Source organism: Lissotriton helveticus, chromosome 9 (assembly GCF_964261635.1).
Source record: "Lissotriton helveticus chromosome 9, aLisHel1.1, whole genome shotgun sequence".
In the NCBI taxonomy this organism is placed as follows: Eukaryota; Metazoa; Chordata; class Amphibia; order Caudata; family Salamandridae; genus Lissotriton; species Lissotriton helveticus.
Genome location: NC_136070.1, coordinates 268,573,249 through 268,645,337, shown reverse-complemented (window position 1 = coordinate 268,645,337; position 72,089 = coordinate 268,573,249). Strand labels below are relative to the sequence as shown.

The 72,089-nt window shown below is 45.8% G+C and overlaps 1 protein-coding gene across 1 annotated transcript; it reads left to right on the top strand.

The window, feature by feature from the left end:
- The first annotated feature begins 27,004 nt into the window (after positions 1–27,004).
- ZDHHC22 (zDHHC palmitoyltransferase 22) lies at positions 27,005–62,224 on the top strand. Its single transcript, XM_078662038.1, has 2 exons — positions 27,005–27,533; positions 61,959–62,224. Exons 1-2 carry the CDS (start codon positions 27,005–27,007, stop codon positions 62,222–62,224), a joined length of 795 nt encoding a protein of 264 aa, XP_078518164.1.
- The last annotated feature ends 9,865 nt before the right edge of the window (positions 62,225–72,089 follow it).

The following is a 72,089-nucleotide window of genomic DNA, read 5'->3' as shown; positions in this document are numbered from 1 at the left end:
TTCCAGCAGATAGTCAAAAGAGGGGTACGAATCAAACTAGTCATTCTGCAGCTCCCGTTAAAGGGACATGCAATTATTGTAAACAGCCAGGTCATTATATAAATGAATGTGCAGTTCTGAAACACAACATAGCTACTGGTAAGACGAAAGAGAGACCGCGTCCTCCTAGACAGGAACATGTTCCGCAGAATACGCAACCACCGCAGAACGCACAACAGACAGTAACAGTACCGCAGCCTATAGCTGCCACACAACACGTTACACAGCAGATGTACCAGTACGCACAGTCAGATTATCCAGAATATCAGCAGTATTCATGAAACAGCCTAGAGAGGGAGGTTGGCTTGCCTCTCATCGAGGTTCCTGTAGATCAAGAGGGTCCCTATGTACACAGTCAGGTATTAGGGAAAGACAGAAAGTTTCTGATTGATACAGGGGCAAGTAGGACTACCATCAGTCATGACGAGGTTCCAGGCGCTCCACTCTCAGGCTCAAGAAATGTTTCCCTGGGATTTTCAGGAAAGCCTATTGTTAACGAAATATCGAAACCAGTTTCCCTAGAAGTTGGTCCATTGTCCCGAACTACAGACTTATTACTTACGAAATCATGTCCTGAAAACTTACTTGGTATTAAAACATTGAAAGAATTAGGTGCCGTAATCTGCTGTTCTCCGGAAGGAGTGAGATTGTTTTTACGTGATTTTAAAGGACATTATGTGTTAAGAGATTTTGATCCAAGATTACTGAATGTACCACAGCATTTATGGGCGCAAGGTCCAACTGATGTAGGTTGTATGCACATTACACCATATCGTGTCACCCTGAAACAAGGAGTTGTATTACCCCGAATTCGACAATATAAGTTGCCGCCTGAGGCTGTAGCAGCCTTATCAAAAATTATTGACGAGCTCATCGCTCAAGGAGTAGTTGTAGAAACTGACTCCAATGTATGTAATTCTCCGATTATTCCAATTCTTAAACGTACTGACCCAAATGCACCTCCAGTCTATCGATTAGTGATTGACCTTCGAGAACTTAATAAATGTATCATACCCCAGTACCCAGTGGTTCCAGATATCTCTTCCCTATTGACTGCCATTGATTCCGAAGCTACGTTCTTTACTGTTATTGATCTCAAGAACGCTTTCTTTAGTGTCCCCATCCACCCAGACAGCCAGTTCCTTTTCGGATTCTGTTTAAATGGAAGAAGCTATAAATTCACACGTGCACCTCAAGGTTTCACAGAAAGTCCTAGTATTTACAGTCAAGCACTGAAACGACAACTAGACAGTATTCACATGCCAACTGACACTGCCCTGCTCCAGTATGTCGATGATCTATTGATCACAGCCCGTACAGAACCTGACTGCGAACGAGCATCACTGACAGTCTTGTATTTCCTGGCAGAGATGGGGCACAAGGTGTCCCCTTCGAAACTGCAATTCTGTGTCCAGCAAGTGGTATACCTTGGACACTTGCTGTCCAAGTGGGGTAGACAGTTGACACCTGACCGTATCCAGTTAATTGCACATCTTCCACAGCCCAAGACACAGAAGGAGGTACGAGCTTTTATCGGCCTCACTTCTTACTGCAGACAATGGATCCCTCAGTACGCATACCTAGCCAAGCCACTGATACAGTTAACAACACAGGAGGCAGCGACATCGACTGTCCTCCCTTGGACCCAGGAACATACACTTGTTTTCAATGAGTTAAAGAAAGCTTTATGCCAAGCACCTGTGTTAGCGACACCAAACTACAGTAAACCTTTTACACTTTTTGTCACTGAACGTGATGGTACAGCATTATCTGTTCTCACACAAGATCAAGCAGGACAACACAAGCCTTGTGCTTATTTTTCTAGCACATTAGATCCAGTACCCCAGGCTCTGCCTGCGTGCCTCAAATCAGTTGCAGCCACAGCTCTAGCTATCAGACAAAGTGATTCCATAGTGTTAGGACACTCCCTGACAGTACAGGTTCCACACTCTGTGGAAGTTCTTTTAAACCGAACACAGACTCAGCACTTGACAATTGCACGATTAACAGGATATGAACTGACACTGTTCCAGCCACACATAGAAATCAGACGCTGCAACATATTAAATCCTGCTACACTGTTACCCTCGACTGTTCCAAACCCTGCCACACATGATTGTGTGGAAGTCATTAACACCATGACGAAGCCCAGACAAGACTTGACGGACATTGCATTACCTGATCCAGACCTGACACTTTACGTGGATGGTTCATGTATGAGAACAAGTACTGAGAGTTAGTGGCCGCATGTGCAGTGACTACTGAAACTGAAGTCATAGAAACACATCGTATTGACACCCTGTCTGCTCAAGCAGCAGAGCTCATCGCTCTGACCCAAGCCTGTATACGAGCCAAGAACCTGAAAGTAAACATATATACAGATTCACGTTATGCATTCGGAGTCGTTCACGACTTTGGAGTCCTCTGGCAAGAAAGAGGTTTCATGACCTCTCATGGAGCCAAGATTCAGCATGGCCCCCTCATTCAAGCTCTATTAGAAGCAATACATTTACCGACAGCTATCGCCATTATGAAGTGCAAAGCACATACGAAAGTCACTGACACCATTTCCCAGGGTAACGATCTGGCAGATCGAACAGCCAAGCTTACAGCTCAGACTCCAGACATTCCAGTTAACATGACAAAGACAGACGTTCCAGTCCCGACAACTTGTATGACAGTTAAGGACCCTACACAAGACGTACTAGACATACAGACACATGCTACCCCAGACGAAATCAAGAAATGGTCTGAAAAAGGAGGGGTCCAGACAGATCAGGGATGGTTGACGAAGGGAAAAGCCACATGGTTTCTCCCCGACTCTATGGTTCAAGTCATTATTAACACAGCACATAGTCCAGCACACTTAGGAGAAAAAGCCATGTTAGACAGCATTCAGAACCTTTGGTTTAACAAGCATTTACGAGCAGCAGCGAAGCAGAAAGTGCGTACCTGCATGATCTGTTGTCAGTTCAATCCAGGTAAAGGTGTTCCCGTGGAACAAGGTGGATTTCATCCTCCTGGCCACCCTTTTGAAGTCCTCCAGATGGATTATATCCAGATGGATCGATGCCGAGGTTTCAAGTATGTCCTCGTAGTTGTATGCGCTTTGTCCAGATGGACAGAAGCATATCCAGTCCCAGATTACACTGCCGCGACCACTGCCAAGCAGCTGGTTCGTGAGTTCTTCCCACGCTATGGTTTGCCCAGGGTCGTGTATTCAGATAATGGACAGCCATTCTCGTCCGAACTCATGAAACAAGTATCACTTCTGTTAGGGTACCAGTGGAAGTTCCATTGCGTACGACATCCCGAGGCAGCTGGCCTCGTCGAGAGACACAATCAAACTCTGAAAATACGAATAGCGAAGGTCTGTGCAGAAAAAGGTGTAGATTGGATGGTAGCCCTGCCGGTTGCCCTCTTCTATATGAGAATGGTCGCTCACTCCCGATCGGGTTTGTCACCTTACGAAGTAGTGTTCGGTCGTCCCCCAAACATGTGGGGTACACCTATGCCTCGTAAAATCACCGATGTTGACAGTAATATGCTGACAGATTACCTAGCTTCCTTGATGTCTGCACTACTCTCTTGTCGTTCACAGGTCGCGGCTGCCTTTCCAGACAACACCCAGGTGAAACCGCACGAGGTCGTTCCAGGTGACCTCGTTCTGATTCGCAACTTCGATCGTTCAAGCCCTCTGGAGCCCCGCTGGAAGGAGCCGAAACTTGTTCTGATGACCACAAGGACCGCCGTAAAGCTGGAAGGACGAAAAGGCTGGCTCCACTCCAGTCACATCAAGCGTTTCCATGGACTGCGTCCAAAGACTTTTTTCAAGGACTGCCCCGATACTGACTCTAAACTTCCCCTGTTAGAGAAAACTCTGCAGCAGGAGTATAAACTTAAATTGAGGTCTAGCAAGTCAGACAGCGTTTAATTGTTTAAGTCCCTCTCGGGTGAAGCGGTTAGACAGGTTCCTGACATGTATAAGATAGACCCACATAGTGAGAGAGATAGACGAAACTCCAAGAAAATGAGATACTGTAAAACTCTGCGAAGCAGATGCGTCGTTACGTTATTGTTTATGTTATTTCTGAGTCTTACGATCACATGTATAAGTTATATGCTACACGTATTCTTTCCTCCTCTTGGTTCACATGTACATTTTTCCTCTAATGATACAGTAGAGCACACATTTAGTGAACTACCCCCTCACGAGTTATCTTATCGACTTGCAATGCGCAACAATACTTTTATTCGTATGTTACACTATTCACACCAGACCAGCAATGCCACTAATTGCTGGGTATGTGGTCGACTCCCCCCTTACCAGACCGTGAAGGGAGCTCTGCCACTCTTTCCCTATCCGTTTTCACACAATGGTTCATGTGGAGCATGGTTTACATTGGCGTCATTTTTAGACGATAAGTCCTTTCTGAATAGGACATGTTTCCCAGATAAGGAAGGTCTTTCCCATAGGACAGGGTTAGATCTCGAAAATGAAGTATATGATCTAGGTAACTTTTCCTCCAACCTTATGGTTTTGAATGTTCAGTCCGAGACTACTCCAGACTTGCCTTCTATAACAGTTCTACCAGTGAAAGGCGAATTATGTGTTAGAAAGAATGGTTCAGTACATCTAGGACACAGTGATTGTACTACTGTGGTCGAGTACAGTGACAGTGGGAAATCTACTTTCAAGGCCTCACGTCATTCCTATTTTATATGTGGTCAGACCGCATATGTACGTTTGCCCCTAGATTGGGATGGAACATGTTACATTGCCTTCCTACTGCCACCAGTTTTCCTGGCCCCATCCGATTATCACAGAAATACACATCTAGTACACGTCAGACATAGAAGGGAGATTGAGTCCCCAATTGTCGATCAGACTGAAACTGCATTAGAACAGTATACAGATTTCAATAAAGGTTTCTTCTTCTTCATAGGTCCTGTCCAGAATAGTAAATTAATACGCAGGTTAACCAGAACCCTTGAAGCAGTAGTGAATGAGACTACTTCCGCCCTAGGTAACTTAACAGAAGAGCAGTCTGCTATGAGATTTGTTGTTCTTCAGAACCGCCTTGTTCTTGACGTCATACTGGCCGATAGGGGCGGAGCTTGTAGAGTCATCGGATCTAGTTGTTGCGTTTTCATTCCTAATAACGCACCGTCTGTGTATTCAGCAATAACTAGACTTCATAAAATAGCCCATCAGCTACACCAGAATCCAGGCACCTGGACTTGGTCCGGTTGGCTCTGGAGTATAATATCTGCCTGGGGATGGAAAGTACTGTCATTCCTAGGAGTAGTAGTAATGATCATATTCAGTTGTTGTCTCTGTTTACAATGTGGCCCTGCGATTTGCGGCTTGTGCGCTACATCTTGTATTCCACGTCCACGGTCCCATTCCCAAATGAAGAAAGACGAGCAAATGATGCTGTATGAACAGATAGATGGTCTCATGAATATTAATGTTTCCTGAAGGAAACGTAGGGAACAAGGAGGGAATGAGGAAAATTGAATTTTGCCTGTCATGTGTCCCTACGTGTTCCCCATCATATGTTATATGTGCATGATCGCTATGCATATTTCCCCCCTATGACCGAATAAAGACGCATTTATAGTTGCGTCCAACGATATTATGTCAGTTATCCAGTCCTCCGTGAAAGCAACCTGAATTAGGCTTTTAGGCCTATGTTGCCAACGTTTTTACATGGTGCACGTTAAATCATCGAGATGCACCCGTTTCTAGGCCTCACAGGGCCCGGACACCAGATTCAAGCCTCAAGTCTCCTGAACCACTCCGAGGAGAGATGCAGCCCCGCCCGCATCCCTGACCCTTCACTCACTTCCTGCCAAGCAGCGCGGTGCCCGGCCTAGCCTGGCCTGCCTGCCAAGAATATGTTATGCCTACAGTTATCTGTTCAGCTCCCCGGCTTCACATTCCTAGCTAACGAACTGCATAACATCTTCATCTATAGTCTAGTCTTCCTGTCTCCATGCAAGTGAATTACTGAATTAATACCCGTAGAAGATCCATAGCACACGCAATACATGAAGAAATATATGCATGCACTAGCCTTAGTGACAAGTAGCCTTTGCCCTGATGACTTTTAGATTCAAGCAACATGTACTCCAAACACAAGATATCAGATATGCTATAGGTACAGGTCGTTCTGACATCCCAGACTTTAGTCTCCTCTTCTAGTGCTAGAAGTCAGAGCCCCCAGCTCTCCCCAGTTACACGTCATGACCCGTTTGCGCGCACCAATAGGTTAAAGGTTCCAGCTGCCCATGTGTCCACCCACTTATGACACTTCTGTGACGTCTACATCACACACCTCCGTGCACGCCCTGTGCACGCCTTCTTTTCACGCCCATATGTTCTTATCTTCCGTTTGTCACTTGTTACGCCTACTGTGTTCAATGCAACTGTACTGTTTTACTATATATATTGTATGATGTTAATGAAATATTGGCTGTCCCCTCTTTTTCCTGAGATTGTCCCTTCCTGAGCCTTAGCAGGTGATGGAACCCGATGGTCCATTGGCTCGAGCCACTTAATTAAAGCCCGTATGACTCAGATACCACGGATTCTGCCTCTTATTTATTGAGCTATCCTTTTCAGTTAATGCATAGAAAAATAGTACCGATAATCATTTATTTATTTACCACACACTGACAAAGGAAGAACACTGACAGAGCGAGAGCACACTGACAGAGAGGGAGCACTGACAAAGAGAGAACAATGACAGAGAGAAAACACTGACAGAATGAGAACACTGACAGAGGGAGAACAGAGACAGATCACTGGCAGAGAGAGAGCAGAGTTAATAATCAAAGGGAGGGGGAAAGAAGAGCAGTTGGGATCAAAAACTTCTCGGAAATAACTATATACAAGTCAAAAGATGGGGTCTCCAATGAGTCCAGTCTGTGTAGGCGGTACCAGAATGTGAGTGAGTTTTACTTTAAAACTCTCACCCTTGGGCAAATCCTGACAGCATGCCTCATCATACCGTTTTAATGATGATGGTGTCTAATACTTCCACCATGGGCTTCAACCTGATCTCTTTCAGGGCACACTTACAATATTTCAAGGGACCTTAACAGTAAATAGTTAAACGGCTGCCTGATGCATACCTGCTACAAACTTTAATATCAGAATATGACCTTGACAGTGTTGAAAACAAATGTGAATAATGTATGGGGTCTAATCACCCAGGTAGCCTTCCTCTCGTTCTACATGTTTCAGCCTTCCTAGAAGAGACTGAGTGTTAGACCTGTCAGCCCTTTGGGTGTTCCCTCCTATTTATTTTATTTTTGTCCCCTTTGTGCCCCCTACTTTTCTTTTATTTTCGTGTCCACCACAATTTTTGGTGGTGTCCCTAGAGTTCTGAGTGCCTTCTTATCCCTATAACTTTTTGAGGCCTAGGTGCTCTCTTAAAATGGTGAATACAGAGACACACAAAATGGTGGCTTGTAACTGCCACATTTTTACCTCAGGGACCTGAGCCATAGGACTACACTGGGAAGGCTCTAGAACCTTCCAGCTGATTCCAGTAGCCAGGGCCCAGTCTATAAAAGGCCAGAACCAGGGCGGCCATTTTGTGTGTGACCAGAGAGCCTGAGTGAAGCCTGGTGAGGAGTGAAGCGTTAGTGTGGGGAGGCAAGCGCACTGATGGGAGATAGACTGTCCCTTGGGCCGGCTGCTCTACCTTGCTGACGTGGCCCCCTACCTAATGACTGAGCCCTGACATCACTTAGTCATCTATAGGCTTCTAAAGCTGTTAAGACATCCTGTGAGGAGACGTAGATAACTGGCTTGGGGAGTCACTAAAAAGCAGATTGTTCAGCTTTCGTTTTCCCCTTTTGAGTGACCCCGCCTGAACTGCTCCCCCAGGAAGTGAGGAGTTAAATACATCCTCGCCACCTCCCCTGAGAGTCCTCTTGGCCATAGGAAAGTGTAGAGGAAAATAGTCCTACCTGGCAGCTATTGGCGAGTGACGTCCCCGTCACTGGACTACTGCTGCTGTTTATCGGGCCCCTGTTGCAGAGAACTAGCGGGAGGGCCTGTCTGGGGTCAGCAGGGCAGTGAACTCAGAGGCCAACATTGCAGAGGACAGTGAGGTCAGGCGTGCGAGAATCCGGAAGAAGGGAGGCGTGAAATTGAAGGAGGCCGGCCTGCGTAGCGCCCTCCCCCCTCTGACGAATGAGGCGGGGGCGGGACGCGGAGCTGTGAGGAACGCCGAGGAAGTCGCGGCGTAGCTCCGGCCCAGTCAGCTGCTCGGAACCTGCAGCGCTGGGGTCGGAATCACCACAGAGCCGTGGTACCTGTGGACAGAGGTGCTAGCGGGGTCGAGTGAGAGGCCGGGACGAATCCCACAACAACGCGGTAAGGCCGTGAGGCGAAGTGCGGGCCCCAGGGTCTGAGAGGGACTCACAGCTGACTGCAGAGTTGTGGTGGGAGGGGAGAGTCTGCCGAACTCAGGATAACAGGCCTCAATCACATACTGATATTCGTCGGAAAAGGCCAGGAAATAATCACCGGGCTTGGAGATATTTCTCCCCATCTGTTAAGCGGCTAATTGTACCAGTCTCCAAGAGTGTGGGACTCCGTGACTGACTTACTTTACCTGCCTAATAAGGTCGCCTGCAGGAAGGCATTTTACTGATTGAAGGGTAAACTACTGCTCATGGAGGCCGGGGAACCAGAGGTGTCCCGGGGGTAGAAAGGTATTGGTTGTGGGGGTTACCTCTGTTAGGCCAATCAATTAGTGCCGAAGAACGGAACTGTAAAATCTTGCTATTACACTGTGGGTAGAGCGATCCATATGGCTGTATGTGAACATTAAGATATCCGGCCTGTTTTCATTGAAGGCTCCAGCCACATGATCCTTGGTGCTATTGTGCTAATAGTGGAACCGTTGCTAAATGCCTGTATCTTCTGGCTTATGATTACATTGAGACCTCAAGGTTAATGAGCATCCTAGCCTAATTGTAAGGAAGTTCTATACTTGCTGAATACCTAAACTAAAACTATGAAATATATACTGCTTGCATAAGGTGCAGGAATTATTACAGAGCTCTCCTTTTAAAAAGAAGGGGAGAAAAGTGTTTAAAATGCTTTATGAAATTGTGCTGTTGCTAATACTCAAATGTGAAGCTATTTAATGTACTGAACCTAAAGTCTGCTAAGAAACAAAGAGATACTAGAGAATTTTTATAAAGCAACCTGTATTTTTCTAAACTGGTGTAGTGTCATTTATTTTAGTGGTTGAGCGCTGGGTTACTGTAAGTGAGTGATGTGAGCACAACACAATTGCCTTTGAGATTAGCTATTCCTACTCAGTGCCAGGCTACCCGATGTGGACTGGTAACCCCAGGTCCAACAACACTGAGGCTTTCTCAGGACAAGTATGTCAAGGAACCCTGTGGATTACCTAATTCTTTCGAGGTCAAACAAGTGGGTGATTCCCCTATTCACACCTCATACTTCCATTCACACAATGCATAAACTTTATGCACCTAAGCATTCTCACACCTCGCCCGGTGGGAGAGCGAACACTGACAGAGAGATACTACTGACAGAACAAGAACACTGAAAGAGCACGAATACTGTTTGAGAGAGAACACTGACTGCGAGAGAACACTGACAAAGACACAAGTCTGACAAAGAGAACACTGACAGAAAGAAAACACTGATAGAGAGACAACACTGACAGAAAGAGAACACAACAAAAGCAAGAACACTGACTAAGAGAGAACAGAGGGAGAACAGAGAGAGTACACTGAAAGCGAGAGCACACATACACAGAACGCTGATAGAGCGAGAATACTGACTGGCAGAAGGAGACCACTGACAGAGCGACAATACTGACAGAGTGAGAACACTGACAGGGTGTTACCAGTGACAGAGTGAGAACACTGACAGAGTGAGATCACTGACAGAAAGAGAACACAACAAAAGCAAGAACACTGACTAAGAGAGAACAGGGGGAGAACAGAGAGAGTACACTGAACGCGAGAGCACACATACACAGAACGCTGACAGAGCGAGAACACTGACTGACAGAAGCAGACCACTGACAGCGCGACAATACTGACAGAGAGAGAATACTAACAGGGAGACAACAGTGAGAGAGAGAGAGAACACTGCCAGAGCGAGACCATTGACATAGAGAGAACACTGACAGAGAACACTGACTGAGAACGAACACTGGCAGAGAGAGAGAAGAGTGACAGACCGAGTACTGACAGAGAGAGAACAGAGAGTACACTGACAGGGAGAGACCACTGACATAGATAGAACACTGACAGAGAGAGAGGAATGACAGAGAAAGAACAGTGAGAGAACACTGACAGAGCGAAAACACTAACAGAGGGAAAACACTGACAGAAGGAGACCACTGACAGAGCAAGGACACGGACAGAAGGAGACCACTGACAGAGCAAGGACACGGACAGGGTGAGAATACTGATAGAGCAAGATCACTGACAGTGAGAGAACAGTGACAGTGAGAGAACACTGCCAGAGAGAGAACACTGACAGAAACTACACTGACATAGAGAGAACACTGCCAGAGAGAGAGAGAGCAATGACAGAAACTACACTGCCAGAGAGAGAACTCTGACAGAAACTACACTGACAGAGTAAGAACACTGACAGAGTGAGAACACTGACAGAGTGAGAAGACTGACAGAGAGAGACCACTGAGAGAATGAGAACACTGATAGGTAGAGGTGGAAAGTGAGCGAACTGGTGCACAGAGCAGAGGGTGGCGAGGTAGAAGCAGGGAGACAGAGAAAGAGGATGGCATAAAGGGGGTGGACGAAAGTGAAGGGATAGTGAAAGAGACGAGGAAGAGAAGAGAAACAATGGGACATGGAAGTGGAGAGGGAAGGAAGAAGAAAGAGAGGGGGAAAGAAGGGGGAAAGAGTGAAGAGGAAAGAGTAGAGATAAAAAGGGAGGGTGGGAAGGCTGGGAAGGGAGAAAGGAGGAAAGGAAAGAGCAGAACAATTTTGGAAGAGAAAAGAATTGAAGCGATGTTCGGAATAGAGAAAGGGGATGGGGAATAGTTAGAAAGGGGAGGAGTTTACACCAAGAGAGGCAGAGAAAGAGACACCTGAAAGAAACAGGAGGTAGGCAGTACAGATATATAAAGAGAAAGAAGCAAATTAAGAGACAGCGAGATGGAGGAAGACAAAGAGATAGGGAGAAGAGAGCGAAGGAGAAGAGATGAGCATGCACTGAGATAAAAAGGGTGCTTAGAGAGAAGGGGCTCTATGGGAAGAAGGAGGGGCGCAGCTCGAGGGAGAGCCAGGGAGATGCGTGCTGGGATTTAGAGGTGGGGGGGGAGGGGAGCTGGGGATGCTGCCTCTGCCTGCTCCAATCAGATCGCGCCGTCAGTAATTGGAAGGAGTGCGCCGGCAGTTTTAGGAGCCAGTGCTTGGCTGACGCAGCGGATTGCTGGTACCCCAGGATGTGCCGGGCAGGGCGGAAGCCGGGAAAACGTCTCCCCCTCGCTCCCCTAGCGCTGGAGGTGTCCTCTGCCGGGGACAAACCAGGAGCAAGGGCGCTTACAGGGAAGATCAGAACTGAAAGTGCTGGGCGCTAGAAAAGGGCGCTGACTCTGGACAGATCCAGAATAAGGGGTGCTGGTCGAGGAGCAGATCCAGAGCTGGGGCTGCTGGGGGCATTTCAAGACAGCGGGAGCTGAATTGACAGCCTCAGAGCAATGCTCAGAGGACACCTCTGGATAGCCGGGTGCTCATTCTAGAGCCGGGGGTGCTGAGTGTTAGAGCAGGGGTGCTGAAAATAAATCTTCGGGGCAGAGGTGGCGGGACAACTCAACGCACGGGAGTGCGAGGAAAGCTATAGGACAGGGGTGCTGAACGGACAGCTCCAGAACAGAGAATTGATGCAAGGGGCAGGTAGCACCAGGGTAGTGGTGCTGAACGGACAGCTCCAGAACATTGAGTGCATTCCAAAGTAAGGGGGTGCGAAGCATCAGGGCAGGAGCGCTGAACGGACAAATCCAACCTGTTCCAACTCTAGAGCAGGCAGTGCTGAGCACACGAAGCAGAGACGGCTTCAGAGCTGGGGCAATTAGCCCAGAGGGGGATGTCTTGAAATATCCCAGAGGAGCTGTTGAATCCAGAGAGGATGCTCGGAGGACAATTCCAGAACAGGTGGTCCTAAAGGAACAGATCCAGGGCAGGTAGTGTCTAGCTCGAAAGTTGGTGGTGTTGAATGGACCTTTCCTGAACGTGGGCTGTTGAAGGGACAGACTCAGAAAACAGGTGAAGAGCTCCAGAGCCGACGTGCTGAGTGTACAGTTCTAGGAAAGGAGATGTAGCTCGGATTCAGACAGTTCTAAAGCAGAAAGTGTTTAGCTCCAAAAGAAGGGATGCTGGGAAGATTGCTTCAGTGAAGGAAGTGTTGAGATCCAAAATAGGAGAGGTAGAAGGACAGCTCTGGAGTGGTGGCTGCTGCACAGCAAATTACCAGGTTTCAAGGCGCTGGAGTTGCTTCGTGGTGATCTATTCATTGGAACAGCCAGAACTTGAATCCCTTCCTGAATTCCTGGAGCGACCCTGAGGGGCATTGGGGGGTTGTTCCAAACTTTGGCCGCCAGGTGTGAGTAGGGTCGTCCCCACTGTCGCTTCGGCGGATTCGCGGATGTCTTTGAGGAAGATGGTTGCAGAGTAAATAGCGCTAAGCAGACGGTTCTGGGGGATGCAGTGCTGAGCTCTCTAGAACAGACAGACAGCTCCGGGACAGTGGGTTCGAAGTAGACAGCTCCAGAGTAGAGAATTGGGAGTAGGTAGCGGCAGAGCAGGGATCTAAAAACACAACACCATAACCGCGGGTGCTGAGCGGACAGCTCCAGAGCAGAGGCTGCTGAACAGACAGCTTCGTAAAAGAATGTGCTGACCGGACAGATCCGGAACAAGAAGTGCAAAGTGACAGTCCCAGAAGAAAAAAGTGCTAAGCGGAGAGTTCCAGAGAAGTGGTTGGTAAATTCCAGAGCAGAGGATTGCAAGCAGACGGTGCGGTCAGGGGTCGCGAGTGGAGAGCCTCGGTACTGGCGGTGTTGAGTGGACCTTTTCAGAGCCTGGGACGCTAAGATCCGAATAAGTAAGTCCCGAGACAAGAGTTTAAAAGCATGGGGTGGCTGCGCTTACAATTCCAGAGCAGGGTCTCCTGAGGTCGGCTGAGGACCGGAGGGTTCTCAGCCGACCGACTGGTACCAAGGGACGCCGAGGGCTGCTCTGCCCCAGCACGTGGTGCTGAAAGGACAGCTCCCGAGCCTCGGATGCTGAGGCGACAGCGTGAGACCAGCTGTTTCTGGACGGAGAGTTTCCGAGCACGGGGCATCTAGGGGCCCTGCTCCCGAGGGAGGGTGGTGAGGAGTTCCAGGGTCAGGGGAGTGGTGCTGAACGGACAGCTCCGGCGGACTAGCGCCTGAACTGGATGGTCGGCTCCACAACCTAAAAGCGGACATCTCAGTATGGGGGTGCTGAACAGATAGCTCCACAGAAAGACGTCCTAAACTAACAGCTCTCGACTACTTCCTCCCAGCTGCAATACCGGAGCAGCCAGGTTAGGGTGACCAGGCGTCCCGGTTATGCCCGGACAGTCCCGTTTTTTCGCCAGCTGTCCCGGCAGATTTCAGGAAATTAAGCACATGTCCCAGTTTTTAGAGAGGTCAGCTGAAAACGGCGGAGGTATCTTTTTATGTTTGGAAAGTAGAGATAGTTAGCAGTTGTTATAAGAAAGCCACTTAATTAACAGGCATGCAACTGGCTATAAAAAGTTGCATTTTATATATGTTCTTACTGCCTGTTCTGCAATTCTCTGCTAAGGAGCACTGTCATTCTGCACGCTGGGTGGAAGTAAAATTGTAGTCCTTCTTCTATTTTTGGGAAATGTCCAGGTTTTTGGCTTTAAAATTCTGGTCACCCTAAGCCTGGGTCACACAGAGACTGTGAAGGACTTCAAAGGTTTCTGTCATCATCCCTGTCAGTCCAGACGGCACAAACTCGAGACAAGCACTGCGCGGGCTCTCTCCCTCACAAGGAGAAAGCATCAGGTGCCAGATGCCTCGAGAGCTGACTCCTGCTAGTCTCAGCTGACCGCTCTGCGCGTGCAGGAGGTGTGTGTGACCCTCGCTGCGGGCTGACATGTGATGTGTGACTGACAAGCTCAAAGCGTGAGAGGAAGAGATGTGGTTTAATGGGTATGGGGTGAAGAGAGCTCCAACGCAGAGCCCAGAAGCGGCAAGCTTCGCCTGCAGGCTCTCCTACAACGGCATGAGCATCGATTTATGGAGCTTTGAAGCACTGGGTGTGGTGATGTTTGGGCGGTGATGTGACACATCATTACTTTAGGCTCTCTCTTGTTTTGCTTTATATGTATCTTCTTGTGTGTCGTTAATTCCGTGGGGTCATGTAATATAATGTTGCATTTATATATGAGATATGTGAAGTGACGTGGAGTGATGCAAAGCGACTAGAAGTCATGTGATATGTTGTGAATGGTTAGGAAAGGTTCTTCTGATAGGGTATGCTTGAATTTGCTTCGTCATGAAGTGTGTTTATGTTTCTGTGTGCTATGTGTTCGTACGCTATACTAGTTTATGTGTTGTCTCCTGCTGACTTTTAATATGTTAGGCTGTTTGTTGTCACGTGTTGTGATATGTATTGATATATTATGTGTTGCTATGTTATTATAAGTTCGAGTTGTGTTGTTATGTACTTTATTTCAACTGTTATTTTACATTCTGCCATGTGCTCTTGTGTTATTAGCTTGTCGCGTGGTGTGGTTATGTTATGCTGTGCGCTGCAGTGCTATTTTATGTTACATTATATTATGTTTTGATGTAGTAGGTTATATGTTGTAATTTTTTGTTAAGATATGTTAGGCTGCGTAGTGTTATGAGTTGATGTGCTATATGAATTTAATGGAGTATGCAGTTCCTAATGAGGGAGACAGCGATGAGAGGGGAGGCTAGGAAGGTCTGTTCCCTGACCCTATGGTGGATACAGGGTGTCTCCTAATTTGGGAAATGGGACCCTCACACACCCAGCTGGGTGTCATGCTTCATCATAGGGCATGCTCCTTGTCAGGCCGGCGCTGCAATGCATGATGGGCACCCTTTGAGGGGCTCTTTTTCTGAGATCTTTTTATCCCAAACCGTTTGGTGCAGTGCTGGTAGAGGGCCTTCAAGTGTAGATGTGTGTGAGCAGATGTGCAGTGAAGGTTTGGGAGAGAGTATTAAAAAGGGAAAGACAGTGGTGCTCCAAAACTCACATTTTATTCGGGCAGCACACTGGTCCTAGCTAGAAACAGATAGTGTATTCCACTTCAGGAATAATGTCCAATACTGGCTATGAATTTGAGGTAAACATGTTTCTTGCCTTGTGTGTCAAACCGATCACGTGGCAATTCTTCAGGACCAAATCTCTATATCCTAGCTACACAATGGTTAGTTCACTGATAGTGTCATATAGTGAACCCAACAAACAAAACCTAACAGTGAGGTACCTTAGTTATGTAGACCAACCCAATTGGGGCGAATGTCTTGCTCCTTCGAATCATAGGCGGAGGAAACCCGCTATATTTTTTTAGCGTTGATTCAGCAGTTGCTGATACGTCCAGGTCCAGGACCTACCCCGTCCTCTACCATGTCGGGTTGATGTGCTGTGTGCTGCAATGTTATGATACGTTTGAGTTGTGCTGTTATTTATTTCATATTATAAAATAATTTATTTGCTGTCGTATGCTGTTAGGTTAATTACTGCGATGAGTGGTTATGTGCTGTTGTTTTATGCTATGCTAGTATGTTGTCTTGCCTTGTTACGATATGTTAGGCTGTGCATTGCTATGTATGATGTGCTATGTGTTAGTCTAATATGTGCTGCTATGTTATGACATAGTTTGTATTGTCTTACATGTTTTTATGCATTGTTATGCCATGGTATTTCTTGTTATATGTTATGTGTTGTAAAATTCAGTTTTGTGTGTTATGTTATGTGAGATGTGTCATTCGTTATGCTACACCATGCTATTTTATGTTCTACTATGTAAACTTCAATTTTTATGGGTGTTTTTCTTATTTCTAAGATATCTTACAAAGAAGTGTACACAATTTAAAAAATGAGATGAAATAATACTGTCAATACAGCTAGATTTGATATACTTATGACATTAAAATATGTGATTTACTGTATTACATAAGTATGTTAAAAATACGTGTTTATTAACCACATAAGGGACTGGACACCCTGAAGTACACTGCTGTGTTATATGGTGTCAGGTATTTCCTCTGTTGTGTGTAATACTGTATTGAGTACTGTTAGTGTCACGGTTGTGGCTCCTCAGGATCGGAGAGATGCTCTATAGGGGTCCACCTCCAGACGTCCCTGCACTCTGGTGTCTACCCGATACAGAGTGCAAGATAGTCAGGTGAGGGAAAAAGTCGGGGCTAAAGAACCCCTGGGAGTCAGGTCCTGAAACAACAAAGAAAAGAACACGTATAAGAACACGCCCTCTCTCACTGTACAGTAAAATGACAGATAACATACAGGAGGGTACCTGAGATGTTTCCAGGAGATGACCCCTTCCCGTTCCAGCTCTGACAATGGGGAAAGAACGAAACTCCAACGATAGTGGAAGTTCAACCTCCACTGAAAACAGGAAAATGACTGACTCCCTAGTTCAAAGGAAAAAATAAGAAAGAAACTAAACCCCCCTCAACAGTAATGGAAGGTACACGAGTTCCAAGAGGGAGCAAATCCAGCGTCTCTTGACTCTACCGTAAGGAATCCTACTGCAAGGAGAACGCACTCAGCCGAGTGCTCAAGATCACCACCCAAGAAGGAGTGAGGGTGCGGAGGGGGCAATCCTGCGTCTCCCACACCACTCCAAAAGTAAATGAGCGACGATGCCAGCCGGCACCACCGCAAGCACTAGGAACTCCCTAGGGCGAACGCGGAGGGGGCAATCCTGCGTCTCCCACGTCGCGCCCAGTGACTGGAATCAGTGCAACAATACCAGCCGGTAATGTTCCCCAAACAGGTTAATATCCAAAGGTCGCGCTGAGGGGGCAATCCTGCGTCTCACGCGCAACCTCACCCAAAGCAACAGAACCAGCCGGTAACTGCTGCGGCCGCTGAACTAGGGCAAGACAGGTTTTCTGGCAAGAGCGCTGAGGGGGCAATCCTGCGTCTCACGCGCCTCACCCAACCCTAGTAAACAGCAGACAACACCAGCCGGTGTTGTCAGAGGCTTCACACACTGGTGAGCGAGCAGAGGGTGCAATCCGGCGTCTCCCGCCTCACTCACCGCTCCAAGGTAGGCAGCCCAGCCGGTACCTGCCGCAATCAATGTCCGTGGTTCAGCCGAACCACAAGAACAGGATCTTGTTCCACAACCACGGAACAAGTACAAGAACTCCGCCAACTCCGCGGGGACAGGGCGTCCGCTAACAGTTCTACCAGAAGGACAAATCACGAGCTCCGTTGTTTGGTTCCCACGATGCTTATGCTTTCTCGGGCCCTGCCCACCTCCCTAAGTCTTCTGGGAGATGTAGTCCTACAGTTTAGGCAGGCACCCAGGTCGTATCCTGACAGTACGCCCCCCGTCCCGGTGCCTCCTAGCGCCAGGCTTCCGCGGGTGACGGGCGTAGAAAAGCCGGACTAGCCGCGGAGCATGCACCTCCGTGCTTGGCTCCCAGGAGTCATCCTCCGACCCATACCCCTTCCAAGAGACCAGGAACCACAGTTTCCCCTGCCGGAATCTGGCATCCACAATGCGACGTACCTCGTATTCGATCTGTCCGTCTCGCAGAAGAGGAGGTGTCGCCTTACGCCTGACTGGTCCAGCCGGTTTCAGTAGGTTGCTGTGGAACACCGGATGGATTCTCATGGAAGCCGGCAGTTTAAGCTTGTACGCCACAGGGTTGATTTGGCGAAGAACAGCGTACGGTCCAATGAACCTGGGGTGAAAGATGCTCCGGTAACGAAACCGGATGTTCTTCGTTGAGAGCCACACTTTATCTCCCACCTTGTACTGAGGTCCTTCCTGACGGTGTACGTCCGCCCATTTTTTGTACTTAGTCTTTGCTTGAGCCAAAGTCTTCTGTATTCGTCGGTGTGTGGACAACAGAGCTTTTACATGGGAGGCCACCGAAGGATGGTTCTGGACTTCTCCGGGTATGGTCAAGGGCAAGGTGTTAGCATGAAATCCCGTGTTGGCCTTGAACGGGGTCTCTCCTATCGAACCATGCCATGCATTATTATATGATAGTTCCGCCAGCCATAATAAAGAGACCCAGGACTGGTGGGCCTCTTCGGAGTAACATCTGAGATACTGCTTGAGAGTCTGATTTAGCCGCTCCGTTTGGCCGTCTGACTGCGGGTGGAAGCTGGTGGAAAGGGCGTCTTCCACTCGCAGGGCCTTACACCACATGTGCCAGAAGCGCGCTACGAATTGGGGCCCTCTGTCTGAAATGATCACTCGTGGTATGCCATGAAGACGTACTACATTGGATAACAGCAGCTGAGCGGTCTGACCGGCTGTGGGCAAGTTCTTACAAGGGATGAAGTGTCCCATCTTGGTCAAACTATCGACCACGACCATGATCGCGTTGTAACCCTGATCCATGGGAAGACCCACTATGTAATCTACGCTAATGGTATGCCAAGGACGCGAAGGGGTTGGTAGTGGCATGAGTTTCCCTCGACTCATGGTGTGGTCCCCCTTAGCCCTGGCGCAGGTATCGCACTGTTTGATCCACCCCTTGACGTCGGAGTGTAGGGTCTCCCACCAGAAGTGACGTTTCATCAGGTGGATGGTTTTGGTGTTCCCTGGATGACCGGCCAACACATCATTGTGACACCAATTAAACGCCTTTATCCGCAAGGCATGAGTAGGCACGAAAAGTTTGCCAGCATGTAATGGAATTCCATGTTTTAGTGTTCTCAACGTGCTTAGACCCACCCATTCCTGCCACTGTTTCAGACTCCGATCGCTTTGAACAAGTTCTATGAATTGGTCTGCTTGTACAATGCACACCACCTTCTCAGGGGATATGATGGCTCTCGGAACCTCTGGTGCAGAGACGGCTTCCCCCCCTTGTCGGGATAGCGAATCTGCCTTTTTGTTTTCTGCCCCTGGGCGAAAAGTTACAACAAAATTATACTCCGCGAAGAACAGCATCCACCTCATTTGACGTTGGGAGAGGTGGCGTGCCGTTTTCATGAATTGCAAGTTCCTATGATCGGAGTATACTGTTATAGGATGTTGCGTTCCCCAAAGATAGTGTCTCCACTCTTGAAAGGCTCTTTTGATGGCCAGCAGTTCTTTCTCTGACACCGTGTAGTTTGTCTCGGCCGCGTTGAGTTTTTTTGACAAGAAGGCTACAGGGTGTAACTGACCGGTTTCTTTGTCTCTCTGAGACAACACTGCTCCCACTGCCTCATCAGAGGCATCCGCCTCTACAATGAACGGTAGTTCCAACTGTGGGTGTTTTAGGATGGGTGCTGTGCTGAACGCTTTCTTCATGTGTTCGAAAGCTTCTGTAGCTTCGGGGGTCCATCGGAAAACAACACCCTTCCTCAGCAAACGGGTTATAGGAGAGGCCAACAAAGAGAACTGGGATATGAATCGCCGATAGTAATTGGCGAAGCCAAGGAAGCATTGCACTTCTCTTACGTTGGTGGGCACCGGCCACTCCCGTACTGCTTCCACCTTTCGCTCCGCCATCCGGAAGCCTTTTGGTGTCAGAATAACTCCCAGGAACTCAACTACCTCCACGTCGAACTCACACTTACTGAGCTTACAAAACAGTCCATTCTCCAACAGCCTTTGTAAGATCAGGAGAACATGACTGGCGTGTTGGGCCTGAGTTGCCGAGTATACCAGGATGTTGTCGATGTATACCACGACAAAACGGTCTATGTATTCCCTCAGCACATCATTGAGGAAGTACTGGAATGCCGCCGGGGCGTTGCACAACCCGAACGGCATTACCAAGTACTCGAACAACCCGTACCGGGTTTTAAATGCTGTCTTCCATTCATCTCCCCTCCGTATGCGGACCAGGTGGTAAGCACCCCGAAGATCCAACCGGGTATAGATCACTGCGTTCCTCACCTGGTCCAACAATACGGGAATGAGAGGGAGCGGATAGCGATTCCGAACAGTTTGTTTATTCAACTGGCGGTAATCGATACACGTGCGCAACTCGCCGTTAGCTTTTGACGTGAAAAACAAAGGGGATGCCGCAGGAGATCTAGATGGTCTAATGAACCCTATCTCCAAGAAATGCTGTAGGTATTCCTGCAAGTGTTGGGTCTCAGGTTCCGACAGAGCGTACACTCTGCAAGACGGTATGATGGCTCCTTCCACCAGGTCAATCCGACAGTCGTACTCCCGATGTGGTGGGAGTACTTCGGCCTTGGCCTCACTGAACACCTCTTTGAACCTCTCGTAAGCAACAGGCAATACTGTGTCTTTTTCTGCTGCCGTGGCTACGTGCCACACCTGTGCCAATGCCACCGTGTGAGCATTTGACGCCTTCATGCAGTTTGCTACACAGGTCTCTGATACGAAGCTCACTGTTTTTTCCCGCCAGTCTATGGATGGGTTGTGTTGTTCCAACCAAGGAATACCAAGAATGATCTCGTACTGGGGTGCCTCTATTATGTTCAACATGATCCTCTCTTCATGTTTGACGGATTCATTCTCGAGTACCAACACCACCTCTTCTGTATGTTCTGTGATGGGGCCTGACTTCAACGGAGTGCCGTCTACGGCCAACACTGCCTCAGGCTTGACATAGGGGACTCGACCCAATCCTAACCGGCGAACCAATCCCTCATCCACGAAGTTCCCGGTAGCCCCGGAGTCTATCATGCTCCACACGGCATGACATCGATTATTTTCCTGCAACACCGTGGATAAAGAGAGGTGAACAGCAGGCTTTCTATTCTCGGTTGATGCCAAGGTGGTGAGTCTCCATTCCTTGACCTCGGATTCTCGTCGGGTTGCCCCACTGTCTGCAGAAGTCACTGTCTCTACTGTGGTTAGGGCCACCTTCTTTCCTGGAAAGAACGGCCGGGATTTCTTTGGTTTGTGGGGACATTCCCGGACATAATGGCCTTTTTTCCCGCAATACATGCACAATCCCAGCGCACGGCGGTTTTCTCTTTCTGCCTTGGTTAACGGTGCGCGAATGGCTCCTACATCCATGGGTTCTGGGGTGTTGTCCCCGGGCTTCTGGACAGGGTGTGAGACCTGTCCCATGCCACCATATGAACGGTCGTGCCTCTTGCGTTCGCCTCCCCTTTCTCCCAACCTATGGTCTAACCGCAGGGTGAGATTAATCAGATCAACACAGGTGGTCGGTTGGGGATCGATTTGGGCTATCACATCTTTGAGGTCTTCCGAAAGGCCCTGGTAGTACAAGGCCATCCGTTTTTCCTCGGGCCACCCGGTTTCGGCCACCAGCCGATTAAAAGTGGTCATGTAAGTGACTAAGTCGTTCTTCCCTTGGCGAAGCTGCAAGAGTTCCCGGTCTGCGCTGAGAGTGGTCGCTCTGCGGTCAAACACTCTCTCGAACTCTTTACGAAACGCAGACCAATCTGTCAGAATAGGATCGTCATTCTTCACATATGGAACCGCCCAATTGGCGGCATCACCCGATAGATAGGAGATAGCAAAAGCCACCCTAGATAAGTTCGAGGGAAACGAGGCCGGACGGCACGAAAAATGAAGGGTAATCTGCGTTAGGAAGGCCTGTATTTTCTGGGGATCTCCCGAAAACCGTTCGGGACTGGCCAATGGGATTGGAGGAGGGACGGTTACCTGAATCGACCGTGCCCCTGATACATCAAACGGGTTTCCCTGTTGGCGGTCTAACCTTTCCTTTAAGGCTGTGGTCTCAGCCTTGGACGCTGCCAGTTCCTGCTGTACCAACAGCAGGGCCTGAAGCACGTCATCCAAGTCAGCCATGATAGAAGACCTTTCCGACCAGGAGGAGTAATATGCCGTGGGCTCGTGATTCTGTCACGGTTGTGGCTCCTCAGGATCGGAGAGATGCTCTATAGGGGTCCACCTCCAGACGTCCCTGCACTCTGGTGTCTACCCGATACAGAGTGCAAGATAGTCAGGCGAGGGAAAAAGTCGGGGCTAAAGAACCCCTGGGAGTCAGGTCCTGAAACAACAAAGAAAAGAACACGTATAAGAACACGCCCTCTCTCACTGTACAGTAAAATGACAGATAACATACAGGAGGGTACCTGAGATGTTTCCAGGAGATGACCCCTTCCCGTTCCAGCTCTGACAATGGGGAAAGAACGAAACTCCAACGATAGTGGAAGTTCAACCTCCACTGAAAACAGGAAAATGACTGACTCCCTAGTTCAAAGGAAAAAATAAGAAAGGAAACTAAACCCCCCTCAACAGTAATGGAAGGTACACGAGTTCCAAGAGGGAGCAAATCCAGCGTCTCTTGACTCTACCGTAAGGAATCCTACTGCAAGGAGAACGCACTCAGCCGAGTGCTCAAGATCACCACCCAAGAAGGAGTGAGGGTGCGGAGGGGGCAATCCTGCGTCTCCCACACCACTCCAAAAGTAAATGAGCGACGATGCCAGCCGGCACCACCGCAAGCACTAGGAACTCCCTAGGGCGAACGCGGAGGGGGCAATCCTGCGTCTCCCACGTCGCGCCCAGTGACTGGAATCAGTGCAACAATACCAGCCGGTAATGTTCCCCAAACAGGTTAATATCCGAAGGTCGCGCTGAGGGGGCAATCCTGCGTCTCACGCGCAACCTCACCCAAAGCAACAGAACCAGCCGGTAACTGCTGCGGCCGCTGAACTAGGGCAAGACAGGTTTTCTGGCAAGAGCGCTGAGGGGGCAATCCTGCGTCTCACGCGCCTCACCCAACCCTAGTAAACAGCAGACAACACCAGCCGGTGTTGTCAGAGGCTTCACACACTGGTGAGCGAGCAGAGGGTGCAATCCGGCGTCTCCCGCCTCACTCACCGCTCCAAGGTAGGCAGCCCAGCCGGTACCTGCCGCAATCAATGTCCGTGGTTCAGCCGAACCACGAGAACAGGATCTTGTTCCACAACCACGGAACAAGTACAAGAACTCCGCCAACTCCGCAGGGACAGGGCGTCCGCTAACAGTTCTACCAGAAGGACAAATCACGAGCTCCGTTGTTTGGTTCCCACGATGCTTATGCTTTCTCGGGCCCTGCCCACCTCCCTAAGTCTTCTGGGAGATGTAGTCCTACAGTTTAGGCAGGCACCCAGGTCGGATCCTGACAGTTAGATTGTAATTGCTGTACTAAACTGTGTTATGCCGTGCCGTGCTAGACCGCAGCACCTTTAATGAGCCCTAGGTAACCACAGCCAGGCTTACGGAAGACTGGAGCGGCCAAGAGCCCTAACTACATGCTGAACTGTAGGAGAAGGAAATGATTTGTGGCCTTACTAGAGGGAAAGAGAGCAGGGGAAAGCTTGGTTGTGAAGGATGGTGGCTTAGGCATTCAATCGGCAGTCACAGTGGCTCGCAGGTCTGGAGACAGTGTTCATCAATATATTTTAATATGGAGGGTATTTCTTATAGCGCTTTTAATCAAAGCGCTATATAAATGAAGGCTAGACGACGTTTACCTTGGGATACAATTACTGTGAAAGAAGGCAGTGGATCGAGGTTTGCGACCCATTCGACACGGTGTTCCAGAAGGCACTATCAAGGCGTTACTGAATTGACGTTTACAAAAAAAGAAAAAAAACAGAACTATAAATGACAAGAGGTGTGTGTCCCTAGGTGGCTCACTCTGCAGCTTAGAAGTGAGTGGAGAAAGGACAGCGTGTGCCGCCGACGTCAGTAGTGGTCGTGGGACGGAGACTTAGCGCCGAGAAGCCCAGCAGCCAGAGCTCGAGACGCGATACAGTGAAATAAGGGGACACTTCTCAGAGTCAGCAGTTGGTGGGCTGACGAACAGGAAGTCAGACTGTGTAGGGCTCGTAAATTGGTTATTCACACATAAACTGGACAGTGTTGTAGGAACGGAGCCTAGACCTTCATAAAACGTGGAGTCTGGATGCCACCCGAGCCGTGCCAGCGTGAGGGCACGAGAGTGAGTGGCGCGAATCTGAGCGAAAACAGTCGAAGTGTTCTGCCAGTCCATGCGGTGACGTCTGCAGCCCGAGGCGTCGACTCGCCCCCTCCCCCACACAGCACGCGGTATTTACAGGGGATTCCTCTGTCACACTGGATATCGGGAGCTGCCAGGGCTGGCAGGAGCAGCTGGCACGTAAGCCGCGTACTGGCGCTGAGATGCTTCGCCGACCTTCGTGTCTGTGCCCTTGCTATCAGCCGCCTGCAGACAGGGTACCTGGGCAGGCGGCTGGCCTGGACGAGCAGGCAGCAGGGGGAGCTCGGGTAAAGACTGCTCTGGGCCTGAGCCCGGACAGCTCCAGCCGGAAGTGAGGCCGGAAGGGGTGACTGCGAAAATGGAGATGAAGGAAAAATGAAAAGACAATGGGTGAAGTAGCGCAGTGGGTAATGCGCCCAATATCAACGTGTAGACTTTTTGAGTCGGAGATTCAAATTCTAGTTGTAGTGACCCAGCCTTTTATCTTTAATAAAATGAGTGGCATGCAGTTGGATTATAGTAACATGTTTTACTGCTGTGCTTAAGGCCATATAAACAATTTATTTACATCATTGCAATCCTTCAGTCATCTCATTATGGTAATAGGGGTCAAGGTAATAATGCCCTGGTAACATGCACGTGCCTAGGAAAGCCAAGTCAACCCAGAAGCTCTGCTGGAACCCTCTCAGGCAGGCTCTGACTGGCCTAGAGGGCAATCAGCAGGGGCGTAGCTTCGGGGGTGGGGGTGGGGGGTTCTGCACTCCCCTAAAAAATGTATTCTGTTGTAGCAGGTGGGTACAAGTGGTTTCAGTCGGGTATGGAGAAGTGTCTGTTGGATTTCACCTGGGATTTTTACATGCCTACATTGATAAAAATCACACACACACACTCTCTACTCTCTATTTTAAAGGCCTTAAAAATGTTGATTAGTTTGAAAAATGTTGTGTTTTAAGTGCCCCTAACAATACGCACTCCTCCCGCTTCCCCCTGCATTTTATGCCCCTCTCATGTCCTGCTTCTCATTTATTGAGTTTTAACAAAATATCCCAGCGTGATTGTTGGGAAAATCAGAAGGTTACACCCCCACCCCCTCCCATTTATTGACCATTCTACACCCCTGGCAATAAGGCAGTGCTCACTGGGCGGGTCTGACAGGTCAGTGTGTGAGCTGTTTTTTTGTCTGTTTGTGGGCTTGTTTTATGGTCTGCTGCACCGGCTTTATTGTTGATTTACCTGATTCTGAAAAAGCATTGGCCCCAGCAAGCACAAATCCATGCAGCCTTCAATACCTTGCAAAACACTCATACAACATGTCTTTACAACAGGGGTCTCCAACCTTGTCAGTAACAAGAGCTAATATGTTCTCTGAAAATCACCCCAAGCTACTTATAGTATCAATGTTGTACATATCAGACAAGATTACATTAGTGACCACCTTATGCAAGATTACCTGCCATGATCATCTCAGTGCAGGGTTGCCAGCAGTAACATAAAAAGGCTTTATTAATTTGGAATGGTTCTGCAATGGTATCACAGAACAGCTTTGGTTGCAATGTCCTGTGCACTAAGGTAATAATATCAAGGTTTTAGTATATTGGTAATAGGTCCTCCTATGCTGCATTATTTATTATTTACATATCAGCTTTAAATATATCTTGAAAATTATGGGTTCTGAAAATACACATGTTTTCATCCGAAATACACATTTTTCAATGTTTTTATACATATATTCATTCAACCAAGCAAACGTTTCTAATTTATTAGGCTGAGATGCACACAGGAGAGCTACTGACAGGAAGTTGGAGAGCTACCAGTAGATCACAAGCTACCTGTTGGAGAAGCCCACAAGTTTGAAACTTCCCCAGTTTGTAAACACGGGCCTCCTTTTTAGCTTTCCAATTCACTAATGGGGGCAACTTTTATTTTGGTTCCTGGTACTTCAGTGTGTGATCCAGTCTGACCTTACCCTCGGGAGGTGCCCCAGAGATCCAGCTATGCACAGGGACCGAGGGACCGCCGGCCAAGGGTACTCCAGAGCAGAGATCAGTAGTTAGGGCAGCGACTGAATACAGACTACAACTATTCCACTATCACGCAGTTCCATATATCCCGCGACCAGAGGTTGAGAAGAAAACTAACTCACTTTAAAATATGCGGCAAGGGAGTTTGGTTGGATTTAAGAATTAATGGCGGATCAAAATGTATGAGATATTAACGTAAGATGTAGACTTTGACAGTCTGTGTTTTAGGATGTCTGTTTTCACAAAATATGTTGAAAGTCCTTGGCTGCACTGTCTTGTTTGTTACAGAATCCTCATCATTGTATTTATAAGAGGGGGCTGCTTTCCTGTGCCCTGGGTGGCATAATACAGTAGGGATCTCACATGCCTGGGAAGGTTTCCTAGCCCAGTGGCTCTTTGAGAATGCCAGTATGTCAGGGCATCCTCATGACCGAAGGACATCCCACGCACAAGGGCTGTAATACACTAGTGACCTGTAATAACATAAGTGACAGATTTTGGTACTTTTGTCACGAATACACCACTTCCACTTCCTTGCACTTCAGCACATTTGGTTGAATGAGGTCCATTGCTTTCTCGCTTGGATAATGGGGCAAAGAGCTGTTTACCAGGCTATGTATGCGTAACCCCATTTTTCTGCCCGCTGTCTGTGATTCTCTATTGTGAGGCCTACAATGATGCAATTTCCACTACTGCAGCTGGCTTGGACCGGAAGTTTAACAAATGCACCAACTTGTTCCCCTCTGCAGGAATGTGGTCAGTACGATGCTGATACTCCGGCTGCTGAATGTCATTGCTCCTGTCTACTTCATCGCCCTCTGTGTCGTGACCTTAGTCCTCCAGGTCTTCTTCTTCCTGCCCAGCATGGGCAAAGACTCCCCTGGTCACGCGCACTCTCCAGCGCCCCTGCTGCACGGGGCCTTCTTCCTCTTCCTCGCGGTCAATGTAGTGGGCAACTACATCCTGGTGATTAGGAACACCCCCGGGGATGTGCGGGGTGGGACTGGGGCACATCTGGATGCCAGGCAGGGCCAGAACCCGGCTGGCAGCCACTACTGCCGTCTGTGCGCCCGCATGATCCTGAAGCACGACCACCACTGCTTCTTCACCGGCAACTGCGTGGGCAACAACAACCTGCGCAACTTTGTGATGTTCTGCTTCTACACGGCCTGCTGCTGCTTCTACTCCATGGTGCTGGGCGTGGCCTACGTCTCTGCGCTCTTTGCCGTCTCCTTCGCCAACCCCCTGACGTTCCTGCGCCTCCTGCCTCTCTCCATTGGGCGCTTCTTCTCAGGTAGGTGCCCCCCAGGGATGACTTCCGTAAAAAGCATGCTCATAGCCAGCCCCCCCCCCACGAACTATGCGGCAAGAGAGGACCAACTTATGCAGCTGGGTTGACTAAATTATGCGGCAAGACAAGACACATTATGTGGTGTAATGTTGCACATTTTGTGATAGTATTACTTCATTATATTATTTTTACGCTTGTTAACACTGTCTGGGCATAGGTTCCACCGCATTAGTACTAGTTTACGGTACTTAATTTGTAAAACAATGAGTGCCAGGGCCCTCGTCAGGAGGCTACCGCAGCTTGCACACCACTTGCCCCTGCCAGTGCTGCCAATGACAGTACCTATGCAGCTACTAATCATCAACCTGTTACAAGAGTGACAAAGTAAGACCTCTCAACACCCCCATAGCTATAAGAATGGCTTGGGAGATAGCTATTAGTTGTTTTTAATGTATATTGAATTAATAAACAAGCTGTTCTGCTCATCTCCAACTTATGCAAACATCGCTACCATGTGGCAGCTGTCATAAGTGCCAGTGTTGACAATTAAGTGCTGGTGCCGAGCACCGAAAACTACAGGCTCAAATTAAGCACTAGTTTAGTACCCAAATATAGCAATAAGCAACAGAAAAGTGAACAGCGAACCTTTGTGAAGGGCCTTCCACTGCGCAGCAATATGTTGCCACAATTTAAGTAATGTTTGAGCTAGAAACTACCTTTTGTTTGGCTAAATTGTGCAAATTATACACTGATGATCGGTTATGTGGCATATGGGACAAATCCATAATTATACAAAAAGCACAATAACTGCAAAATCACATAATTCCACTGGCTCTGCCCACAACCTGGTACTGCTATTTTCTAGTCACAGAAGCAACACATACAACTACTTTTCGTAGGCTTGGTAGGCAGATGGGGTAGGCTTACCATCAAGTTTAAAGTTACAGTGAGGTACAGTATTAGGGTTAGAGTTATGGTTTGCTGTTGCAGTTAACTGTGGCACTAGAGTGGTGGAAGCTACAATAGTAAACCCCACATAATGGGTTGGAAGTGTGCATTACAAGGTGTGATTTCCACTGTAAGTTTGTCAACGTCCAAAAACATATGTTTATGCGCATTCACAAGCTGAAATCTGACCCTTTTCCCACCGCGGAAAAGGATAGCATTTGTTCCAGGCAAGGGAAAAAAATGTGTATTTGCACGTTCAGCTCTCCTTACCACTGTGCAGAATCGTGCCCTATGTACAATATCCCAAGGGACATTAGTCAGCCTATAGAAGTTCACATGATGGTGCAATAGTATGCTAGGAATACTGCATCAGGTGTGGCTTTTGAGACATAGCTTTACACCTGCTTTGTGAATTTGAAGAAAAGTGTAAAGGTCGGTTGAGGCAGAGTTGTAGAACTCTGCTCGCACTTCTATGCTATTTTTGGTGAGTAGAGTCTACTGTATTTAAAGTTAAACAATCAGATAAGGAAAAATGGAGAAAAACGACAATCCACTGGTAATCAGGAGCAAAGCAGAAGATGGCAAATTAAAGGCACCAAAGAAGGCTGAGTAAGATGTATGTGCTTTATTTCAAACATGCTTTACTGTAGATAGTTTTTTAGACCTGGGCACTGAACTCCGCTTCGTTTGCGGAGTTTGTGGCGTTTTCTGCAAGCCACGGAGCTCACAGAGTTCCAAATCATTTTTTCTTCGCTCGCGCTCACCAACGTTAAGTTGCCAAGCATGAGCAGGGAAATCCAACCCTGGACCACCTCCCAGCGAGATTTCTGAACACGGGCTGTTGCGGATGGTTGTGACTGCTCACATTGAGAAACTATCCGTTCATGTTGAGAAAATATACTTGAGCAGCAGGAAGAAGCAGCACCCACTTGCGCTGTGCATGGTGCAGTTCATGCTGATTTTCCAGCACGGGGCAAACACCCGGTGCAAAAAATCAGCGTGAGCGGCGGACCTAACGCACTCTGCCGCTTGCAGAACTCCGCTTAGCAGAGTTTTTTGGTTACTACGCGGAACTCCGCCCAGACCTAATTTTATTTTCTTCAGAAACACATTCTTTAGTGACAAATCCCGATTTATGATCCAATAATAACACTACTTACTCCAACACTCCACTAGTAATCACAAGATCATCTGAATTTGGAGTAGTCCATGATTGTTTTCCTCTGGTAAAAAGCATCTATAAACTTCTGGATTATTGGCGGTTTATTTCCAAAGCTGTCAACTCCAGCGCTCAGATCTAGGCTCTCATTAGGAGTGCCCCCTTAAATTCTAGTATGTGTGGTAACTCCTGGTACCACACATACTGAAATAATGAGTTTTGCAGCTAAAATCGCTCCCTTGCAATTCTCACCAACTGAATTTGATCAGGTCAAACCTTCCAAAATTTACCAGGGAATACAAGTACAATAATTACCAGAACATGAAGATTTTGGTACAGTTAGCACCAAAATCTGCATGTTATTCCCCCAAACATGTGATGTGACAAATATTGCACAGAGAAGTTTCAAGCACTTTGGCAACCTGAAAATCTATGATGCTCAAGTCCTCATGGATTAGCATTGGGCTCCTAATCCTTAGACTCATCTTTGATAGCTGTTTCCTCCAGTTTTTTCAGGGTAAGATTATTCCACCAGTTTGGTTGAAGTGGGGTGGGGAAAATTATTAAGACTCTTTTTTGTCGCTCTTGGGCCTATAAATTTCCCTTCAGGTGACCTGCGTATCAAAATTGGGAGTATGTAATAGACACAGAAATGCATGTCTTTTTAGAACACATATGCTGATGGTTGGAGAAAAATTACTGAGTTTCCAAATATATTTGAGTGCTAAATCATTTGGCATTGGAGAAGTATACTACTAATATCATTACTGAGTTGCCAACTTGAAAACATTAGTCACCATGTGAGATGGGGTTGGTCTTTCAGAAGGGGTGGGGCCTCTTGAAAAGAACTGCATAATAGAAACTGTGACCCCCACCAATTTCCCCTCCCCCACTCAAAGGAAGCAGAGTGCCGCTGAGCTTGCATCCAATGTCCTGGGGTGTTTTCACATGCCTTAATGGACATCAGCTGTTCACAGCCCCCAAAGACAATCTATAAAGCAGCTCTGTGCAGTGGCTTCCAGCTCATCCTCCCTGCCATCAGCTCATCACCAGGTGGCCTTGTGATGAGAGCCGCTATCGTGTGACACATGGTAGCGCCATGTGAGTTGGCAGGTCTGTCATTTCCTTGGTGTCAGCAGCATTGCAGCTATAGTTGTTATGTATCACCAATGTAGAGGCATTTGAAATTGACAGTCTTTTTACATCGCTGCTGGCAACGCAGCCTGATGGACTGAGGTAAGCAATGCTAGGAGGCCACTAATGTAATCTCGTCTCATGTGGTCACTAGGACTATTCTATTAATATTAATAGCTTGGCTTGATTTTCTTTGAACATAAATAGCTCTTAATTCAGAAAAGGTTGGAGACCCCTTGTCTGAAGGATATTGAAGCTCTTCATGGAGTATGGATGGAGAAATCTTTGAAGAGAGGCGTTTTCAACTCTTGCCTGGAGTGGTGAAGTGAAGCCGGACAACCTGGAAGGATATTATTGCACAGCGTTGGTGTGTAGATTGAAAAGACTTGCAATGTATTTTTCTGATTATTGCGTCCATGATTCCCAAGCTACCTGATATATCATCATTATGTGCTGTGCTGACCTCTGGAGAAGGCGGGGTTCACAGCCAAGTAGAGTGGAGTGTTGTGTATTACAGAACTGGAAGTAACATAACAGTTCTGAATACAAAGCAACCATGCAAAAATAGCCAATGAAGTTTCTTCATGGTTGGAACGGGTTGTTGTATTTCTGTAAGCCTTTGGTACATTGAGTAGCAGAATGCCCCCCATTGAGCTGGAGGTGGGGAGGGGGGGGGGGGGGGTCAAGGAGCACCTGTGTGAAATGCACTGGTATGAAAGGACAAGGGCAAGCGAGGAGGCTCTAAAATCATTTTTGGCTGATAGGGTCTGATTTTCAGCACAAGTGAGGAAGTTCCTTTTGTGTACCCTGTGGGTCTTGACTGGTATTTCAATCTGTCTTTCAACAAATCGGTTGAGAAATATGATGCTGAGTTGTGGAGTGAATTGCTCCAGCCTTATTCCGAAGAGCCATTTATGGATCTTGGGATATTTGGAGCTGTTGGCGGGGTGGATACATTTGGTCTTCATTGGGTTCAGTTACATAAAGTGAGGGGTAACCAGGACAGGCCAAATATTACTGAGGCTTTTCGTCGGATGATATCTGTGCAATTAAGACTTTAAAAAAAAGTAACCTTTCCGAGCGGGAGTTTTTTTTTGATTTAAAAAAAACTCCCAAAGTCAGACTTTTGGTTTTGAAAAACAAAACAAAATAAAATGTCCCTGCCATGTGGAGAGTTTCTCCCAATGTGTGGAGTGGGGTAATTTATCCTATTTTCTGTTGAGGACCACCATGCTGTCCCTGGCAGTCCTGAGCTGAAAAAAATAATTCCCGGATGCCAGAGCTCTCAATAGAACAGCCAATATCCCTTGACCAACGGACCAACGCGCATAGGGCGTGGATCACAGGTTTCCACCAGCATATAAAATGAAGGCTCTGCCAGTGGAGAAATTGTGGTTGCCTTGACTCTAGAGCATGGGAGCTGCAAGTTTGATTGACACAGTACCCCAACATGTTTGTGAAGTGGAACCCTGTCCGCCAAGTTCTAGATAAGGGCACGTTAATTGATGTAGGAGCCCGTGAAAATGATATTTTTTCTTTCTGTTGTTTGCTCCTAATTCCACTATGGTGACAGCTGCTAGTGCAAACGTGACACTAACTAACTGAATGTTCACAGCTGTGGGCATAATGGAGGTAGTTGGCACTAGCTTCTTGGCGTGATAGCAGAAATTTGACATTTGATAGTCAAATACTGCTGGAAGCTTTGGTACTATTTCAGCTGCTAGTTGAATATTATTAGCTGATTAGACATTTTTAACAGCTGCTATCATATATCAACATTCTACTAGAATGTGTCTACCTTGTATTAAAATGTTGACAGCTTCTGCTAAAATAATGGAATGTTGACACTATCTAGGCTAATGGTGGTAGTGCTACTAAAATACTAACACAGTTTAGTAAAATGTGGACGGCTGAAATACGAATGCTGTCATCTACTCCTTGTTGAACTTTGGTTTTGCCTGGGTTTGCTATTTGTCATTATACTTTTTGCCCTGACCCAGGAAATTGATCCTTATTCAGGGGGTCCTTGTTGTTCACAATTGTCATCTACTCCTAAATCATTGATAGTTTTTAGTAGAATGTTGCCTGATGGGTCTGAGTACAAGCTTGATGTATGCTAGTTGAATCATGACAACTTGCACATGAAAATCAACAGCTGGTAGCAGAATGTTGACTAATTGTAATTGTAGTTGCATTTATATAGCTCTTACTACCCCCGACGAGGCGTTTAATCACTTTTTGTCAGGTAGCACACTACTCCGGAACCCAAAAAGGATTAGTGGTGAATTAGTATAGGGAGATATGAAATTGATAAAGGTTAGTGGAGGGATAGAAAAGGGAAGGGTCTAGAACGTGCTTTTTTTGGATCTCACAGCAGTAGTAGGAGGTTTGGGATGAGTAAAGGGGAGGAGGAGGGGGGAAGAGTCAGAAGGATGGATTTAGAAAGGCTTATGTCGAAGAGCTGAATAGTAAAAGAGGTTTGAGATGCTACAAGGAGGGAGTGGAGGAGGGAAGGGTCTAGAAATGTTTTTTTTTTGGGGGGGTCATAGTAGTAGAATGGGGTTTGGGATGAATGCTGGTAGAACGTTGAGTATTGCTAGTAAACCAATGGTATCTGCCTGTAGAATATTGAGCTTTGTTAACATAAGGTTGCAGTTACTAGATTAATGTTGATGGCTTCTAGGGGACAGCTGAGGGATACTAAAAGAGCGCTTGCTGCTCTTCGAAGAATGTAAAGTAGATTCATAAGGTATGTTGGATGCTAATATGATTATTTGGATAGGTGTTGGGAGAATGTGAATAGCTTTTATTGAGATAAGAACAGCCTATTTCAGAATATTGGCAGCTGCTAGTACCCTGTTGCGACCCTATAGATTTTAGAGAAATGTGGACAGCTGCTATATGAATTTTGGCATTGCTTGTGAAATATTGTTTATAGTAAAATGTTGGCAACTTCTAGCATCAAATTGGCAGATGCTAGTGGACATTTGACTGGTACAATTTGAGTAACAATAGTTTTTTTTTCAGTTTAATAAGGTTTTTATTTTGTTGAAGAACAGATAGTACAACAAAATATAACATCATTTCATAGAACAGACCCAATATGAGATAATCATACAAGACAAATGAAGATGAAAAACAGGGTCAGATAAAATATGAAATGGAAGAAAATAGTAGAGAGAAAGAGAGATAAGAAAAGAAAAGAGAAAGAGAGGAAGAGAGAGAAAAAGAAGGGAAAGGTTAGGGAGGGGTAGAAGAGGATAAGAAGGTAGAGAAAGGAAGCCATGTAAGATCAGACTTAATTTTTAAGGCGACAGAAGAAGAAGAAGCAATTGCAATTCTGTGCTCATCACATATAAAGTTCCACCATGTATGCACAGACAATTTAGAGTTATCCTTCCAGCAAGACAAAATTACTTTGAAAGCAGTTGCAAGGAGAAGATCAAACAATTTAGCGTTATATGAATGTAAGTCCAAAGCATCTGATAGGGAACCTAAAAAAATATGCAACGATGAAAATGGTTCAGAGAAATGAAAGATACGCATGCAATACGTCCAAACTGCGTTCCAAAAAGTAAGGACTGATGGGCAATCAAATAAGAGATGTTTGAGAGTGCCTGGGTGAGAGGAACAGGACCAACAAAGGGGTGAGGAGGAAGGGGAGAATTTTGTTATGCTTACGGGAGTAATAAGAGCTCTATGGTAAAGAAAAAAAAGTGACTGAGTAATACGAGCTGAAATCGAAGTCTTAAACAGTTTAGACCATAAGCGATCCCAAACATCAACAGGTAACGAGAAAGATAAATCAGTTTCCCAAACAATTTCAGTAACAGTTTTAGGCCTAAGGCCAACAGTCTCTAATAACAGTTTATAAATTAGAGCAGCTTTGGGTATTTGTTGAGTAAACATAGGATATAAAGGAGTGGAAGGAGTAAGGGATGGAAGGAGATCAAAAGTAGGAAGGGTAGATAGGTGAGAGAGAATGGCAGAAGTAATAATGTCAAATTCTTTGCGAAAGTGTGCAGGCAAATCAAACAAATTTTGCATTACATCAAATGAAATAATGGATGATTCAGAAAAAAACTGGTACACAAATGTAATATCCTTTTCTTTCCAATACTTGAAATAGAAAGATTTACCCTTGTACTTAAGATATTTGTTAAACCATACGCTAGAGGAAAGAAAAGTTTGTAGGGGGGACGAGTCTTTCGAGAATATATTGTGCAGTAGAGTATGTGAGTATTTCAGTACAGGGTGTATATTCAAGAATGAACAATTTGACATAAAAAGGGATTGTTGGAAAGAAAAATCCTTTAACAAGGACCTTTCGACAGCAATCCATCTGGGTAGAGGGGTATCTTTGAAATCGAACGCCAATGAGAAGGCTTGTTTTATTAAAAAGGCAGAATGGTACGATTGGAAATCAGGAAAGCGGACCCCACCTTCAGATTTTGGGCGTGTAAGTTTATGTAAGGCAATACGAGGTCTTTTATTATTCCACAAAAATTTGGAGCAGATGGAGTTCAACCGATTGAAAAACAATTCAGGGATTTTCACAGGAAGCATGGATACAGTGTATAAAATATGTGGGGAAATCATCATTTTGATGGTGTCTAAACGACCCCACCAGGAAAGGAAAAGGGGAGACCATAATTGAAGGAGCGATTGAATTTTTTGAGTAAGGGAGGTAAAGGTCAGTTTGAGTGTGTCACGTAAGGTAGAGGAGAACCAAATACCCAAGTATTTGATCTTGGATGGACACCACGCAAACTCAGTCGATGCAAACATGTATTGGTAACAGGATGAGTTGAGGGGTAGGACCTCTGTTTTAGAGAGATTAAGCTTATAACCAGAAACAGAGGAGTATAATCGCACCTCTTCTAAAAATGGAGGAAGGGAAGAAACAGGATTAGCCATGTAGACCAGGACATCATCGGCATAAGCCGAAATTTTTGTCTCAATCGATGCCTGTTTGAACCCCTGAATTAGGGGGTTAGAGCGGATTTTAAGGAGGAAGGGTTCAAGACAAAGAATAAAGAGTAAAGGGGAAAGAGGACATCCTTGTCTTGTCCCTCTGGATAAGGGGAAAATTTTTGAGAATTGATTATTAACAAAAACACTAGCACGGGGAGCAGAATATAGTAGTTTAACTAAGGACATGAAGTGGGGGCCAAACCCAAACCATTGCAATGCTTTAAACATGAATTTCCAATTAATTCGGTCAAACGCTTTCTCAGCGTCTAGGGAAAGGGCAGCTAGAGGGGCTTTGAATCGTTTACTGTGGGAAATAATATTAGCAAAAACACGGGCATTGTCAGCTGCAAGTCTACCTTTCACAAAGCCCACTTGATCGGTTGAAATTAGGAGAGGAATAAGGGATTCGAGGCGGGCCGCTAAAATTTTGGCAAAAATTTTACAATCATAATTAATAAGGGAGATGGGACGATAGTTTTTACACAAGGAGTGGTCTTTGTCAGGTTTGGGGATTATGATTATTAGGGCGTCCAAAAATGAGCCAGACGCTTTAGCATTTGTAATAAAGGAGTTAAAAAGTTGTAGAAGATGGGGGACAAAAATAGAATGCATGTTGGCGTAAAATTCAATTGGGAGACCATCTGGACCCGCGGGGTCACCAGTAGCAGAAACATGATAGTCTGACCGACTTTAAATAGAGAGGGTGGACCTTGAATTTGCAGCAAGGGTACTCTGCCTCAATTGTGGTGGAATACCGTGTCTGCGAAACTGTAAATAAGCCCCTTAGCCTTAGCAAACCCCTTCCCACATCTCTGACAATAATGATGGATTCCCTGCTTTTGGATGGGGGCCCCCATACATTTATACCACAATCCCAGCTAGAAGGCTTGCAGAACATACGTTTGATTCTCTGGAGAAGCCTTCCTTCAATTTTTCATCATTCTAAATTTACAGGACGGCTCAGCTGAATGTACACTAGTTAAAATCACGTTTAGGGTCTCATATCATGACTATTCACCTCTTGGTTTCAAAGTCACCACTCCTTGAACCCTTGTGGAATTGCTCATGACATCCTTTATGGAGCTTTAGCCTTTGTTTGCTTCAGACATGTTGCGTTTGTCCTGAAGAAGCCCGTGGATTCCCTCCCTTTGGATCGAAACATCAATAATTTCCCCAACCAAGGCATCCCTCAGAAACATTTTGTTCTTTCTAGTTGGGAATACAGCACTTTAGCACTCACACTTTGGTTTACACTCACCTTACATAGTACACTGTACCGTCTGCACTTTATTTTAATTAGATTCAGTGTGTGTCTACAATAGTTTATTTCTTTGTTGTTACCTATTCGATTTCGTGTCTCATCCACATATTGAATCTATAGTTCATATGTTTTTTGGACCCACCACTGAGGCCCAGGTTCATAATTAATCAGTTCCGATTCATAAATGAAATCTAAAAAGCAATTGTGTTTACTAATGTATCATCCCTAAAGAGCTGAAACTCAACACGTCTTTTTATTGCATATACATCACCCTAACATCTACCTCTTGAATGTCAACAATTATATCCATTTTTCTTAATGTACAAATGCTTTCCAAAGCATGCTAACATCCTTGGACTGTTGTCCAAGATATACACAACATTACATTTAAAAAGATGAGAAATTAATAATTCTCTCTTCCTCCTCTTACATCGGCCTTGGGGGAAGAAGGCCACTGGCATTACCAACTGCTCCTGCATCACGAGGAAGATTACAAGGGCTCATTAGTATGAAGCTGACCTTCCGTCGGAATTCACCAGCCGAGATTAAAATCCAGACCTGCATCCTGGTAACAGCCTTTGCCATTCACGTGTACTCCAGTGGGAGCCGATAATGCAATTACTCATTGTACTCATTAGTGAGTGACCTCTATTAACTCTCTAGCGAGGGACTGCCACACACTGAAAGGAGGAAAAGCGGGGTGACTGTGCCTCACTCTCTATGCCTCTCTCTCTATGTCTCTCTCTCTCTTTCTCTCTCTCCCTCACACATACTAACACTCACCGAAAGTCAGGCAAATGTGCACGACACCCTAGTAGACAACTGTGCACACAACCTGGGGCAGCCTTAGGCATGTGCAAGCTGTGCACCTGCACAGGGCCGCCAAACCCCAGGGGCCGCCACGCTAATATATATCCTTAATATAATAATCCTCTAAGGATGGATACATATTTACGTGGCGGCCCCTGGCAGGGATTTGGCGGCCTCCGGCTCTGTTCCACTTCAACGTTTTATTAAAACACCTTCCTGAGCTCCGGGGGGCTCTGCCCCACCCGGATCCCCTCTTTCGGGGCCACCTACCTACACTACCTGCCCAGGACGGCCATGAGCCTAGAGCCGCCCCTGACACAACACAAAAACAGACAGCAGAGACCAACAAGTAAACAGACAGAAATGCACGCATGTGGAACAGAGACACGTACACAAACACACATGTGCATTTACACACAACCAGACAACCGTGGTCATGTGCACACTAGCATAGATGCATGCACAAACACATATGCACAACATAACTACAGACACACAATAACACAGACCTCTACAGACACTCAGATGCAATATATACACAGATGTAAGCACACACCAACATAAAAAGCACACACACACACACACAGACTAGGTTGACCAGACGTCCCGGATTTTCCCGGACAGTCCCGTTTTTTCACCGGCTGTCCCAGCAGATCTCAGTAATTTTGGCTTGTGTCCCGGTTTTTAGAGGGGGTCGACTAAAATCATTGAGAGACACATTTTTGGGTGTTATAAATCTGTGCTAGTGAGCAGCTGTTATAATTAAGCAGTTTAATTAATATGTACGATGTTGGTTGTAGAAATGACATTATATTTATTTTCTTAATGCCTTTTCTGTGCTCTTATGTTGATGAGAAATGCCATTCTGCACCATTCTGTTGATGAAAAATGGTAGTCCTTCATTTTGCTAAAATGTCCCGGTTTTTGGTTCTCAAGATCTGGTCACCCTAACACAGACACATTTACAAGCACAGACACACACCTGCACACATATGCTTTGCACAGACACTCAGCAGAAGGCAGCACCATTACGTGCAAGCTTCCCCCTGTCTCTCACGTTGGTGAGTTGTTCTCTGTTTCCAGTTTAACAAAATCAGGCACTAGAATTTGTCTCCTCCTGACATGGAACTGCCTAACAAAGGGTTTGCACAGGGCTCAAAAGATGTAAGCAGGGACCTCGCATCCTAGGAGAGAACAACAGGGATGTGCACAGCCCCAAATGATTTCACAGGAGATGAACTCATCCACCAGTGATTGTGCAGCGTGAGGCAATGACTACGACACATTAAAGACCAATGATTTGGTCTGCTGCCACTGCAAAGAGTCCTTTTAGAACAAGGTCCGGGCGAAATTTGCATAATGTACTTTGCTTAAAGTATGCAAAATGTCACACACAATTCAACACTATTGCATGAAATGCCGGCACGGCACTTTGCACTATTTATTTATTTATAGTGCAAAATGCATTCTGGCATCCATTTTCGGTGCGCTGCGCAAAAAAAAACAAAAAACAATAAATTAAAAAAAGAAAATCACATGTGACGCAAACACCCATTTGAGCTCAGTTCATTACGCTTTTCCTTGCTCCTGTGAGAGGATTTTTAACTGAATGAAGCCTCAGTTACTTGATATTGCGCCATTCTATAATCTCAGGTATTTTGTTTAACAATTGTAATGCTCAATTGCAGAGCTGCCGACTTTGGGGTTGAGGAACCAGGTGCGAGTCTCGGCGTGGGCTCAACATCCTGTGATTCTGGGCTAATCACTTAATCTCCCTGTGCCTGACAAAAATTAATGTGTTCTTGTGTAATGTAACTGGTGCTCATATAAAGCGCTCCAATACCTTTTGGTCGAGTTCGCGCTACATAAAACTGCAAAAAAAAAAAATTACCTAGGCATATATTAAACTGCACTCTGTGCATTTAGGCCCTCTTCAGCCAGACCTAAAAGCTATCTAAAACCTATTCTATGACTTAAAAGTCAAAATGCATTATAAATACCGACATTGCTTGTGGCAGAATCCTCCATGAGACAGGCAAGAAAAAGCATGCAAAGGCAGCCTAGTATAAGATTGATTGCACCCCAGCACAGGCCAGCCTAGATAATTCCCCAGTTTCCCCAAAACCGAACTTGCTAAGGCATTAAATTATGAATCAAAGAAAAAAACTCTTTGCTTAATACAAGGCCATCATTTATTGAGCAATTACTGTGACTAAAATAGCCAGCTGATTCTTTCTTCCATTAATTCCAAGTCTGCCGCCCAGAGGTGTTTGGCTCTCTCTGGAATCCGGGCACCAGTTAGATCTGCATTCGCTTTCCAAAACTGACATCTTAGGTGATTTTACATCGAAACTTTTTTCCCTGCCGTGCGGAGTCCCACAGGGCTCATCAGTGAGTCCCACTCTTTTTAATATTCATGTTACACCCCTGGCCACCCTGGTTAAATCTTTCGGTTTGTCCATCAGCTCGTACGCGGATGATACTCAAATTGTGGTCTCCCTTTCAAGGAAGGGTCCCAATTTAAATGAATCATTCCAGAACTGCATACGGGAGGTCAGTGTATGGATGGATGCAAACTGTCTGAGACTGAACTCCACTAAAACAGAGGTCATTTTATTCAGGAAAAACACCTCCTTTTGGAATCTCTCATGGTGGCCGGACCAATTAGGTTCGCTCCCGGTCCTAGTGACAACGGTGAGAAATCTGGGGATCCTGATTGACGTTAAATTAACATATAAAGAACAAATCAATAAAGTTACCTCTACAGCTTTTTTTATGCTGCGGATTATCAGAAAAATTGCTCCGTTTCTCCCCCCAAACCTGCTGAATACAGTGGTCCTCTTCCTGGTAATGTCCAAAGTAGATTATTGCATTGGACTATATGTTAGTTTACCCAAAGCTCCTTTAAAAAAGCTGCAGACTCTGCAAAATACAGCGGAAAGGTTGCTGCTGAAAATCCTGAGGTCTCCGCCGCATCTCATATTCTGGTGAGCCTTCACCTGTGCACGAAAGGATTATGTTTAAAACGCTTTGTATTGCATATAAGGTGCTACTGGGACAAGGTCCTACTTTAAAAAAGAAAAATTCAGATGGTACGTCCCCAACAGAACGCTTAGGTCCTGCTCAGCCAGGAATCTGATTGTGCCACCTTTCAGGCTCTCCTCATGGGGAGGCAGGAGCTTTAAGCGCTGCATGACCAACAACTGGAATTGCCTTCCCTTAGAGAGAAAATCTGCTCCTTCTCTCTGATGCTTTCGTAAGTTACTAAAAACCTGGGGCCTCATTTATGAAAAGTGACGCATCGCTGCGTGAAAACAGCGATGCGTCACTTTTCACTGCGCACTCCTTGCGACACCAATGATGCGTCATATTTAATGTGTGATGCATCATGTCGCAAGGAGTTACAGATACGTCACTATTTCTGACGTATCTGTAAGCGCAAAAGTGACGCATTGCGGGAGTGTGTCACAAAAGTGACGCAACTCCAGCAATGCACCCTTTCACGTGGGGCAAGCCCCATGTGAAAGGGCCTGCATCAGTCTTACGCCTGCTGTGAGGCAGGCGTAAGATTTTGACGCAACGGCGTCCTAAAAGTGACGCAGTGAAATCTCATAGATTTCACTGCGTCACTTCTACGACCCTTCCTTGCGTCAATACGCCCCCCTTGCATACATTATACCTGGTGCAGGTATAATGTGGCGCAGGGGTTTACAAAGTGACGCATCTACCTAGATGCGTCACTTTGTAAATATGGTGCAACAAGGCACATTAGTTACGCTGCTGGTGCGTCACAAAAAGTGACGCACCAGCTGCGTAAAAGTGACGCACGGCCTCATAAATGAGGCCCCTGGCTCTTCTCTAAAGCTTAACTGATATCACTTTCCTGGTTCTTCTCTGTAGCGCCGAGACGCCTTAGGCTAATTGTTTGCACTATACCAACTCAAAATCAAATTAAATCTTCTTTGGTCTGCTGTCATCTTGTTTCCATCACCTGGCTGAATAGAATTGACATGTTTTTGGTGAGAAGAAAATACATCAATGTAGCCCCTGCCCACTTGATACTCTTCCCCCCCAACCCCGCACATGACAGATTTGCAAGGTTTGGCTTTTTCTGCCACAATGGGGTGCTACTGGGACACTGTCACTCTGATCCAGAATTCGGAGGTAAAACTGGTATTACTTCAGTATTCTGACAGTTTATTGCCAGGTTTTTATTCTACATGGGATTTTAGATCACTTTAAATACAGAGGTAGAAAGATATCAGAGGTAAAAATTCGAAAGAAACCCAGAGGAGAGTGTCAGAATTCCAGAAACGTAAATAGTTATGTTATTGTGTCATTGCTTTCTGAAACTCAATAGCTCTCAGATTCTCTGTAGCTCACGATTTTGCTGTGTATGGTAGTTTCCCCCTGAATCTCTATAGCTTTCATATTTGTTGTATAACATGATGTCTTTACGCATCTCTCTATCACTTATACTCGAGTCATATTCTGGTGTAGTTATTTTAGCCTTTATAGATCTCATGTGTGGCGTCTCCTAGAGTGTTGTTACTTATCATCTTCCTAGCAGCCTTGTTTGCTGTATAGTTGTTGTTGTAAATGTTGTAAATGTTTTTGAGCTTGTAAAGCGCACTGCTACCCGTCCATAGGTCTCCTGGCGCTGTATAACTCTGGGGAACCCGTCCTGGCTTTCCCTGTGGGATGGTCCCTTTTGCTGGGAGTCCCCAAGGTGGAGCCAGGCATCCCCGGAATTGGTTGGGGCCGTTGTGGAGATTAGGCAAGCTAATGCCCAGAGTTGCCGAGTGGAAACCCTGATTGGAGTAAGCACCGAACTGAGAATTATCGAGTCCGCTGACCCAGGTCCACGACCCTGCCGCGTCGGGAATTGAACCCTGGTCCCGGGCCGACTTCTGCTCTCGGGCCTGCCGCCTCTAACCAGTGAGCCACACTACTCCACATGTATAGTATAGTGTGATTCTCTGAATCTCAACAGCTGACCTGTTTTGTAGTGTGGTGCTGCCCTCTGAACATCTAGCTGACAATTTTGCTGTGTATGGTGATGCTTTCCCCTGAATCTATGTAGTTATGTGCATGCTATATATTGCAGGACAGTTATATGAAATTGAATAGATCTCATGTGAGGTGTCTAGAGGTATGCCATGGCTCAGCATCAGGGACCGGCCGCATGTAAGAGCGAAGTGGGTGCTGGCGAATCCTGCGTTTGCCGCCCTGCGATGACCGCAGGTAAGAGTGAGGGAGGACCGGCCCCAAAACTTGTGTCGCCCGGGGCGGACCTCCTCCCCCCCTTTGCTACTCAACTGCTCGGCATCTTCCCAGTAGACATGTTTGTTTCATGCTATGGTGCTGTTTTGAAGAGCCCCAACATTTCTTGGAAATAGTAGGGTTGTCCTTTGAATATCTCCCCCTAATTTGTTGTATATGTTGGTGCATTTATCTCAACTTCTATAGATCTCAATTGTTGTGTTTATGGGGATGCTGTTACCTGGCATCTCCCTAGTAGTTATGTTTGCTTTATATTATGGTGCTTTTATTACTAGAACCATCATTTGCTGCAGATAGTGGCGCTGTGCTTTGAATCCATCTCCCTTTTTTTTTGCTATATATCTTGGCACTGCTCCCTAGATCTCTGTTTTCCTTACATTTGAAGAATATTGTTGTGTTGTTATTGGAATTGCGAGAGCCTCCATTTTTGTTGTACAATACAGCACTCTTCCCAGTATCCCACCAGCTCCCATGTTTGCTTTATACTGTGCCACAGTTATCTTAATCTAAATAGCTTAACAGTTCCTTGTGTACTGCAGCACTCCTCACATCAGTCTCATCCACCTCAGCACCTCCCTGGAAAGTTTCGGGGTGATCTGTCAAATTGAGACAGAGAAAATGGATGGGTCCCAAAACATGTTTTCCCCATTCATTTTCCCATAGGAACAATCAAACACAGCTACAGTGAAAACAAATTTGAAAAAAAGCAAGATCTAGGTCCAGAAAGCATGCTTTTTGTGATTTGGTGTAAATCCATTCAGTAGTTTATGAGAAATGTAGCTTAACAAATAATTGTATATTTAACCATGCATTGTGATTAGCTGACTACAACCTGAAAGAAAAGTTGCGACTGCCATCTCAGGATTCAGGGACTCACTCCTCAAGCCCTAAAAAATTTAATGAACTAAAGCATAAAGGGGAAGAGTATGGATATTCTGACCTCCTCGGCCTTCTGTTGGGACAAGGTCTTTGAAGGACCCCCAGCATAAAAAAAATGAATCCTTTTTTGGGGTTCTGTGGATAATCTGATCTACAGCGACACTCAACGCAACACTAATGGATAATTTCAGTGGGTCAATGGATCCACAAGAATTCTCTAGGGGTGCCGTGTTAAGCCTGGTGGGGGATCCACAGAACTGCAGCACACAAAAATATTTGATTTGGCACCCAAACCTACATTGTGCGCTGTGAGGAGTTGGTCACCCGGGGAATTGGGCCCAATCCCCTGTTGCCCGTGGTCAAACACTGTGTGCAGCACGTGGGTGGGTGCCTGCAGGGGTTTGGCTGCAGGCTCTGCAGCCAATCCCGCACTGATCACAGCAATGGACGTCTTAAATTATATTTAAAAAAAACAAAAATATGCTGAAAAAAATTAAAGGTTAAAGTGATGTTATAGTTAACAATTGTAATAATAGCTGTACATTTCTGCAAGACTGAACACTGAGATTGGCTGCCCACAACTTGAAGAGAAATGGTGCGGCTATCAATGTAGGAGTAGGCGACTCGGTCCTCATGTTCTGACTTTTTTTTAAAAACAACATACGAATGGGCAGGGTAGTGGTACCCTGGTCCCCAGGTCCTTGAAAAGATCAAAATAGAAAAAATAAATTAGAAAAGTATTTTTTTTACACAATGTATTAACTACTACTAAACCATGCCAATCCTAGTGCGATGAAGAAAATACTTTAAGTTCTAGTGGCCCTTATAAACATCGCAATGAGCCAATCTCTTATACGTTTAAACATTATCATTTTAGAATTCAAATTTGTTTGCCAGCTATCCACTAAATATGCCACATTAAACTTGAATTCATTATCTAAACTTTCATACTCTAATATTGTCACTTACTTCAATGTAGAACCACTACTACCCAAAACCATTTTTTTACACAACATGTTCACAAATTGCTACTGAAATGAAGTAGAGCACGTTTTTGTTTTTTCCTTTCACTATTACATTCCTAAACATTCTGTACTTTAAAACTTTCTGTGTGGTTGAAAATAGTTGATATATAAATACCGAATTAGTTTCCAAAAGATACGTTCATTGTAGCATGTCTATAGTATTGTGTGATGATAGGAATATTGTTTTAAATCACAGCCTTGGGAGAAGAAAGGGGTTCCCCCTATTTTGCCCACCATTATGGTGGTGTTCATTTAGTCTATTTTCCTCCCTTGTTTCCTGTATTGTGGTGCTGTTATCACACCCTCTGTGGCTTTCCATGCTGCTGTGTATAGTGCTGCTGACTTTTGAAGTGCAATAGACTCCACATGTGTTGTAGTTTTACGTGCTGCTCTTAAAATCATTATAGGTCACTATAGATGAAAATGGGGGTGCTCTCAGTCGCATAATGAAAAACTATTGTAAATGTAAATGTACAGGAATTTATATAGCGCAAATCACCGAGCGGTTTCTAAGCGCTTGCTTAGGGAACCCGTCCTGGTATTCCCCTGTGAGATAACCCCGGTAGGGTATCCGCAAGGTGAAAGCCAGGCATCCTGCCGCGAGGGGCCGTTGTGGAGATTAAGCAAGCTATTGCCCAGAGTCGCAGAGTGTCAACCTGTGAATCGAGTAGGCCCCGGAGCGAGAATTGTCGAGTCCATGGACATTTTAGGACTCAAGACCCCGCCGAGCCGGGAATTGAACCCTGGTCCCTGGCTGACGTCTGCTTCCAGGTCTGCCTCCTCTAACCAGTGAGCCACACTTCTCCACATTGTCTTACCTCTTTGTTCAATCTTATGCAGCTATGTGTTCATTAAAAAACGTGATTAAGGGGTATTATTGTACACACTAGACAGCCTTTAAATATCTTTGTATTGAGTTTTTTTTGCACAGGTCTTACCCAATTGGGCTTATTTCAGGCCAGCTTGTTCTTTTTCTTGATGTACTGGTACCAGGTATATTCGGAAATAATAATCCTCTAACTGTAACCATTTTATTTCTATCTCGATTCACGGCACGTCTCTGCTCTTTATGCTTTTCCTATGTTCTTCGGTTTTAGATTTAGTGCCCTGCTGCAGAATCCCAGCCTTGTGCACGGTGTGTTGCCGCCTGCGGTTTCGGCATCTGTGACAGAAGGAAAGAACTCCCAGTTGGGAGGTCTCTCCTTCCCACATGTACACCAGGTCACGTCGCCACTGTAATGGCAACTGTCACTTCGCATTCATTTGCTCGGCTGGTGGCTCTCGTGGTCTCCTTGGTGGTTTCTTACATTCCCTGCTCGCATGCCAGCTGGGAATACATCTGCTATTTATGGGCAGTGCCATGCGTTTATGGGCATCCCTCTGATGTGTACTGGCCAAGAGTGTCATTCCTTGGTGATGAATGTTTTGATACTTTGCTTCTGCAGACTGATTGGCATTCTGGAGTCTGGAGTTTGAGTAGTCTCTGCTTGCTACGGAAAGATTCAATCCGTAGTCAGTGATTCTATGTTTAAATATCAACATAACTTTTTTTTTTTTTAACCAAGCAACATTCAAATGTTTCTGCTCTCGGGCTTTGCAGGATATTTTGTAGAATAGGCCATTGTGTATTTTTTCCATTAAACATTTGCCATTACTTTTCAAGACTGGTTAAATTAGCAGAATTTTGTGTGATATATCGAATACTCAGTATGTAATCAATCTATAGACGTTCTTAAAGGTAGATGTAAAGTCAATTGATTTTAGTGTATGTTGTTTCAAGTTGTGAATATGAGTTGCTTGAATTCACAACGGTTGGAATTCACAAGTAAAGAGCATTGTAGAAACAAAAAATTATATTCAATGTGATTACTGAAAAATGGGAAGTAAATAGAATAGTTAAGCATTGACAAAAAACGTAGGTAAAATCTAAGTGTGATGGGATGAAAATAAAATTATTTGAAAAACATTTATTGGATAGGTGCGCAAATCAAATTCCCTGCACCTTGATGGTGTTAGGAATGAGTTTCAATAAAAATAGATTTTTTGTTTAGCTAATAACTTTGACTCCGTTTGACAAATCTTCATCAAACTTTCCAAAAAAAGTTCATCCATCTCAGCTCCTTCCTTAATGGTTTTGAGGTGATCCTGCAAACAAGGACAGACAAAACGGCGGGTCCCAAAACGTGTTTTCCACATGCACTTTACCATAGGAACTTTAGACAATACTGCAGCCAAAAGCGTAGCTACATCAATTTTAACAGTAAGCTAGATCTTTACCCAGAAAGCATGCATTGTGTGTCTTGGTGAAAATCTGTTCAGCCATTTGAGAGACATTAAGCTTCAAAATGTATAGCCATTTAGCGACACAGTACTACCGAGGTCGCTGCGTACTCACTGAACCCTTGAGGGAGTCCCAAGCAAGTACTGTGGTACTACCAAGGGAATACTGATGGAACAAATAACATATGATAAGGGGGTGGGGTCGCACACTACTCACACACCGGCGGTATCGCCCCTAAGGACTCTGGTTAATGTAGTTATGTGTTCCGCGATGCATCATCTTTCGATCTTCTGCTGTCTTCGCTGTCTTCGCCATCCCTGGACACGTGTTTCGGGGTATTACCCCTCATCAGCAGGGATAGGCCGTGTACTGGGGTTGCCGATGGCTGCCAAATATCTGCCAGGTATAGTACCACTCAGGCGCGTAGGTGCGGGATCCCAGGCTCGTCAGCCGGCTGCTCAAGGGAGCTTAAAGTTACAAAAAGGGGGTGGGGTCGCACACTACTCACACACCGGCGGTATCGCCCCTAAGGACTCTGGTTAATGTAGTTATGTGTTCCGCGATGCATCATCTTTCGATCTTCTGCTGTCTTCGCTGTCTTCGCCATCCCTGGACACGTGTTTCGGGGTATTACCCCTCATCAGCAGGGATAGGCCGTGTACTGGGGTTGCCGATGGCTGCCAAATGTCTGCCAGGTATAGTACCACTCAGGCGCGTAGGTGCGGGATCCCAGGCTCGTCAGCCGGCGGCTCAAGGGAGCTTAAAGTTACAAAAAGGGGGTGGGGTCGCACACTACTCACACACCGGCGGTATCGCCCCTAAGGACTCTGGTTAATGTAGTTATGTGTTCCGCGATGCATCATCTTTCGATCTTCTGCTGTCTTCGCTGTCTTCGCCATCCCTGGACACGTGTTTCGGGGTATTACCCCTCATCAGCAGGGATAGGCCGTGTACTGGGGTTGCCGATGGCTGCCAAATATCTGCCAGGTATAGTACCACTCAGGCGCGTAGGTGCGGGATCCCAGGCTCGTCAGCCGGCGGCTCAAGGGAGCTTAAAGTTACAAAAAGGGGGTGGGGTCGCACACTACTCACACACCAGCGGTATCGCCCCTAAGGACTCTGGTTAATGTAGTTATGTGTTCCGCGATGCATCATCTTTCAATCTTCTGCTGTCTTCGCTGTCTTCGCCATCCCTGGACACGTGTTTCGGGGTATTACCCCTCATCAGCAGGGATAGGCCGTGTACTGGGGTTGCCGATGGCTGCCAAATATCTGCCAGGTATAGTACCACTCAGGCGCGTAGGTGCGGGATCCCAGACTCGTCAGCCGGCGGCTCAAGGGAGCTTAAAGTTACAAAAAGGGGGTGGGGTCGCACACTACTCACACACCGGCGGTATCGCCCCTAAGGACTCTGGTTAATGTAGTTATGTGTTCCGCGATGCATCATCTTTCGATCTTCTGCTGTCTTCACTGTCTTCGCCATCCCTGGACACGTGTTTCGGGGTATTACCCCTCATCAGCAGGGATAGGCCGTGTACTGGGGTTGCCGATGGCTGCCAAATATCTGCCAGGTATAGTACCACTCAGGCGCGTAGGTGCGGGATCCCAGGCTCGTCAGCCGGCGGCTCAAGGGAGCTTAAAGTTACAAAAAGGGGGTGGGGTCGCACACTACTCACACACCGGCGGTATCGCCCCTAAGGACTCTGGTTAATGTAGTTATGTGTTCCGCGATGCATCATCTTTCGATCTTCTGCTGTCTTCGCTGTCTTCGCCATCCCTGGACACGTGTTTCGGGGTATTACCCCTCATCAGCAGGGATAGGCCGTGTACTGGGGTTGCCGATGGCTGCCAAATATCTGCCAGGTATAGTACCACTCAGGCGCGTAGGTGCGGGATCCCAGGCTCGTCAGCCGGCGGCTCAAGGGAGCTTAAAGTTACAAAAAGGGGGTGGGGTCGCACACTACTCAGACACCGGCGGTATCGCCCCTAAAGACTCTAGTTAATGTAGTTATGTGTTCCGCGATGCATCATCTTTCGATCTTCTGCTGTCTTCGCTGTCTTCGCCATCCCTGGACACGTGTTTCGGGGTATTACCCCTCATCAGCAGGGATAGGCCGTGTACTGGGGTTGCCGATGGCTGCCAAATATCTGCCAGGTATAGTACCACTCAGGCGCGTAGGTGCGGGATCCCAGGCTCGTCAGCCGGCGGCTCAAGGGAGCTTAAAGTTACAAAAAGGGGGTGGGGTCGCACACTACTCACACACCGGCGGTATCGCCCCTAAGGACTCTGGTTAATGTAGTTATGTGTTCCGCAATGCATCATCTTTCGATCTTCTGCTGTCTTCGCCATCCCTGGACACGTGTTTCGGGGTATTACCCCTCATCAGCAGGGATAGGCCGTGTACTGGGGTTGCCGATGGCTGCCAAATATCTGCCAGGTATAGTACCACTCAGGCGCGTAGGTGCGGGATCCCAGGCTCATCAGCCGGCGGCTCAAGGGAGCTTAAAGTTACAAAAAGGGGGTGGGGTCGCACACTACTCACACACCGGCGGTATCGCCCCTAAGGACTCTGGTTAATGTAGTTATGTGTTCCGCGATGCATCATCTTTCGATCTTCTGCTGTCTTCGCTGTCTTCGCCATCCCTGGACACGTGTTTCGGGGTATTACCCCTCATCAGCAGGGATAGGCCGTGTACTGGGGTTGCCGATGGCTGCCAAATATCTGCCAGGTATAGTACCACTCAGGCGCGTAGGTGCGGGATCCCAGGCTCGTCAGCCGGCGGCTCAAGGGAGCTTAAAGTTACAAAAAGGGGGTGGGGTCGCACACTACTCACACACCAGCGGTATCGCCCCTAAGGACTCTGGTTAATGTAGTTATGTGTTCCGCGATGCATCATCTTTCGATCTTCTGCTGTCTTCGCCATCCCTGGACACGTGTTTCGGGGTATTACCCCCTCATCAGCACGGATAGGCCGTGTACTGGGATTGCCGATGGCTGCCAAATATCTGCCAGGTATAGTACCACTCAGGCGCGTAGGTGCGGGATCCCAGGCTCGTCAGCCGGCGGCTCAAGGGAGCTTAAAGTTACAAAAAGGGGGTGGGGTCGCACACTACTCACACACCGGCGGTGTGTGAGTAGTGTGCGACCCCACCCCCATTTGTAACTTTAAAGCCCAGTACACGGCCTATCCCTGCTGATGAGGGGTAATACCCCGAAACACGTGTCCAGGGATGGCGAAGACAGCGAAGATAGCAGAAGATCGAAAGATGATGCATCGCGAACACTTTACTACATTGACCAGAGTCCTTAGGGGCGACACCGCCGGTGTGTGAGTAGTGTGCGACCCCACCCCCATTTGTAACTTTAAAGCTCCCTTGAGCAGTGGGCTGACGAGCCTGGGATCCCGCACCTGCGCGCCTGAGTGGTACTATACCTGGCAGATATTGGCAGCCATCGGCAACCCCAGTACACGGCCTATCCCTGCTGATGAGGGGTAATACCCCGAAACACGTGTCCAGGGATGGCGAAGACAGCGAAGATAGCAGAAGATCGAAAGATGATGCATCGCGAACACTTTACTACATTGACCAGAGTCCTTAGGGGCGACACCGCCGGTGTGTGAGTAGTGTGCGACCCCACCCCCATTTGTAACTTTAAAGCTCCCTTGAGCAGCGGGCTGACGAGCCTGGGATCCCGCACCTGCGCGCCTGAGTGGTACTATACCTGGCAGATATTGGCAGCCATCGGCAACCCCAGTACACGGCCTATCCCTGCTGATGAGGGGTAATACCCCGAAACACGTGTCCAGGGATGGCGAAGACAGCGAAGATAGCAGAAGATCGAAAGATGATGCATCGCGAACACTTTACTACATTGACCAGAGTCCTTAGGGGCGACACCGCCGGTGTGTGAGTAGTGTGCGACCCCACCCCCATTTGTAACTTTAAAGCTCCCTTGAGCAGCGGGCTGACGAGCCTGGGATCCCGCACCTGCGCGCCTGAGTGGTACTATACCTGGCAGATATTGGCAGCCATCGGCAACCCCAGTACACGGCCTATCCCTGCTGATGAGGGGTAATACCCCGAAACACGTGTCCAGGGATGGCGAAGACAGCGAAGATAGCAGAAGATCGAAAGATGATGCATCGCGAACACTTTACTACATTGACCAGAGTCCTTAGGGGCGACACCGCCGGTGTGTGAGTAGTGTGCGACCCCACCCCCATTTGTAACTTTAAAGCTCCCTTGAGCAGCCGGCTGACGAGCCTGGGATCCCGCACCTGCGCGCCTGAGTGGTACTATACCTGGCAGATATTGGCAGCCATCGGCAACCCCAGTACACGGCCTTTCCCTGCTGATGAGGGGTAATACCCGAAACACGTGTCCAGGGATGGCGAAGACGGCGAAGATAGCAGAAGATCGAAAGATGATGCATCGTGAACACTTGACTACATTGACCAGAGTCCTTAGGGGCGACACCGCCGGTGTGTGAGTAGTGTGCGACCCCACCCCCATTTGTAACTTTAAAGCTCCCTTGAGCAGCGGGCTGACGAGCCTGGGATCCCGCACCTGCGCGCCTGAGTGGTACTATACCTGGCAGATATTGGCAGCCATCGGCAACCCCAGTACACGGCCTATCCCTGCTGATGAGGGGTAATACCCCGAAACACGTGTCCAGGGATGGCGAAGACAGCGAAGATAGCAGAAGATCGAAAGATGATGCATCGCAAACACTTTACTACATTGACCAGAGTCCTTAGGGGCGACACCGCCGGTGTGTGAGTAGTGTGCGACCCCACCCCCATTTGTAACTTTAAAGTTCCCTTGAGTAGCGGGCTGACGAGCCTGGGATCCCGCACCTGCGCGCCTGAGTGGTACTATACCTGGCAGATATTGGCAGCCATCGGCAACCCCAGTACACGGCCTATCCCTGCTGATGAGGGGTAATACCCCTAAACACGTGTCCAGGGATGGCGAAGACTGCGAAGATAGCAGAAGATCGAAAGATGATGCATCGCGAACACTTCACTACATTGACCAGAGTCCTTAGGGGCGACACCGCCGGTGTGTGAGTAGTGTGCGACCCCACCCCCATTTGTAACTTTAAAGCTCCCTTGAGCAGCGGGCTGACGAGCCTGGGATCCCGCACCTGCGCGCCTGAGTGGTACTATACCTGGCAGATATTGGCAGCCATCGGCAACCCCAGTACACGGCCTATCCCTGCTGATGAGGGGTAATACCCCGAAACACGTGTCCAGGGATGGTGAAGACAGCGAAGATAGCAGAAGATCGAAAGATGATGCATCGCGAACACTTTACCACATTGACCAGAGTCCTTAGGGGCGACACCGCCGGTGTGTGAGTAGTGTGCGACCCCACCCCCATTTGTAACTTTAAAGCTCCCTTGAGCAGCGGGCTGACGAGCCTGGGATCCCGCACCTGCGCGCCTGAGTGGTACTATACCTGGCAGATATTGGCAGCCATCGGCAACCCCAGTACACGGACTATCCCTGCTGATAAGGGGTAATACCCCGAAACACGTGTCCAGGGATGGTGAAGACAGCGAAGATAGCAGAAGATCGAAAGATGATGCATCGCGAACACTTTACTACATTGACCAGAGTCCTTAGGGGCGACACCGCCGGTGTGTGAGTAGTGTGCGACCCCACCCCCATTTGTAACTTTAAAGCTCCCTTGAGCAGCGGGCTGACGAGCCTGGGATCCCGCACCTGCGCGCCTGAGTGGTACTATACCTGGCAGATATTGGCAGCCATCGGCAACCCCAGTACACGGCCTATCCCTGCTGATGAGGGGTAATACCCCGAAACACGTGTCCAGGCATGGCGAAGACAGCGAAGATAGCAGAAGATCGAAAGATGATGCATCGCGAACACTTTACTACATTGACCAGAGTCCTTAGGGGCGACACCGCCGGTGTGTGAGTAGTGTGCGACCCCACCCCCATTTGTAAATAACATATGATGCCTTCTGATTTGCTGGTCTCATGGGACTTACACCAGTATCACAAGACCCATCACTGTGATTGGTTGGCAATAACTTAAAGAGAAATGTTGCGGCTATAATTTCATGACTCAGGGACTCGGTCTCAATGTCCTGAAAATGAAAATAAAACAACATACAAGAGGGTAGGGTAGTGATTCTCTGACTCATAGGCCCTTGTGGGGTGGTGCCCCCCCCCCACTAGTCAAAATGCATAACAAATGTTTTTGCATCATAGACTTGTTGTACTCTTGTGGTACTCAGGGAGACCTCCACAAAACTAAGCAGGAGAACTGCCTAACCCCCCACCGAACAGGGCCAAGGGCCATGTGCTACTGAGGGTGGGGATAGTTAAGAATGGAATACAATCTTACTTCACATAAAACAAAACTAGTCAGATTCACTGAAAAAACTAAAGAGTAAAGTTGAATTTATACTAAAGGTAAAGTAATGCTATAGTTAGGTGAAATTATTTGTTAACAATATCATTTTAAACAAGAAAACATTGAAATTGACCAGTTATAGTTAACTGAAGTACGTATAACTTGCACATTTGCTATACACTGCTTATAACCTCACATATCAGCATCACAAAATAAAATGATAGATGGAGTGTTGAAACTTTTCAAACACTCACCCCATCACAGATCTGGGTTTAAACCATCATTTTGCTTGCCACGTCACCCCAGTTTGGACCCAGCCATATGCAAATTAGTCTTGACCCCCCTCCCCATGGGAACAGTTGAGCCCGAACTGCCAAGCCAGGTCCAACCTGGTCTGGAAACAAGCATCCTGGAACCAATTTCAGGATATCACCCATCATCAGCCAGGCCAGCTTGAATTCTGTGGTGCAGCGGGCAAGACCATGCCTGGGCATGCCCTAAGCCACGGAGGGAGCACATAGCAACATCACAAAATAAAATGATGGATGGTGTATTAAAACTCTTCAAACACTCACCCCCAGGCACAGATCTGGGTTGGATCCATTGTGATTCTGCTCGCAACGTCACCCCAGTGTGGACCCAGCCATATGCAAACCAGTCATGGGCTGGACTGTTCCCATGAGGAGCAGGGTAAAGACTGATTTGCATATGGTTGGGCCCAAACTGGGGTGGCATAGTGATCAGAAGAATGATGGCTTAAACCCAGATCTCTTAACTGGGGGGAAGTGGTTGAAACGTTTCAGCACTCTGTCCATCAACGTGTTGTGTTTTCTATGACCTTACTTATTACATCACTCATGACATGTTTTATGATATCCTTGGTAACACCACTGATGACAACTGAAATGACATAGTTAATGGCATCACTGTGCAATGGAAGTGCACAAGTTATAGTTACTTCAGTTAATGATAACTGGTGAATATCAGTGTTTTTTTTTTAGTTTACATTTTTTATTTTTTTAAGACATTTTCACCTAATATAAATGTCATTTTAACCTTTTTTAGTTAAATATATATATACATATACATACACACACACACACACACATATATATATATATATATATACTAGCAGCCCGTCCCGACATTGTCCGGGTATGAATTGCTGCCAGCCAGTAGTATATTGTTTTGTAGGATTTCGTTTTGATAGCATTTTTTATCTGTGACAGGCCTGTGAAACGCTCCGATTCACAGTGCACTGCTGATGCACTTAAGAGTGCACGTTCAGTAGTGTGTGAACTCGAGTCTCCCTACTTTATTTTTCCTTGCAATATTATATAGCGCGAACTCGACAACATGGCATGAGCACAATTTACATTACAGAAATACACATTCATTTGTGGTAGGCACGGGGAGATAAAGCGATTTGCCTGGAATCACAGAATGTTGAGCTGATGCCGAGATTCGAACGTAGCTCCCCAGCTCTAAAGTTTGCAATTCTAGAACTTGTGGCGGGAGGTGTGTCTAAAAGTGTATGTTGGTGCTGGCCATAAATGAGAGAGACCTGTGCATTTTTCAAATGGGTGGTGAAAAAATATGAGTATGTTGCTGGAGATGTGGGCCGCCGTGCCACCAATGTACTTACCGGGGGAGGGTAAACACCCATTATTCCGCAACTTTCTTTCCGCATACCATCACCCCGCATACTTTCATTACGAAAGTACCATGACTCCGCAATGCCATTATAACGCATGGCATTGTATTTTATATGCTTTTACCACGCATACATTTACAACGAAATTCGTTGTAAATGCATAAGTGGGAAAAGCATGTTTTTTAAAAATGTTTGGATACGGTAAGTATGGGTATAGGGGTATATGTTTTGGGGTACTGAGGTATATGTTTTGGGGTGTTTGGGTATTTTAAGGGTTCAGATAAAGTTTTGGGTCATGGGGTACAGGGGTAGTTTTAGGGTTTAGGGATAGGTATGGGTTTTGGGGTACAGGGGTATTTTTAGGGTTCAGGGCTAGGTTTGGGTTTTGGGGTATAGGGGTATTTTTAGGGTTCAGGGGTAGGTTTGGGTTTTGGGGTACAGGGGTATTTTAAGGGTTCAGGGCTAGGTTTGGGTTTTGGGGTACAGGGGTATTTTTAGGATTCAGGGCTAGGTTTGGGTTTTGGGGTACAGGGGTATTTTAGGGTTCAGGTGTAGGTTTGGGTTTTGGGGTACAGGGTTATTTTTAGGGTTCAGGGCTAGGTTTGGGTTTTGGGGTACAGGGGTATTTTTAGGGTTCAGGGGTAGGTTTGGGTTTTGGGGTACAGGGGTATTTTAAGGGGTCAGGGCTAGGTTTGGGTTTTGGGGTAAAGGGGTATTTTAGGGTTCAGGGGTGGTTTTGGGGTACAGTGGTATTTTTAGGGTTCAGGGCTAGGTTTGGGTTTTGGGGTACAGGGGTATTTTTAGGGTTCAGGGGTAGGTTTGGGTTTTGAGGTACAGGGGTATTTATAGGGTTCAGGGCTAGGTTTGGGTTTTGGGGTACAGGGGTATTTTTAGGGTTTAGGGATAGGTTTGGGTTTTGGGGTACAAGGTATATTTATAGGGTTAAGATGGGTTAGTGTTTAAGGGTGTTGGGGTATTTTAAGGAGTAAGGGTGGGTTATGTATATGGGGTGCAGGGGTATTTAAAGGGAGCAGGCTGGGATTAGCACACGATATGAGACATGGCATGTAGGGCGGAACGTACCACATGCCCCCAGCATTTGTCACGCCCCCAGCACACACCCACAGCACAACACAGACACGCCCACAAGGGACTACTTTGCTGGCACGGTTCTTTTACCTTTTAAATGTATATGGTGGGCGTCTGCATAGCCTATGTCCTTCTGCTGAAACTGCCCTTTCCAACTCTGTATTGGGTGTTGTGATTGGTGCTGTGGTTCCTGAGATTACCCGCCTCAAAGGTTTGGGCTCTCTCTTTATTATATTAGTATAGATACACATACATCTCAATAGGTCTTACGTTTATGTTTGATGTAAAATATCATAACGCTGCTCCATGAATTTCTGAAGCCCTAGTATTTGGTATATATTGTGGTGTTATCCTCTGAATCTCTGTAACTCTCCTGCTTGTTGTATATTCTGATACTGTTATTTGGACAGCTATAGCTCCTATGTTCGTTAAATCATGTGGTGCTGCTTCTCTGTATCTCAATGACGCCCATGCCTTTCTATATTGTGGTGCTGCTTCCAGAGTCCGACTAGCTCCAATTGTTACTCCATGTTGTGGTTCTATTTTCTGGACTCAATAATTAGCTCGTTGTTTACAGCACAATGATGTGATGTTTTTCCATCAATCTCTGAAGCCTCCGTGTTTGTTTTGTGGAGTGGCGCTGCTCTCTGGGACCTATTTTTGTTGTGAAACTTTTTGAGAGTCTATAGCTTTTGTGCTTACTATATTGCTGCATTTTATAGTGCTACTTTATATGTCCGTAGCTCCTGTTTTTATTGTACTTTATACTGCTCCTTATTATTCTTAATTCCACACTCATTCACCTTGAATATGTGTATACTGCCTGCTACACATGTAGGGTTAAGTACAGTAAACCTATACTTACCTATATATACTTATGTACTCCATATTTTGGCTACAATGTTTTTGCATAGCAAAATTACACCCACAATATACAGCTAAAATACCCTGAAATACATAACAATGCAAAAAAACACAACTAACCTCTATTGTATGTTATATTTTATAGTGCTGTTCTACAAATCCTGATAGCTCCCATGCTTACTTGTAGTGCTGTTCTCTGTATTGTGAGGGCTCCCATGCTTGATATATATTGTGGTGGTGTATCTTGATAATTCCCATGTTTTTTAGATTGTAATGCTGTTCTCGGTATCTCCATAGATTCTGTGTTTGTTGCGTATTGTAGAGCTGTTCTCCATTTCTAGATAGCTCCCTTCTTTGTAGTACATTATAGTGCTGTTCTCTGTTTCTCAATGTTTGTCATGCTTATTGGATATTGTGGTGCTGTTCTTTCTATCAGTATATTGCAAAGTTGTTCCCTGTATCTCAGTAGCTCGCATGTTTGTTTCATATTGTGGTGCTGTTTTCTGGATCATGATAGTTCTCACGCTTGATATATATTGTAGTGCTGGTCTCTGTTTCACAATAGCTACCTTCTTCATTGATTATTTAACCCTGTTCTCTGTATCTCGATATCTCCCACACTTGTTGTACAGTGTAAAGTTGCTACCTATTTCTCAATAGCTCCCATGCTTGTTATAAGTTGTGGTGCTATTCTCGGAATCTCGATTTCTCCCAGGCTTGATGTATATTGTAAAGTCGTTCCCTGTATCTCAATAGCTCCCATGCTTGTTGCAAGTTGTGGTGCTATTCTCTGTATCTCGATATCTCCCACATTTGTTGTATATTGTAAAGTCGTTCCCTGTAGCTCAGTAGCTCTCATTCGTGTTGTTGTGGCACTATTATCTGTATCTCAATAGCTCCCATGCTTGTTGCAAGTTGTGGTGCTATTCTCAATATCTCGATATCTCCCACGCTTGTTGTATAGTGTAAAGTCATTACCTGTATCTCAATAGCTCCCATGCTAGTTGTAATTTGTGGTGCAATTCTCTGTATCTCAATATCTCCCATGCTTGTTGTATATTGTAAAGTCTTTCCTTGTATCTCAATAGCTCACATTCCTATTGCAAGTTGTGGTGCTGTTCTCTGTATCTTGATATCTTCCCATGCTTGCTGTATATTGTTATGTCATTCCCTGCATCTCAAAGCTCCCATGCTTGCTGTAATTGATTGTGGTGCTATTCCATATCTCTCAATATCTCCCACGCTTGTTGTATATTGTAAAGACGTTCCCTTATCTCAATAGCTTTCATGCATTTTGTAAGTTGTGGTGCTATTCCATATCTCTCAATATCTCCCGCACTTGTAGTATATTGTAAAGTTGTTCCCTGTATCTCAATAGCTCCCACGCATTTTGTATATTGTAAAGTTGTTCCCTGTATCTCAATAGCTCTTATCATTGTTGTAAGTTGTGGAGCTATCCTCTCTAACTCGATATCTCCCACGCTTGTTGTATAGTGTAAAGTTGTCCCCTGTATCTCAATAGCTCCCATGCTTGTTGTAAGTTGTGGAGCTATTCTCTGTATCTCTATAGCTCCTATGCTTGTAGTATATTTGTTCTTGGTATCTAGATAGCTCCCATGCTTGTAGTATAATGTAAAGTTGGTCTCTGTATCTTTGACAGCTCCCACGCTTGTAGTATATTGTAAAGTTGTTCCCTGTATCTCAATAACTCCCATGCTTGTTGTATATTGTAAAGTTGTTCTCTGTATCTCGAAAGCTCCCACGTGTTGTATATTGTAAAGTTGTTCCCTGAATCTCAATAGCTCTTATCATTGTTGTAAGTTGTGGAGCTATCCTCTCCAACTTGATATCTCCCATGCCTGTTGTATAGTGTAAAGTTGTTCCCTGTATCTCAATAGTTCCCATGCTTGTTGTAAGTGTGGAACTATTCTCTGTATCACTATAGCTCCTATGCTTGTAGTATATTTGTTCTCTGTATCTCTATGGCTCCCACACTTGTAGCATATTGTAAAGTTGTTCTCTGTATCTCTATGGCTTCCATGCTTGTAGTATATGGTAACGTTATTCTCTGTATCTTAACAACTCCCACACATGTAAAGTTGTTCTCTGTCTCTAGATAGCTCCCGCACTTGTAGTATATTGTAACGTTTTTCTCTGTATCTCGATAGCTTCCAAGCTTGTAGTATATTGTAAAGTTGTTATCTGTATCTTGATAGCTCCCTTGCTTGTAGTATATTGTAAAGTTGTTCCCTGTATCTCGATAGCTCCCACGCTTGTTGTATATTGTAAAGTTGTTCTCTGTCTCTTGATAGCTCCCACACTTGTAGTATATTGTAAAGTTGTTCTCTCTATCTTGACAGCTCCCACGCTTGTAGTATATTATAAAGCTGTTCTCTTTATCTCGATAGCTTCCACTCTTGTAGTCTATACTAATATTATAAAGAGAGAGCCCAAACCTTTGAGGCGGGTAATCTCAGGAACCACAGCACCAATCACAACACCCAATACAGCGTTGGAAAGGGCAGTTGCAGCAGAAGGACATAGGCTATGCAGACGCCCACCATATACATTTAAAAGGTAAAAGAACCGTGCCAGCAAAGTAGTCCCTTGTGGGCGTGTCTGTGTTGTGCTGTGGGTGTGTGCTGGGGGCGTGACAAATGCTGGGGGCCTGTGGTACGTTCCGCCCTTCATGCCATGTCTCATATCGTGTGCTAATCCCAGCCTGCTCCCTTTAAATACCCCTGCACCCCATAATCATAACCCACCCTTACTCCTTAAAATACCCCAACACCCTTAAACACTAACCCATCTTAACCCTATAAATATACCCTGTACCCCAAAACCCAAACCTATCCCTAAACCCTAAAAATACCCCTGTACCTCAAAACCCAAACCTACCCCTGAACCCTAAAAATACCCCTGTACCCCAAAACCCAAACCTAGCCCTGAACCCTAAAAATACCACTGTACCCCAAAACCACCCTGAACCCTAAAATACCCCTTTACCCCAAAACCCAAACCTAGCCCTGAACCCTTAAAATACCCCTGTACCCCAAAACCCAAACCTACCCCTGAACCCTAAAAATACCCCTGTACCCCAAAACCCAAACCTAGCCCTGAACCCTAAAAATAACCCTGTACCCCAAAACCCAAACCTAGCCCTGAACCCTAAAAATACCACTGTACCCCCAAACCACCCCTGAACCCTAAAATACCCCTTTACCCCAAAACCCAAACCTAGCCCTGAACCCTTAAAATACCCCTGTACCCCAAAACCCAAACCTACCCCTAAACCCTAAAAATACCCCTGTACCCCAAAACCCAAACCTAGCCCTGAACCCTAAAAATAACCCTGTACCCCAAAACCCAAACCTAGCCCTGAACCCTAAAATACCCCTGCACCCCAAAACCCAAACCTAGCCCTGAATCCTAAAAATACCCCTGTACCCCAAAACCCAAACCTAGCCCTGAACCCTTAAAATACCCCTGTACCCCAAAACCCAAACCTACCCCTGAACCCTAAAAATACCCCTATACCCCAAAACCCAAACCTAGCCCTGAACCCTAAAAATACCCCTGTATCCCAAAACCCATACCTATCCCTAAACCCTAAAACTACCCCTGTACCCCATGACCCAAAACTATATCTGAACCCTTAAAATACCCAAACACCCCAAAACATATACCTCAGTACCCCAAAACATATACCCCTATACCCATACTTACCTTATCCAATCATTAAAAAAAACATGCTTTTACCATTCATGCATTTACAACGAATTTCGTTGTAAATGTATGCGTGGTAAAAGCATATAAAATGTAATGCCATGCGTTATAATGGCATCGCGGAGTCATGGTACTTTCGTAATGAAAGTATGCGGGGTGATGGTATGCGGAAAGAATGTTGCGGAATAATGGGTATTTACCCTCCCCGGTAAGTACATTGGTGGCACGGCGGCCCACATCTCCAGCAACATAATCATATTTTTTCACCACCCATTTGAAAAATGCAGAGGTCTCTCTCATTGATGGCCAGCACCAACATACACTTTTAGACACACCTCCCGCCACAAGTTCTAGAATTGCAAACTTTAGAGCTGGGGAGCTACGTTCGAATCTCGGCATCAGCTCAACATCCTGTGATTCCAGGCAAATCGCTTTATCTCCCCGTGCCTACCACAAATGAATGTGTATTTCTGTAATGTAAATTGTGCTCATGCCATGTTGTCGAGTTCGCGCTATATAATATTGCAAGGAAAAATAAAGTAGGGAAACTTGAGTTCACACACTACTGAACGCGCACTCTTAAGTGCATCAGCAGTGCACTGTGAATCGGAGCATTTCACAGGCCTGTCACAGATAAGAAATGCTATCAAAACGAAATCCTACAAAACAATATGCTACTGGCCAGCAGCAATTCATACCCGGACAACGTCGGGACGGGCTGCTAGTATATTATAAACTTGTTCTCCGTATTTCGGTAGCTCCCACGATTGTAGTATATTGTAACGCTGTTCTCTGTATCTCGATAGCTCCCACTATTGTAGTATATTATAAACTTGTTCTCCGTATCTCGATAGCTACCACGATTGTAGTATATTGTAAATTTGTTCTTTGTATCTCAATAGCTTGTTGTATATTGTGGTGTCATTCTGAACCTTTCTTCCTTTCTTGTTCCTGCAGGGGCTCTCCTTAGCTCGGAGATGTTTGTCATCCTCATGCTCTACCTGTGGTTCGGGGTGGGCCTGGCATGCACTGGGTTCTGCAGCCACCAGATGCTGCTGATTCTACGAGGGCAAACCCGCTACCAGGTGCGGAAGAGGATGATGGTGCGATCCCGACCCTGGAGGACCAACCTTCTGCAGGTGTTTGGGAAGAGGTGGCTGCTGGGACTTCTACTGCCTGTACTGAACGTGCAGAGCGATCTTCACCAATTCAAAGCAGACTGAAGCAGAGGACAGCAACTATGCAGCACATCCTAACTGGAGGACAACAGACCTGAGCACATTGATCCAACTCTGGAGGGTGAAAGGGTCAACCCCACAACTGACCTGAGCCAATTAATCCTAACTCTGGAGGGTGAAAGGATCAAACCCACAACTGACCTGAGCCAATTAATCCTAACTCTGGAGGGGTGAAAGGGTCAACCCCACAACTGACCTGAGCCAATTAATCCTAACTCTGGAGGGTGAAAGGGTCAACCCCACAACTGACCTGAGCCAATGAATCCTAACTCCGTAAGGGGGGGAAGAATGCATAGGCAACCAAGGTCAAACCTGGCAAACATGTTCAAATCACCCGCAGACTGTGGGAGGCTGAGTCTAGAATGCAGAAGTGGGGGGGTCATGGTAAGGTCATGGCAGCCCATCCTGCTCTGATAGTAACCCCTCGCCTGGCCTCACTAGGAAACTGGCAGACCAGCAAAATGGCCAGTCAGTCCTTAGCCCTACCAGGGACTTTTTGATCCTGCACTCTCAAAAAACTACAAAGTACTATAATCATGTTGACCACTTGGCAGTCAAAGTTCACTGATGTTTGAGGAAAACATTGCAAAGATTCAGTGGAGAAACACCCTGAATAACCCTAGGAACGAAGTGGTTTCTGAAAAAGAAAGAAGACGACTTCTAAAAATACAAATGTGCTCAGGGAGAGAACTCATTGCTCATTCTCCGCGCATCTTCAGTGCCATTAGGGAGCCAGGGCTGTGCGGAGATCTGCATAATGGCTCCCACGACCTCGGAATGCACAAGCGACACTGATGAGCACCGCGCGCTGATTGCTCCAGAGTTTGACTACACGAGGAGGCGCTCTTTATTAGCCTACGCTCTGATTGCACCAGGAGACGCTCTTCATTAGGCGAGCCTACTCTGAACACACGAGAAGCAAACATCGGAAGACACAGCGAGCTGCTCTTGAAACACGGTAGGGTTGGAAGACCCGGGGAGACCCTCTTGACACAATAAGGTACTTGACTAGAGTCTGAATACGCAAGGAGACATTAGTCTGCAGTACATACACACATGGAGGTACTCTCAGTCTAATGTGTGAAGGCATCAGGAGACGCTCGATAAGTTGAGAACACTCAAAGGAACTCTTCGATAAACTGGAGTCTAAATTCACAATTCATCTCAACACAAGAAGCGGTACACTCGGGTTAGTCTGCTCTCTAAATACAGCAGCGGGGGCTCTTCGACACTCTAGTGTCAGAATACACATCAAGGCACTCAACTACATGCTATAATACTGATAGACCAAGTGCTGCTCTTTGTTACTCCATAATCTGACCAAAGGAGAAGGAGCACATTGCATTGTGTTATCACAGTACAGAAGGAGGCGCTCCTTGGTACCCTATCGACTGAATGCACAAAGCGATGCTCTACAACATACTACAGTATGGAAAGTCAAGCCGGTGGTGTTGGTTAGTCTATAGTCTGAATGCAGGAGAAGGTACAAATCATATTGTCAAATTACACAAGGAGGCATCCTGGAAAGGCAACAAGCTGTATACAGGAGGGGGCACAATTCGGCAATCTATTGCCAAAATGCACAAGCAGATGCTTTTGAGTAGTTGACATCCCAAATACATAAACAGGCGCTACCACCATCATATTATCTGAGTATGCAAGGTTGCGCTGTTGGTTAGTGTGTATTCTGAACACAGGAGGAGGTGCACTGCTACATTTTCTTTATCATTCTATAGCTTGAACATTCTATAGTCAGAAATCCCAAGGAGGTGTCCATGGGTAGTGTGCAGTTTAAATACACAAGGAGTCGCGCTTGGGTGCTCCATAGTCTGAGGTGCTCTTCGACATTCTATAGTAAGAAGAGACCAGCAGAAGCTCTTAGGTAGTCTATTTTCTGAATACACAAGGAGGCGCACTTTAACATTCTATAATCTGAATATATAAGAAGTTGCTTGTAAATTTAATGTTGCATGAATAAATGGGGCAACATTCATGGTTAGCCTATGGCCGGAAAGCACATCGAGGCACGCTTTGCCTTTCTGTAGTCTAAATAAATAACGAAAGGCTCTAGGAAATTCTATATCCTCAATATAGATGTCTGTTGTTGAGCACTGTATAGTCTTAGTACACCAGCAGTGCAATAGCATACTCAATAGTCTGTAAACACGATTAGACATTCTTTGGTACTCTGCAGTCTGAATATGTGGCAAAGTTCTATTAGTCTGAACACCTACCAAACTGTTCTTAGATTACAGTGCTAGTTACGGGAGGATACACGCTCAATTACTTTATGGTCTGCAGTTATAAGGAGCTACTCTTCTCTAGACCAGAGTCTCTTGGTTACTGATGTCTTGAGTAACCTGGATAACCTGGACATAGTCATAAAGAAGTACATAAGGCTCATCTTTAGTATAACTACAAGAAAAATTCATTTTGATTACTCTGTGGTTTGAATACAAAAGGATAAGCTCTTGAGTGCAAGAAGCTGTCCTCCTGATTACTCTCTGAACTCAGTACACAAGGAGGTCCTCTTCCTTTATCCACAGTCTTAAAAGATGGTCAATGCTCTTGAGTATGCTGGACACATGAGGACATAATCTTGATCATCCTAGAATCTCACTGGATAAGAACATTATTTATCACAGAACAGTTGTCAGTCCTCAGCCTATTGTTTTGCAGAAGATATCAGTAACACACCAGAGTCCCAGGCAGTCAACCAATGGTAGCCTTGCTCCCTCTTCAGTGGGACGCTCTGAGGCCAGATAATATCTCTTTAATGAGAGGACCTTCGCAGAATAAGTCATGGTTCGCCAACGGTTGGCAAGATGGGAAAAACAAGTTGTAGATCTACATTGTCCATAATGAGTACCGCTCAGAGATGGTCTTGTATGCGTGAGTGCCCTTTCCATTCACTGGCACGTAGATATCCTCACATATCTGGGTCATAAATGTCTGCTTCTTCGAAGCTACATGGCTCCACAGCACTTCTTCCTCAGATGCGATCCTGCACATTGCCAAAACCACTGAGTCATGCAACGTCTATGGATTGGCCAGGTGCTGCAGTGTTACCAACTCCCAGGAGATACAGGGTGCATGTTCCCCAAAGTATGTTATCTATGGTTGTCTCTGTCAAGAGAGCAGCCGGCCTAAAGGAAGCTGGGAGACTGCAAGAAGCGCCAAGATCTATGAAAGACCAGTAGAGTTGTTCATATGTCTAGTAGGGAAGAGCAGAAAAAGGAGGCGAGACAGAAGCGTAGACAGACATTATCAGCAACAGAAAGGAGCTTGCTGTCTGCCACAACACTTAAGCTCAGTCGAGTTTCTAAATGAACTGGGGAGCAACCCATTGAACACTGCTTCATTGCATGACATTCTAATGCCATGGGGTAGCAGTTACACCATAACATGAGCGAACGGGATTAAGGAGAGCGAAAGAACTGGAAATGAGAGAAAGGACAGGAAGGCATAAAGTCAAGACAGATAAACAGAACCTGACATAGGTGGCTCTCCTTCTGGCCTAAAGGCATTTCAGAGGCCTCCTTTGGATCTTTCTCTCTCTCTCTCTCTCTCTCTCTCCCAATGGGTCAGGCTACCTCAACATGTGGTGGACACTCAGTGGTGACATTATGGAAGAGCAGAATGAAACCTCTTGTCCATTGCAGGATCATCAGGTATCACAGTATTCCATATTATTATATTTTGTTCATAGCAGTCCAAATCTTAGGGGAAGGTAGTAGGCAGAGGATACACCTCACCTTGCAGTGTGTAACCTTAATTTAGATTATGGGGTTGTTAACTTGTGCAGCACTGTCCCCCACACTTACCTTTTGCACTGGTGTGGGGTCAATGAAATGCTGAGATAGGCAGTTATTACTCCTTCACACCATGGCCAATCCTAGCACTTTCTACCTCTCAAAAAAGATTAGAGGAGGAAACCTTTAATTTTTAATATTAACAAATTATATAACATGCATCAGAACCTGAAGTAACTCTTGACCCTTTAATAATAGATGTGACTACCCCACTCAACAGTGTTAATTCTAAATCAACGTAAAAGGATCAATAACGATGTCGAGCCTGTTGTTATTCAGCTGTGAGATCTGCTGGGTTTGCGCAGATCTCAGTTGTGCAATTCCCAACACTGGTGATATGCTACAGCCTATTGCAGGAGCAAAGGCAGATGCCACACTCACTCCAGCATGTGTTCCCCCCACCACAGGATTTCGTCTGCAGTGTAATTCCATCTTTCGTTGGGCATAGCAAGAGCCTGGTACAACCACAAAGCACACACCAATGATCCCGCCACAGTGTGGTTGCAAGATATTGTCTGACATAAATATTGTGTCCTAAGTATTGTAAAACAAATCTTGCCATGTTGGGGTTAGTAATAAAAAATGTATGGACAACACTTATGTAAATCATATTCAGAGGGAAATTTATGTCAGACTTGATTTATGTATACAATATTCTAACATCCAACCAGCTGCTCCATCTGAAGCCAATACAATAGTCAAAACGCTGGGGTTCTAGAGATTCAAAGAACTTCATGAGGATGAAGGGATACATCCTCCCTGTGTAAGTACTACTAACCAAAGAGTATCCCTTCTGGAGTTCAAGCACCTCCACAAGGAAGAAGAAGAGGGGAGTCAATCTGCAGCAGATTCTCTCCCCTCCTACCTGAATCCTGGCGATAAATCTTGGTTTCATAGCACTCTGGACACATTCTCAACTCTGACCCGGTCCTGCTCTTTCTATTACTGCTGATGCTCCTTATTAGCAACTTTCACAAAATGTGCTCCTCAGTGGTGATGGCAGGGGCAGAAAGGGTCTGGGTGAGGGGAGAGAGGCTGTAGTCTTAAGAACACACCATCATGAACACTGGTGGCTTCTCTAGTCACTCTCAAGTCCTCCATGCCTCTACATCTTAGGCAATCACTGTCGCTGCCTCAATTCAGGAAGGACCTCAAGACCTGGCTCTTCAACTGAACCGCAGATCCCCTCCTGCTCCTGCCCCCAGTGCCTAGATACCCTAACGAGTGAGTAGTCATGCTTTACAAGAAACCTGATTAATTGAAGTTCTCAAGACTAACTCAACGGTCTAGTTGGTCCTACAGGATATTCACCCCTTTATCCATTCCCGGGCAAGAGTCAGTAATTCATCTTCAAAAAACAGAACTGCAGAGGCCCATATTTTTACTAAGGAGCTCACAGTCTGCACTTCCAAATAAGGTGTTGCTAAATACCAAGACTGCTTAGTTTTAATCCCCTGTCATGCTTCTTTCTTCAACTGCCCTTCATTTCCTGTCTATGTAGGTACTTTTTTTCATCCCCGTTTCTCCCTTTTATCATTGTTTTCCTATTTTCTGTTTCTCATTCTCTTTCTATTTTTCACCCTTTGCTCTTTTGACGAGATCAAAAAAATAGAACAAAAATGAGTCCTATCCCAGCGATAAGTGCAGGTGATCAATACTAGCAACCACCAGCACAAATTAAGCACTGGCAGGAGCAGGGACCCACGGGGCCTCTGAGAGGATAAAGACCAACATGAGACAATCTACATCACAGGACCCAACAGCCTGGCAAGTGACTTCACCAATAGTGATCCCACTCTGGTCCTCAAACCCATAAACACGGTGGACACCCCTAAAACTATTAAATTACGACTGCGAAGATTATTGGCCGTAGAATGCAAGCACTAGATTTAGTTTTAGGAAATACTTTGTGACTTCCCTTCATGTTTACTTTCCGGATTGTCTAGACAAATAGTCCTTTGATGCATTTACAGAAATAATATGCACACTTATAGAAGACGTATATACTCAATATAACAGCAATGTGCAATGTCCTTATAGGGACCAAGTTTTTGAAAAAATAAACATGTTTTCCTTTTTCATTTTAACGTCTGCTGGGTTTCCTCAAAATCTCTTTCCATCTGTCTTTTGAACCGTTTTTGTGTAAGCATTTTTTTTTACTTAGGCAGCTCTTTAATATATGAACTACCATTAATGTGATAAGGCATTGGCGGAGGGCATGAAGTGCAGTCTGCAACTACACTACAGCAAAGACAAAGGCAGCAATATCCAGTTTAATGGCTCAAACAATAGGCAATAGGTGGTCCTTTGCTTCATATATATATATGGGTTTTACTCACCTTACCATATAATTACCTTGCATTGTAAAGGCATGCGTGGTAAAGGTATATGCATGGGAAAGGCATACGTGGTAATCGCAAAAGGCATTGTATTATAAAGGCATTGTGTGGTAAATGATGCATGGTAAAGGCATGCGTGGTAAAGGCATGCATTTTATTGTCATACAACCGCTCTATTACTATTAATATTACTGCTAACTGCTGCTGCCTGTACTGTTATCACTGCCATTAGTGCTTCATTATAACTGTTATACAAGGACATCTACTATCAATATTGGTGATACTACCAGTGACGGCTGGTGCAGGTAAGAGTGGTGGGACAGGGGGGAGTCGACCGACGAGGGAAAATAAAATTTTAAAAAAAGAAAAGCACTTAGATGCGCTTGCCGCATTGCCAAGTCAATGCGGCGAGCGCAAAGTATGTGTTTTTCTTTTTTAAAGTTTATTTTCACTTGTCATTGTCTGTTGACTCCACTGCCCCCCGCCCCATGCTCTTACCTGCACCAGGCCTCACTGGTTACTGCTGTAACCTCCACTCGATCACCTTTGTGAGGGTAGGTGGCCTGAACTCTCGATCCTTTGGGAAGCCTGTTATAAGGAGATTTGGGAATATTAACTCATTGAACTGTCAGTGACTCTGCTCCTGTTGCTTGACCTGGTCCAAACACAGGAGGAACCTTTATTCATAATGCCAACGTACTCTTTTTCTAAACAATTTTGCCATTACTTGGAATTGTAGCCCAGGAAGGAAAAGCCACAGCCTAGACTGATTTCAATAATTGTTGTTTTCAATGTATTCAACATACTGACAACACATATACTTTGAGGTACACCTTTTGCTTCATTGACAATATGTTGGGGCTATTTATTTCTCTCAATTTCCAGTAATATGCTGCTATCCCATTTGTGCTAACCTGTTCTCTAGCACAACCAGTCTCATAACTAGGACGTGGAAAGGGGGTAATCACATTGGTCTTCCTACCCACTGTGTGTTGGATAATGTTTCTTGTAACTCTTGTCATGTCGCTGGCGTATTCTTCCAGTAAAGCGTTTCCATACTCAGCAACTATCACTATGCATATGTACAGGTCCCTAACTCAAAGGAGGAATCAGTACTGTGTGAGTTAATAGGTTCACTCAGCTAACATTCACTCACATCATTCATCACAGTGCTGGAGGATAAGGAAATCCTGGTGCCTACCTGAGACTCTAATAATCTGCCTTTCATCCACTCTGGCTTAATGGAGAGTGGACTGTCTTCAGCTCCACCAGTGATGTATCTGGTGGACTTTTCCCTACCCTTCAAGCAAATGAGGAGAGGGCATCTCAAAAAATTGTAAGAGCTCTGGGAACTCTCCCTTCTGTGTGTTCTCAGGTGTAATCTTCTTCTGGAGCATCTTGCCGCAGCAGCCAACGCCTAACTCCCACTGAGGCCTGCACACTCAGCAACCAATCAGAATACTCTGCCTTTCAACGTTGCGTATTGTACCTTCCACTTCTATCACTTTATCAAGTAGCTCCCTACCAGGCAGCCGGGGAACACTGCATAATGCCAAGTACAAGGGGTGAAATACTGATATTGGGTCTTTGTAGTGACCGATACCTTGTCCATCACAATCCTCTAGCATAAAACTACATAGGACAACAATGAAGGAGCGGGCTACACTACTATTACCTTTTAGAGATAGTTCTGTCACTAGTGCTACTAACAATACCTTTCCTACCACTGCCGCTCATCCCCCTGTTGTTTGTGATTCTGTAACAGTGCTAAAACCTAAAGTACCTCTGACAGTACCAGTGCAACCATTACTGCTACATCTAGAGAAGTGAATACTATTTGTCCTACTCCAGTTAGTACTACTACTACTGAGTACCAAAACTAGTACTACACATGCAAATATTACTATTGGCACTGCTATTGCAAGTAATACCTGCGATGCTACTATCAACACTATTTCTACTCCAAGCACACAATCACAAGAGTACAACTACCATTAATAGTATAAGTCATTGTTCAAATAGACTGTTATATTATTACTTGTATTACTGGTAGGGATACCAGTAGTATTGGTAGTACTATTTGGAGAACGAGTATTAGTAGTGGTATTGTAGTAGTAGTAATAAAACCATCTGTGGTGGTAGTATTACCTGTAGTAATGGTGGTGGTTGCAACAGTAGTGGCAGCACTACAGGTAGCAACAGTAGCAGTACCAGTATTTACCCCAGTTGTAAAAATACTAGTAGTAGAAGTAATATTAGAAAGACACTAGATTTATACCAGTGGTATCATTATTAATAATTTTTGTAGGATTCATGGTATTGGTAAACCAACATGTCAGAGCCTCCTCCTCTCTTATTGAATTCCGCAAGAAGCTGAAGACCTGGTTTTCAATTAACCATAGGCAGGGCTAAGCAGAAACACCTGCTCAGCAGCAGGATACCCTCGCTGGTGATAGTGCACTTTACAAACACTTGTAACATGACAACACTAGTAGCACTGTTAGTAGTAATTGGTGTAGTACTACTAGAAGTAGTACTCATACATATCACAAGTAGTTGCAGTTGCACCAATGTTATCACTTGTAATTATAGTAACAGAACTAGTGGATCAACGGATGGCAGTGGTGGTATGATTATAGTAGTAGTATAAAGTAGTTAGATGGCATGTATGCTAATATACAGGTGTTTGGAAACTATATTTCCAAAAGAGAAAAATGTGTGTAAATTGGTGACTAATACGTGTGGGCAGCTGGGTGGACAGGACTGTCAAGTATTTAAACTTGTTTCTGGAAAGTAAATGCACCCTTTTACTTTTGAAATGTAGTGTCTTAAGGGATCTACAGAGAGCACTTCCTGTCTTCCTCGGACGTCACCTCCTGTTCATATTTTGAGAAAGGATACTATATGGAGGACAGATTAAGTAAGAAAAATGCTTACGTAAAGTTAAAAACATGATAGATGGAAAGTGTTTTCGAAATAGAAATCCAAAAGAAGTAAAAGCAGTGATAAGAAAGAACTTCATATTTGATGTTTTCAAAAACGTTACATGCCTTTAGACGACTACTTTCCCAATATGTATGGAGGTGCACAGGGAAGATTCACAAATATTTTCTTATGACAGATGTGCATAGAATTTAAGTTAAATATATATTAGTGTTTTCTTTTGATAACAATAAAGTTAGAATAAAAAATGTTAAGTCTGCGTGTCATGTTTTTGTTGTTTGCCAGAAACGGTCGAGAACAACCTGCAGTTTCAAATAGACGCCTGAAAGAAAAGAGTCCCTGGAGCTTGTGGCCCCGCTGTAGCAAAACCTGAGCGTGAATCTTTAAACATTTCTTGTCACAAAAAGAGGCTGCAATATCAGCTTGGAACCTGACAATATTCATAAATCGGAACAAAAATTCATTGCAACCTTACAACCTGGTAGCCTTCTTAAATCAGAACTGTAGGAAAGTGAATTATTGTTTGGGATGGCCAAGAGTCCACCTCAAAATATAAGGACACCGCCTGCTAGATGTCACACAAATAAAATTAAATAAACCTGTGTCCAGACCCTTGTAATGTGACACAAAGCAGTCAGGTTTAAATTAAAAGCAATATGTACAGGATTTAAGCATTGCACAAAAAGTAGAAAAAGTCACAATAAAATTGCACAGCCTATTTTTCAGGAAAAACAATAATAATGGTATGAGTAAAAT

Excerpts from the sequence above, each read along its gene's own strand:
- ZDHHC22 (XM_078662038.1), top strand. The coding sequence starts at position 27,005 with ATGCTGATACTCCGGCTGCTGAATGTCATTGCTCCTGTCTACTTCATC. Across the intron at positions 27,534-61,958 it reads CATTGGGCGCTTCTTCTCAG|GGGCTCTCCTTAGCTCGGAG; the intron begins GTAGGTGCCCCC and ends TTGTTCCTGCAG.